We start from the raw sequence: 67,718 nt of genomic DNA, 5'->3' as shown, positions 1-67,718 counted from the left end.
AGCGGTGACGTCACCATTTCGCGATGATGCCCATCTCCCACCGCCATTGCTCCACTTCTGCCTTTTTTCCAGGTAGTCCTTTACTTCTTTTCCAACTTCTTCATGTTACTAGCAGGCTGTTGAATTGAGAAGAACAGCAAATAAGACGACAATTAATTTGTTCGTGCAGTCTTTTTATTTCTGCGATGATTAATTTTTTTTGAACAGTAAGCAAACACATACTAGCCAAATACTTTGTTCACATAACTTCCCTTGCTGTACTGTCTTTCAATGGGTTCTACCATTTTCGCTAGCTGCCTTGCCTTCTCCCCCTACAATCTCTACTGGTGCCTGGCTACGTAGTTGTGGTGGTGGTGAGATTAGAGAAACAGGATGCAGGGTGCTGATACGAGCGGGCACACGTGTGTCCATATATCAGATATGATATGCACACGAACGAAGGGGCCAAGGGGGGCGGGCACGGCACGTGTGGCCTCGGAGGGGGTAGAATGGCCATCGAGGCGATCGCCGGATGGGATGGATGGCCGGACGCCGCCGGGCCGGGTGGGGCTTCCGCTGGCGACGTCCGACGAGACGCCGACGGCGTCGTCCGCTCCCCGCTCTTGCTTTCAACCATAAAAAGGGACGTCCGTTCCTCCTCCACAATTATTATATTTGATAAAAAGGGAGAAACAGCCATAAAAAAGGGGAGAAACACATAACGGACACGATGTCTCTTGTGTGACGACGTGCCACTTCATTTTCTCCCCCCGGAGAATCCGATCCACATGTGCCAAGCGTGTAAGCAGAGTACCAAATCTCTCTCTGTCCACGCTCGCTTTTGCTTCGGGACGCGTTGCCCTTCTCGAGCTAGTAGGATGGTAGCATCTGAACATTTTTTTTCCTTTTCTTGTTTTCTTTCTTTGTATGATGGCTTTATACGCCGTCACACTAAGGCCCCCGTTCGGTTCGGCCATTCCGGGCCTGGAATAGCCTGGAACCGTTCTAGACATTATTCTACGTGTGAAGGCTTTCCTTACCTGGAACGGTTCCGGCCCAGAACTGAATAGCCCTAAACGTGATCGGTGACGGGAGATGGTGTAGATTACTGTTACTCTAGCATGGCAGCACTGCAAGAAATTTGGCATGATTTTGCTGACCATAACTGTTTGCAAGTTTTATTTTTATTCTAATAATGGGAATTTGCTGAATAGTCATTTTATTTGGCGGACGTAAATGAATAGTTTTTTTGTGCTAATCTTGAGGCTGATAATTACGAGGAGCAGTGCATTAAATTAAGTGACGTAGAGAGAGGGGGGCTTTTAAGTTTGGCCTGGGGCTAAGTCAAGGTAAGTGGGCTTAAGTACATAGGTCGCATTATTTCTTGGGCTGGGCTCTAGTCATCTGGGTTGTGGGTGAGGCCTTTTTTTCATTTTTATATTTAAAAAATAAAATTTCAAAAATATATGCCGAATAAGAAAATTTTCAAAAATGGATGTCTGCCGCCCCCCTAATAGGCGACAGGGTGCCTGTCGCCCATCCAGTTGGCGACAGGAACTAAATGTAATTAAACAGTGAACTTTTAAAATTGATATAAAATAGTAGAAAAATACAAACTCAACTGTTATGGATTCTATGAAATAATATCTACAACTTTTGTTATATAAAGTTTTTCATTTGATCAATGTATCTAAATCAAGAAAAATAGTTCTTGTATCTAGAAAAATCTGAAATAATTCATTTGGTCTAGTTGTGCTTATCTAAAATTTACCAAACTTTTTTATAGCTCTTAAGAAATAAATAATGTACTTTAAAAGTTATGGCTTCTAATACTCAGTATAGCAACATGGATAAATAACTCATTTAAACTAGACATATTGCAAGATCTAATTTAAAAACTTATTCTAGAAATGTTTTCTGGCCTACCAATTTTGTACAACCCTATGCTCACCATATGAAATACTATGGCCAAAGATGACATGCATCCAAAGGATAGATCTTAAGATTTAAATAAAAGTGCATTAAACTGTTATTTAAAATAGAGCAAGATACATTGATCAAATGAACAACTTTATGTAACAAAAGCTGTAGATCTTGTTTCATAGAATCCAGAACAGTTGAGTTTGTATTTTTTACGATTTTATATCGATTTTACAAGTTCACTGTTTAATACGCCCTGAGCGCCAGGATCTAAATGTAATTTTTTTTATATTTAGGTCCTGTCGCCAACTGGATGGGCTCGCCAACTGGATGGGCGACAGGCACCCTGTCGCCCATTAGGGGGGCGACAGGCACCCATTTTTGAAAATTTCCCTATTCGGCATATATTTTTGAAATTTTGTTTTTTTAATATAAAAATGAAAAAAGCGCGTGGGTGAGCATGCCTTGGAAGTGAAGTCTAGATGGCCCACCAGAGGGATGATCGAGCGGATTTCCTATATATCTTTTGGTAGATCTTTAGCTTTCAGACCTTTCAAATGTTTAAGATTCATGTAAATAACTATATTTGTCCGATTCCACATTCAAACCCTTGCTGCCCATCTCCTACCCACACTGCCCTCGCCCTCTGTGCCGCCACCGCTCCGCCCGCGCCCCCGCACTGCGCCACGCGGGTCCACCAGCGCCTGCCGCCCCCTAGTGGCGGAACTGGAACGAAAATTTAAAGGAGCCGGGTAAATATATGGAATACTTAATTTCGACCAAAAATTTTCATCTGAAATTCAACTTCGTCCATAAATTTTCAAAACGATCATTTCAGTTCTCAAACTTCTCTATCTGGTTCAATTTAATCCATTATCCTATGTGGCTTGCTATGTTGGCATGTGCTGTCACATCTGGTCAATCATAGCTAATAAAAATCAACATTTCTATAAATTTGATTGTTATAAAAGTTTCACCTTGATGAAACTAAATGATGTACAGTTTTTAAGGAAGGGAGTTGATCCGAACATATTTATTATACACGTACAAAATTTCCTTTTTTGGAAAAAAATTATGTAGACACAAGTTAAAATTTTATTGTGTCATGTGTGAACCAATATATGTTGTTGCCAAAAAATAGGAATCCATTATATACTGATATGACATGCCTGGAAGAATGAAGGACTAAATTGAGTTGTATGAGAAAGGTTGAGGGTTGAAACAATAATTCTAGAATTTTAGGGATGAAATTAAATTCAACTAAAAATTAAGAACAAAATAATCTATTCTGTTAAAGAAAACTAGTCTTCCTATTAGTTTTGCATTGATTTTTTTACCAAATTTTGATCTAATTTTATCAACTAAAAATTAACTATGCATTGGTTTTATTTTTTTAGGGGGGCCACATAGCTGCCATTGGCCGCCCCTACGCCCTCCCACATAGCTGTCCGCGCCGGCACCCAACTCATTGGAGAAGAAGCTGTCCAGGTTGTGTCTTTACAACTAGGACAATAGCGCGCTCCGCCGCGCCAAGTTTGGACGCGACGTCCCGTGGATGCTCCGCCGCGCTCTGTCTTCTCCGTCTCCAGTGAGCCGCGTCGCTGCAAGCCAAGCGCGTGTGTGGGCGTTCGCGTCGAGTGAGCCGCGCCGCCCCCTCGCGCGGAGCTCGACCGCCGGGGGCAGGGGCGGGACGGCCGGAGGGAGCCCGACGCCGGGGGCGGGGCCCCCGCTCCAGCGCCGCCCCCCATGGTGATGCTACTGGAGAGAAGAGGGTGGTGAAGCTCGAGCAAGGGGTGGCAGAGCTCGAGGGGGAGGGAGGACCCGCGCGCCGGCTGCCCCTTGGCGGCGGCGCTCCGCCCGCACGGCCACGTAGCGCTCCGCCCGCGCGCCCGCCGCAAGGGACAGCTTCGCCGGCCGATTCTGACGGCGACGGTCGCCGGCGGCGAGGGGGTTCAGGCGAGGGGGCAAGAGGCAACGGAGAGCTACCTCGGGAGGGTCAGATTTGGGCTCGGGGCGGGCGGGAGAAGGCTCGCCGGCGAGCAGGGGGAGGCGGCGGCGGTGGCGGCACTCCGGTGACAGGCTCGGGCTGGGAATGTGCCGTGGAGGTTTGCCTCGACCTAGTGAAGCTCTCTGGGAGCTCGGCTTGCACGAATTCGGTCTGGAGGAAGGAGTTCACCGAGCGGGACTCGACGGCGGCGTTCGGGGCGGCGGCGAGCAGCGTTCCCGGCGAGCACAGAGCGGGAAAGGCGAAGAACAGGGGCGCATGAGCTTGTGGGGATGAAGACGAAGCTTGCTAGGGGGTTGGCGTGGGCTGGGGGTGACAGGAGATGGGTGCTCCGCGGCGAGCTCGTTGCGGCGGCGATGGCGACCGTGGCGAGCTGCGGTGGGAGAGGGAACCAGGGGTTTGGGCTCTGGAAGGGAAGGAGAGCAGAGAGGGGAGGTGAGGACGTCTCTTGGCGAGGCAATGGGGGAGGAGAGGGGCTGCAGAGGAGGGGCGCGGTAGTGGAGTGGCAACGGGCAGCTGTGGTGGCCGGCACGCTCGCGTGCGGCGCGCCGGGAGGAAGCCCTGCCCCGCTGCTCTGTGGGCCCACCGCGTGCCGGCCGCCGCGGCCCCATCATGCTGCTCCGCGTCCGTCCCATGCGCGGCGGAGATAGAAGGGGAGGGGCAGCGCCTCCGCCATAGCCCCGCGCTGGCCTGGCGCTGGCGAGGGGGCGGGAGGGGCAGCGCTGTAGCGGGAGAGCTAGCGAGCGACGCTGGCCCCTGCCCCTGCCCCTGCTCCCGCCGGCCGATCCTGTGCCCCCGCTACTGCTAGCCGAGCGCCTGGGCGGGGAACCGCGTCGAGCGAGCCCCACCGCCGCCGGCCGAGTGCGCGGGCCGCCACGCCAACCTCCATCCGCCGAGTCCGCTTACCCCTTCCCTCAACCTGTCAGCCCACTGCAGCTGAGAGTAAGGAGAAAAGGATGAAGAGGCTGAGGAGCAAGCCGAGGTGGGAGGCGGTGCGTGGATGGGAGGCGGTGCTGCGCGGTCGCGCCTGGCACGATGCGGGGCCAGATGCCAGTGTGGGGGTGGGGCGGACCCGACGTGCAAGGAGGAGACGACGTTTTGAGGGCCCGCGTCGGGCTTCTCCACACACACGTGTCGTCCCAGAGCCGCTCGGGGAGCGGAGGGTTGCTCCCAGCCCTCGCTGCCCACGGCGGATAGGAGTTAGAGTATTTCAATGTTTAAACATAAAATGTTGAACATGTTTATCTCACATGTTCAGCTAATTGGGTCTTGATGGGCTTTAAAGTTAGGTGCCTTATCTACATTCTGGAAGCTACATATAAGGTCCCGTGATAGAACGCATGATGATTAAGCATCTTAGGTGCATAAAAATTATTTTCTATATGTTTTCACTCGTCAGCACTTTCTATATTTCACTACTACATAACGATTTGTAGTGGCGGGTAAAAAGACATTTTTAGAAGCGGATGTCTCACCCGCTCCTGCTTTTCACAGCTAAAAATAATTGTTTGTAGAGACGGGACACTATCCACCTCTACAAATCTATTTTTAGGGACGGGTAAGACGACTACCCGTCTCTAGAAATAGATTCGTAGAGACGGGTGAGAGGGTCACCGCACCTACAAACCGAATAAAAAATAAAAAAGCCGGCCCGCAGGCCGCCGCGCGCTGCCGCCTGTGGCGGCGCGCGCCCGCCGAGGATGACACGCTCGACCTCTTTGGCTCTTCCTCGACGAATGCTCGAGTGCTTCCCAGAGGTTGAGGATGACGAGCTTGACCTCCTGCTCGACGAGCGCGACAAGGAGGCCACCTGCGCTGTCGCCCCAAGCCGCAGGACGGCTATCTCGGTGAGTAGCTAGCACTCGAGCGGCTGCATGCGTAGGATGTACTTGAGTAGATGCAAGATGTATTCGATGGCGTCCCTGAGGATGCAAACTTTGGTCAGATGATGATGAACACCCGAACAACAAAGCAAGGTCTCGATTGACACACCAACCAATCAGTTTAATACGCACCATGTTTGGGACGATGATGCGGAAGGCGTAGAGCCTGTCGTTGAGCCTCCGGCGGCGGCGCCTCTGCGCGGGGACGATGCTGCTGTCAAGCTTGCTGCCGACGCTCCCCACGCCGGCGGTCGCCGCGGAGGAGTTGGAGCCGGCGTCCGGGCTGCTCGAGTTGCCGTCGCGGTGCTGCTGGCCGCCGCCGCTGTCCCTGTCGGCGCCGATGCACAAGCTGCGAGGGAGAGACGAGGAAGAGGGAAACACAAGCACGGGAGAGGATAAGACTGAGTCCAACAGGAATATACATTTTGGAGAGTCCCTCGTGTGTACAGTGAATGGCACAGATGATAAAAGTTGACTACTCCAACAGGTTGTGCATTTTGCATCAGAGAAGAGAGGGAGTGTATTTTTACATCTTCTCTCTCCTCCAAAGACAGTTTACCTTCTCCTTTGCATCACATATTGGAGAAGCTGCACGGCATGCACAGTAGAGCGCGGAGATGCATTTTACATTTGCATGGTGGGATGCCTCATCTGTTGAAGTAAGTAAGACTGTTCGGAGGGAGGGATGAGGGAGAGAGAAGCACAAGAGACGGTGGGCCAGACGATCTTGCTTTCAGCCAATTACCGCACAACATTGCAAAGCACACGGATCGCCACCACCTCACTCTAATCGCTTACATTTTTAAGGGCGGGTTGGGGCGTCACCCACCCCCTACAAATGAATTTATAAGGGTGGGTGGGGGCATCACCCGACTCTAAAAATGGATTTGTAGGGGCGGGTGAGGCTCCCACCCGCTCCTATAAATAATTTTCCAATTTATTCTGAAAAATAATTTAATTCATTAAGAATAGCAAAACACTTCAAAAAAATGTGAAATTTTTATCAGAAGCTTATTGCGACTTGTATAATTTAGAAAAAAACCAAAATCTAATTTGAGTGTCCATATTAGTTCAAGGTGTTGCACAATGAATTGCTTCCACACTAACTTACCTCATACAAGTTAAGGCTAACTTTATGTTTTTTCAAACATCTAATTATTAGGTACAATGAAACAAATCTATCATATTTTTGCCCCGTATTGTAGGTCAGAATAGTCTTATTGTACAAATATCAAAAATTTTCAAAATTGCTTGCTTTTTGTTTTGCATTAAATGATTTATCGGAATAAATTAGAAAAATATTTGTAGGGACGGGTGATGGCGTCACCCGCCGCTACAAATGTATTTCTAGGAGCGGGTGATGCCATTACCCGCCCCTAAAAATATTTTTCTATTTTATGTGAAAATTCTTTTAATTGTCTACATGTAGCAAAACAAATTAAAAAATGTGAAACTTCTACACTACGTTATTGTGAACTATAGAAACATAAAAAAAATATGCCAAGTATATTTCAGTATATACAAAGGTTATGATTGTGGAAATTTCAAAGTATAACTTGAGTTATATGAGATACTATATAGTTATACCTATTAGAGAATTTATAATATTTTTTTGGACTATTATATGATCTTAAATGAAAAATTTGTCAACTACAAAGTTTTAGATCACGTCATTCTCTACAATTTTGATATAAAGTTTGAATTCATCCGAGATTATATGAAAAAGTTATGATTTTTTTTTGTGTGGAAACATTTGTAGGGGCGGGCCCTGCCATCATCCGCCCCTAAAAATGGATTTGTAGGAACGGGTGAGGCTATGACCCGCCCCTATAAATACCACCATCTTTAGGGGGGTAAGGGGGTAATCTGCCCCTAAAAATGCTTTTCTGGGGCGGGTCGGATGCTACAGTAATACCGCTCCATTTGTAGCAACGGGTGAAATTTTGGTCCGCCTCTAAAAAATCGAGATATTCCTATAAATCATTTTTGTAGTAGTGTTTTGTGTACACTTTGTAAAGCTATTTTCGTTATCTATTTTTGAGCAGTAACCACTTATAGAAGCTTATGGATGGTATTTTTCTCATCCAATTTTCTATTCCTAACAATGAAAAAAGATATAGAGAGTCTCTTACCATTGCCCTAAGAGACTCCATCACGACTCATGATTTGAGTGATCAAGTGTTCGCGAATATGCACACGGATTAGTGATGATTTTTATGTATTTTTCTAAACATGTTGTATGATTAACAAATCTCGTGGATGGCTGAAATTAGAAGTTCCTTTTTTCTAAAAAAAATCTCTTTCATTCCAAAAAAAGTCTCGTAAGGCTTATTATTTGGAGAAAATTTAAATTCTGGAATGACTTTTTTTTTACTAAAGAAGTAGATAGATAAACATATAGACAGACACACGGATAATCATTTTTCGAACGAACATGCATGATAGTAGCTGTTTCATTGATAAAGAGGAGAGAGTTACCGCAAGTGAAACGGGATGTCCACCCTTCGGACAAAAGTGATGTTTAACCTCTGGCTCAGAAAAAAGGGGGCGTCTATTTCTCGCATGTGCGAGGAATCGACTCCACATCGCAGAAATTAGCACATCTGCCTCCTCCGCCTCCTCCAGCTCCGGCGGCCCCACCGCCGCCTCCGCCGCCGACTCCAACCAAGCACGCCGCCGTACCGCTCGTGTACTGCCTCGCCCCCGCCGCCGGCCTCCGCCCACCGGAGATCCTTCCCTGCCCGGCCGGTGGCGCTCCCGCACCGCCTCGCCCTCCGCCGGCCCAGCCGCCGCCGTCGGGCCACCGCCGCCCCCGGTCTCTTCTATAGCCGGAGGTCATTGAGGCATCCCACCCCGGCAACCCAAACCCTAAAGACCGCCGCCTCCCTCCACCACCCCGACCGCTGGCGACCTCGTCAGCGGCCGCCCCGCCCACCAACCACCCCCAGACCCTGGCAACCCCCTTCTCTAACCCCGACGCCACCACCATCACGAGGTCTGGAGGAGGAAGAAGCACAGAGCCGCGAGGGCCCACCTGTCAGCGAGCCGCGCCTCTCTTCTGCGATGGCTTGCGATGGCTTGATCTCCAGTAGCCCGCGCGATAAATAGCCTCCACCCAGAAAAAAAGCCGTCAAGATCATGTGGCAGGGTCAGCGTCGAGTTGCCAAGGCCCAAGGGTGGTTCAGGGCCGGACCTACCGGTCAACGGGATGGTGCGCGCCACGGAAGATCCGCCCGTGCTCCACAATCCGTCATCCACCGGCGGGCCAATACCCGAATTCCGGCCACCGCGCACCGCAGGATTCGGCCAGTCGACATTCCCATCGGTTCCGGTGTGTCGCCACCGAAACCACCCCACTGACGAGTGGGCCCACTGGCAGGACGCGAGTCCACTCCAATCCGGTACGCGGCCACGAGGCCCGACGCCCGCCCCACAACCGGATGCATTTCCCGGCTCCACGTCCCAGCCAGAGACCCCGACATGTGGGACCCAGATTTCGGTTCCCCACGTGGCAGTGAGATGAAGCCGGAGGTGTCGGCGACGCGGCGGGACCCTGCCGTCAACATTAATTCGCAGAAACTAATCCCATTCCCCGGTTAATTAAACCCCCACCTCCTTGGCTCCTCCTCCCCACTCCTCTTCTTCCCCAAGCCCAGCACCACTGCACGGTAAACGGTACCCACACCACTGCTCCCTGGCTCAGCTCCCTCCTCCCTCCTCCCCTCTCTCTGTCCTCCATTGCGAGAGGCTCCCGGGGCGCGCGAGCTCTGAAGCCATGGCAGCCGCGGCCGGGAGCCCTTGGCGCAGCGCTGGGCCCGTCGCGTCTCTCGCTCTCCTCCTCCTCCTCCTCCTCGCCACCGCCGCCGCGCCCGCGGCAGCTGGCGGCGGGTCCGCGGCCATGAACGGGGACCGCCTCCGGGCGGAGCAGATCCGGAAGCAGGCCTCGGACGCCGCCGCCTCGGCCGCCGCGCTCGCCGCGGCGTCGCGCCGCCTCCACCTCGACCGCGCGCGCCACCTCCGCCTCCTCTCCTCGCTCCACCGCAACCTCACCAACACGCTCCGCGCCCTCTCCCTCGCTGCCGACGCGGACCCCTCCGCCTCCGACCCCGCCGCCAACGCCTCGTCCCCACGCCAGCTCGACCTCCAGGCCAAGGACCTGATCCGCGCCGCGCGCGCCGCCATCGCCGAATCCAAGCCGCTCTTCGACCCGCAGCTCAAGATCCAGCGCCTCAAGGACGCCATCTTCGCGCAGAACGAGCTGCTCGCGCGCGCCAAGAAGCGCGGCGCCTTCGCCTCCCTCATCGCCGCCAAGTCCATCCCCAAGCCGCTCCACTGCCTCGCCGTCCGCCTCACCGCCGAGCGGATCGCGAGGCCCGAGCAGTACGCGGACCCGGTGCCGCCGCCGCGGGCGCTCGAGGACCCCGCGCTCTTCCACTACGCCATCTTCTCCGACAACGTGCTCGCGGCCTCATGCGTCGTGCGCTCCGCCGTCGCCAACTCCAACGACCCCTCCAAGCACGTCTTCCATGTTGTCACCGACCGGATGAACCTCGGCGCCATGCAGGTTTGCTCCATTCTGTTTATCCGTCTTGCGTAATATGTATACGATGTGTTACTGTTTATTTTGCACGGCATTTTGTTCCCAAAACGCTGTCTCAGTGGTTACTTTAGTGATATCGTTGAATGATCATCCATGCACATTTGGGATTGATTCTCTAGATTTGATGGTGTCTTTTATGTTGCTCATTTGGAAGAAATCTGGCATGCCCAATCTGTTTCTGTCAGTTGCAAGCAAATCTACACGGTCGACATATAGCCTTAAGGAAGTCCTAGCTCACCAAATATTACAATGGCAGTTTTATCTTGTCTGGGCAGATCAGGAACAGTTGAAGATCGCAACGACTGGTACTCTGGTTGATTTATTTTTAGCCCTATACTTAGTGACTAAAGATAGTAAGTCAGGATCACCCAAGTGGGATACCATTTTGCTAATCCATTCAATAAAAGACTCGGAATCACTATGCTGACTCATGTTTGTCTAAGTATATTTGGCATTGACATTGTGCTTCTTTTAACTATTGACCTTCTGTTAAATTTGGTTCAGATGGTCATTAGTCTTGGTCCGTTGATAGTTTCTGCTAGAAGTGGATTAAAAGTTATATGTCATGCCTTTGCAGGTGATAATACACCGAATGGACTTAAAAGGTGCACACTATGAGGTCAAAGCATTTGAGGATTACAAGTTTCTGAACTCCTCGTATGTCCCTGTTCTCCGGCAACTGGAGTCCGCAAACCTTCAAAAATTCTATTTTGAGAACAAGCTTGAGAATGCCACCAAAGATGCTAGCAATATGAAGTTCAGGAATCCAAAGTATCTATCTATGCTCAATCACTTGCGATTCTATTTGCCGGAGATGTACCCAAAGCTGCACCGGATTCTTTTCTTGGACGATGATGTTGTGGTACAGAGGGATCTTACAGGACTGTGGAAGATTGACATGGATGGGAAAGTGAATGGAGCCGTAGAAACATGCTTTGGGTCTTTTCATCGGTATTGGCAGTACATGAACTTCTCACACCCCCTTATCAAAGCAAAGTTTAGTCCTAATGCCTGTGGATGGGCATATGGCATGAACTTCTTTGATCTTGATTCTTGGAGGAGGGAAAAGTGTACTGAGCAGTACCATTACTGGCAGAATCAGGTAACCATTTAGATATAGATTCTCTTGCTCGCAATTAGAGTTTACTATGTTCTTAGCACCAAGCTGTTCTGTGAGATAAGGCAACCTGTGTATCTCTGCTATATCATACAAGAGTAACTTTGTTAATGCTAGATGACAACAGCTAAAATTACTAGGTGTAGGAAATAATTATTTAAATATTGTCAAATTGTTTAGTCAATCTTATTTTAATTAATGTATGGCTTGTCAAAGAGTAAAGTCAATGGTTATTGACTAGTAGGACAGCAAGTTAAACTATCCAAGTTAGCATTCCCATGCCCCCTGAAATGTGCAGTACTTTTGTCAATCCATGCGACATACTAGTTTGGTTTGACTGGAGGAACTTTTAGCCAATACTCTGCCTTTTATTCTTCTATTGATTATTTTATTGATGACTTCCTTGTAATCATTTTCAGAATGAGAACCGGACATTATGGAAGCTAGGAACGCTGCCCCCAGGCTTAATCACATTCTACTCCACCACGAAGCCTCTGGACAAATCCTGGCATGTTCTTGGGCTTGGATACAATCCAAGCATCAGCATGGAGGAGATCAGGAATGCTGCTGTTGTGCATTTCAATGGTAATATGAAGCCATGGCTGGACATCGGTATGAACCAGTTCAGGCACCTTTGGACAAAGTACGTGGACTACGATGACGAATATATACGTCAATGCAATTTTGCACCACCATAGAAGGCTTAATTATCTATGTATCCATTCTTCGTTGGAAAACAAAGAAGTTTGGCGATTAGAGCTAGAGACTGCCACTGAAGGGTTACATGTTCTGTAAGCACATTTTGTGTAGAGATTCAAGGAGTTTGTCAGTACAACTGAAGGGACCACAATTCTTTCTTGCTTATAATGTACGTCACCGATTAAGTTATGATGAAAATAATGTTTTCCACATGAACATTATTTTCGTTATGTCTGTAATAATGTTATGTTTGTGATAGCGTGTGCATGCCGAACTCAGATATATAATGTTCATATGGGTTCAAGAACTAAACTTTCAGTTATGTATCCACGCATTATTCAATGCATTTAGAAGAGGCTTTACTAGACTATGTTTTGGATTACCAAGGACTAAGTGGGAGAGCAACTCTATTTTTGTTATTGTTGATGGATTTAAAAATAGGATATTTTATACACTGTTATAAAAATGATATAGCCTCTTTATTTTTTAGGAAATTATATAATTGTATGGGATATACAGGATCATTGTTTCACATTGAGATGAAAATTTTGAATTATTTTTTGAAGACATTATATGCAAATTGGTGCAAAATTGTTATTTCCTATCACTTGTCACCAGCAAACGGATGCACAAACTAAGATAGTGAATATAATACTGTCTATTTTTTTTACATACTGTACCATGATCAAGAAGAACTTGAAGGAATGGAAAGATTGTTTGGCACATGTGGTTCGCATATAACAGGAGCAGTACATTCTACAATATATATGTGTACATTTGAAGTTGTATATGGATTCAAAACACTTGCTCTGATAAATTTATTCATTACCATTGCTGGAAATGAGTAGGGGTGGGCACAATTTCCCGAACCCGAACTACCCAAACCTGAATTACCCGATCCCTATTTCGGGTAAGACTTTGAAAAGCTCAAATTGATTTCGGGTAATTCGGATATACACCTCTGGTACTTGAAATATATTAGAGCACATCAATAAAGCCCAAGGCCCAATAGCCTACAACTTAATTTAGCTAACCCTAGCCAATATCCATCCGATCCCCTCCCAAACCCAGCCTCCACCCACGTGCGCCAGCCCCTGCCCCTGCGTGGGCGCGTGGCCGGCGGCCAGCGTCGCCGCTGAGCCGCCGACTGCCTCTGCCCCTACGTCTGTGTGTGCCGGTGGCCAGCACCGTCGCCGACTGCCCTGCCTGGCTGCCCCTGCGTGCGCCAGCGGCCAGCGCCGCCGCCGATGGCCCGTCCCTACGTGCGCCAGGGCCGCCGCCGACCGGGAGAGCGTCAGCGCCGCCACCGACCGCCCCTGCTCCTGCGTGCGTTGGAAATTCGGGTAGCATTTTTAAATACCCGAATTTTCTATTACCCGATTCGAATTACCCGAATGCCCAGGGTTAGAAATGAGTAATACGGATGCCTTTGAATTTGCTGCATTATAAAGAGGATATATGAGAAGACGAAAAAGGTGAGTAATATGAATGCCTTCAAGTTTGCTGCATTATAAAGAAGATACATGAGAAGACCAAAAAAATAGTCAAGAAGAAGTTCAAGTAATACGTTGAGTGGGTGAACAAGTATAGTAAGAAAGTAACATTCGAACTGGGAGATCTTAATTAGGTACACTTTTGTATCGAGCGCTTTCTAAAGAAGTGTAAATCAAAACTAATGCTAAGAGAAGATAGGCCACTCAAAGTATTAGCCAAACTAAATGATAATGCATACAAGTTTGAGTTCCCAGATGACAACTATGGTAGCACAACATTCAATATTGCTAACTTGGCACCATATTTTGTCCGAAAGAATCAGAGTTGAGAATGACTGGATAGGGGGATGATGATGAGACCATCCCAACCAACCTTGCACCATCCCATGTAAACCAAGAAAAAAATGAAGAAAATGTCACCCAAGCACGCGAACAAGTTGAACAATTACACATAGTCGAGCTAAAAAGCTAAGCTACAGGTAACTGCACTCTCGTAGCTAAAACTAACTTCAATATATATGAGAATTTTGTACTACCAAAATATTCTATGCTGGTTGTGCTTAGGTTTACATATGAAGAGGTGGATACCGCTTTATATGAGGATGATTCTCAACATTTGGACTTGTTCTGAACAACAAACCAGCTAAGGCCTTATTTAGATCCCAAAATTTTACACCAAAAAACGACACATCGAATGTTTGGACATATGCATGGAGTACTAAATAAAATCTATTTGTAAAACTTTTTGCACGGATGTGTTGTAAATTAAGGGTTTAGGGTTTATGGATTAATTAGGCTCATTAGATTCGTCTCACGACTTACAACGTGCAAAAAAAATTTATAAATAGACTTTATTTAGTGCTCCAAAATAGTAAAATTTTCTTTCAAAAATTTACGCCAAAAACACATCTAAACACACCCTAAGGCAAGCTTCCAAAATCAGAAACGGACTCTCTGATCCCGTTTCTGACCATTCAAACTGCTATAAATAATCAATCATCACTCTTACTTTCCGATAGATATGAAGACCCATAAGTACTCATTAAAAATATAATCAAAACTACTTTCCAATACAGCACACTCCTTATCATTTGGTGTCCCTAATGAGTTATGACCAATTAAGTGGAGTCTACACAGAAACCAAACAGCCATGCAAGACTTCTCGGGATTTCATTTTATTGTGAGCTTTGAGGTAGCATAACTTCAGAAATTGAGGGTCTATTCACGTCCAACTAGAAGGGTTGTTTCTAGTACTACCTTCATTCTAAATTGTAGGCCATTTATGTAAATCTAGACACATAACTTTTGCTATGCATTAGATATACACACTATGTCTAAATACATAACAAAAAGTATGTATCGAGATTGCCAAAATAACGTACAATTTGAAACGGAGGAAGTATAAATACATCTGTATCCAAACAACTGAAAGACTTTCGATGGTATATAAGTCAACCTATTTTTTAGATGTGTGCTAATAAATTCAGAGTGTGTTTCTCTTCCTTTTTTATTTGATCTTGTGATTGCCCCAAGAATTATGGAAGCGGCTGCTTCAATAGAATCCAACCTGTGCTGCTGCTACTTCACGTGCAGGCTATGTACGTTGATTGTTTGATAGTATGATTGGCCGAATCCTTAATTCATGCTAACGTTAGAGATAGTCGTTGGCTTCTTGTGCACTAGTTATCGAGCTGATCGTAGCTAGTTATCTTAGCCAATGTTTTAAATAGCAGGCTATAGGATTTAGCTGCAGGGTCCAAAAAAGAACGCTATTAGCGTCGCTATAGTGTGTTTTTTCTACTGCAGTGGGTATAGAGACAGCTCCACGAAACTGATATAGCCTACTATGTTAAACATGATCTTAGCTGAAATTCACCTAGTCATTTTGTTGAACATCGAAGATCGAGATCAAGTCTCGTCATTATGCCACTCTGATGTGCATTTCTCCAGTGAAGTAATGCTTCACATGTTAATATGGCATAGACTATGCTTACTACCAAAGGGAGTGGTAAGTCAGGTAACTGCATTTAGGATTTTGTTCTCTCAATAATTAATTTTATGTGCACAAGACCGCCATTGATCTATCAAAGGTTTCGGAAATCATGCCTGCTCAAAAAAAGGGAGGTGGTCCGTTGTAGGTACTATCTATCTATCTAACTATCTATCTATTTTTTTTCTATTATAAAGATCCAAAAGAATTGTAATTAGCATGTACCTAAATAAATTACCCTATACCTCTCATGGGAACCCCACTTGACAGATGTTGGACCCAGCTACAGATCCGCGCCAGGTTCTACCCGCCCGCATCGTCCGCGTTTCAAATTTTGGCATCCTTGCGTCCATCACGGAATCAAGGATTTCTTTCCATCCGCCCCAGGCCTTGCATCCCGCCGTCCTCTGGCTCCTGATTTTGTTGGCCGCGCATACGCTGCTGCTGCCGGACGCCGTGATCCTCTCTCGAGGTTGCGGGTGCAAGGCCGCCGCCGCTCTAGCTCCACCACTAGCGGCGGCGTCGTGCCACGCCGCCGCCAGACTGCGCGACGACGCGGAGGCCGCAGACGCTAGGACATCCTCTGACTCTTGAGTTCGCGTACGCGCGTCCTCTGGCTCCACCGCTCGTCGCCGCGCCGTGCAACGCGGTCGCCGGACTGCGCGACGACGCGGAGGCCGTCGGACTGCGCGACGACGCGGAGGCCGCGGACCTTTGGCTCCGGCGCGCGCGAACGCGCCGTGGATCCCCCACCGTTCCGCTAGGGCTGCACGCTGGTACCGAACTGCGGCGCTGGTGCTGCCGCCTCCAGAGCCACCCTTTCGAGCCGCGGCGCCGAACCCTAAGCCTAAACCTCGGTGGCTGATTCCGGTGATAGCCTGTAACAGGTAGCTAGGCAGTCAAATGAAACTCATGCGACCTCCTCTCTGGATTCCCCTATGGGTTGGATACGTTGCTGTCGATTTCGGCTCACAGCCGGCCACCATTCTTGGACAAGCACGAGCTTAAGCATATATTAGTCCCGATATGTATTTGTAATTTTGATGAATTATATTGTGCCTTGTCAAACTTACCGAAAACACCCTGTGGAGGGTGCATCGTTCAAGAGGATGGCTATCCATACCAGAAAAGAATGATGCATCTTTGTTTGATCTTAACATTCGTGTGTGTTTCTTCTTATCTTTCTGGACTTGCTATGGAATTTTAGGTTAACATGAACCAACGAGAACCCTTGCCTGATATCACCAATCAACCCGACGGCCGTAGCGAACGCGGTTTGAAAAGACACAGAGCGCAAACGGTGGCAGCACTGCCTGACGATCATGACCGTGGTAAATAACACGTGTCTCTTTTGGTGCTAAATATTTTATATGTGCACTGATTGTTTATGGCACAAGTTAAGTTCCTGATTCTATTATATGCAACAGTTCTTGCTGCGTTGGAAACGAAACGTCAAAAGGCCAGAGAAAGATATGCAAAGTTAACTGATGAGCAGAAAGCACAAAGGAATGCAAGAGAAGGGAGGCTTACGCAATGAAAAAAAATAGCAATCTTGCGCCAGAGATGCGTACACTCGTTGCTAATGCTGGTAATAACTAGGGTACTGATTAATTTGAACACCCATAATTTCTTTACTCAATTTATTTACTTAATTTTGTCACCATTGATAGGTTTACACGGAGGTGACACGTTTTGTACACCAGTTTTGGACGTGCTTCCATCCAACGAAACAACCTCAGGTGACTTTCAAACACATTTTTGGGGTTATAAAACTATTTGATTATTAATAGAGATCATTGGTGGTGCGACTCCTGCATTTATAAACGGATTTGTGGATGTCTCCGAGTCAGGTTGGCTTTATCGTACAGATGACGGGGCGTTCATTCCTAGGAATTCAGATTTTATAATGACCAGCTTAAAGTCTGGCGCTGTTAGCCAAGGTTTGTATTAAAAATCTGGTTATTTTAGATAATTTCATCCTGGTATCCAAAAACCATCCTGTACTCATGCATTCTGCTTACAATGGTTCAGATGATGGTAACGATGTTTACGAGAAGACATTGGAAGAATTGAAAAGGGAGAGGGACAGAAACAGATATGCTAACATGTCTGCTGAATAAAAGAAGGAAAAGATAACTAAAAAGAATTTGGCTCGTACTCGTACTCCTAATCATAATATCCAGTCTGGAAACTTGAATGATGAAGGTAATTAAGGTTATATTTATTAAGTTTTCACAGCCGAGTTGTTCAATTTTTTCAAATAATCCTCTACTGTTTCTATAGATTCGTTCTCCGCATCAAAACTACTTGGATCAGTGCAATATGTATTGACCAACGTTCCTGTCACTCGAAGTGCGTCCAGAGGTTAGTGAATTTGTATTTTCAACTATGTAGAATTAATATTAAACTAACACTTTGGTACGATGGATCCGTGATTTAGGTATTGAGGTTGCTAATCCCAATATAGGTGCAACTTATGATTCTGGTATTTGGAATCCTGATAATGCTCCCGATGCTCTAGAAGGTGAAACCAATAGATGAATAATAATCTGGTTGTCTTCCTATTTACCATGCACGAATCTGGAGCGGTTAAGAATGTACATGTAGGATAACAATATTGCCTTTTATACGCAGAAGAAGATTTGGATTGTAGACAACCTGAAGAGTATGATCAGGCAACTTATGTAGACGACGATGCTAGGGTGTTCCACGAACGAGGTACAAAACATTTACATCGGGGAAAGAGGGGGTAGAGAATCTTTAATATATGCTCACTTTTTTACCCTTTCATCTATTTGTAGCAGATGTACAGTACAAGACCTGTAGGGATCCTGATGTGGTCCCATTAAACAATAGTTCGTATGATGCAGTTTATAAGGACCTGCCTACTAGGCATTTTGTGCTATGCAAGGTTCCTATCTGCGAGTACTGTGGAGCAAAAAGGTTTCCAGGTGAAGGTCCTGGCTTTTGTTGCAGGCAGGAAAAAGTTAATATATTTACAGTGTCGATTTCTGATGAACTACGTCGTCTATTCACCAGCCAGAACGATATGGACGCGCAATATTTTAGAAACAACATCCGGTACTTCAACTCACATTTCTCATTCACCAGCTTTGATGCTTCTGTTGACCGACGGGTTACCACTGCTGCTGGTAATCTAGATACATATTCATTTCATTAGTATATATGTTACCCAATGTTATAAAATCTGATATGGAATTGTAATTAGATTTCTTGTGTTCAAACTAACATGTAGGTACTGGGGTTTACTGTTTCAAGGTGCATGGCCAAATTTACCATAAACTTGATCAATTGAAGCCTGGAGGACAAGGACCGCGACATATGCAGCTTTATTTTTATGATACAGATCAAACTATGGCACACAAAATCAAGCGGTCTCCTCATCTTGACTCAAATCTAATAAAATCCATACTAAGAATTCTTGATGGCAACCCATATGTGCGAGTTTTCATAAGATTGGGGCAAATGCAGAGATTGGACGAGTTCAAGATTGAGCTGAACACAAGTATATCGGTTGACCAATGCAGATACATTGCACCTGCAATTGAGCAGGTCGCTGCTATATGGGAAGATGGTACTGATGAGAAACAAAAGTTTACTCGAAGTATTATGGTATATCCAAATAGTGGGCATCCACATTTCATAAGGGCGTATTATGGATGTTATGATCCATTGGCTTATCCTGTATTCTATCTTGGTGGTGAGACTGGCTGGGAAGTGTTGGTGTTTCTTACGCTCAATAGAATATGGATTCCGCAAGCGCACAGAATCACCGCTGTAGCACTTCACCTTGGAGTATTCCAGGGTATCATATTTCCTCAGGGAAGCACTATGGATAAAGAGTATCGAAGAATCGAATGATAATCTTTACTAAGGATATCAACCGACTATCTTAGTGGGGGTAAGCCTGATATGATAGATAAGATAATGGCCAACGATGACCATCTGACACAGGAGACTCTAATCCTTAGAGAGGTAAGCAGTTGGGAGGACAATGAGCGAGAAAGACTCCTAAAACACTTCTAAACTATCGAGCTAGCCTCTCTAGACTAAACCTTGCTTCTAACTAGTTATCGGGAACCTAGAGCTTACTTTGGCGGCTGGAAAAGGAAGGACTTCAGAAAGGGGTGAGAGGGGAGTCCAACGGCAACCTGCAACTACTGCTATGAAAATACCCGAACGTGGTGGACTACAAGAGACGGACAGGGCTGTCACCACCTGCCGCCTACCACAACGGTTCCGTGGGGTGGAACACACTTTCTAGCTAACACTAAGCTCAAACACTACGTCTGCTCTCGGTGTTAGGATTTTTCTTATAGCTAACAAGAGAAATCCCCCTCAACCTAGGGAACTAACTTGAACCTCCCTAGTCCGGGTGAGAAAACCTGTAAGGTAAGATCCCGATAAACAAGATAGGTACAAAGCCTAAGCTAGAGGAATTACTTCTGCACACAAGTAAGTTAACTTGGAAAGGTAAATAAATGCGGAAGGTAAAGCTGACTCGAAAAGATAAAGAAGATAACTTATATTGATAAATGTCAAACGAAAAGATACAAGAGCTTATACCCGACTTCCGATGACGACTCCGGAATCCCGAGACAAGCTCGACCCAACTCTAACTCCCAGACTACCTAACCTACTCTAGAAACTAAAAGTGAGAGAAGAGAGCTCCTTTTGGTGTGTGTGTGTGTTGAGAGTGAGGGTGTTGCTCTCTATTTATAGTGCTCCAAGGTCGGTACGAGGTGAGCGCGTGTGTTGTAAGCAACTAGGATGGTTGATGTAACTTCCATACGAAGTTGAGCACGAGCCGCTGCAAGGTGGGGCCGGCTGGCCTCCGCCTGGGGATCCCACCATCTGGCCACCGACTTTTTGTGGACGGCTTGGATTGTCTCCTGAAATTCGGTGGAAGAGGATTGGGTCCAAAGCACATGATTGTTAGGCCGGCCGGCCTCCCTTAGGCCGGCCGGCCTGGGTTTGGATCCTCTTAGCCCTCCGTTTCACCGACACATCAATCAACGGTTGCACATTCTTGCTCAAGGCGGTTTAGGTCTTGAAACTGTGTTTGGACACTGAAAGTGGACCCAACCTTCCATTGCTCAAGACTTTCAGTCTTTGTTTGTGAATTTTGGACGGAAACAAATTGGATTGGCTTGGATTGGTGCTCATGATCACTTTGGCAAAGTTTCGTGGCATGGTATGCTGAGGTGCCAGGCCGGCCGGCCTAGGGTAGGCCGGTCGGCCTGGGATTTTGCCCATTTTTCATGATTTTGGGTACACTAGTTCCTGCGACCACAACTCATCCAAAACTTGTTGCACTTGTTAGAAATAAGCAAAATATGTATGGAACATGGTGTAAAACTCATGTTATTCACGAGAAGTTGACGGTCAAAATGGGAAATAATGGCCGTCAACACCCCCCAAGCTTAAACTTTTGCTCGTCCTCGAGCAAAGCTAAACCTGAGGCTCGGTGGATCAGGAGTTGCATCAATACTCATACCCTGCAGAAACCTTATGCACAACATAATACTCTAACTCATATGTACTTTGAATAAGTTGGCTCATACCTTGGTTTCTGGAGATGGGGCTTACTCGCATTTCATCCTTTGTCTTAGGCGGTTGAAAGATTGAACAACCTGCACCGGAATATCTCCTGCCTCCTGTTCAGGTTCCTATCTCGGAGTTTTGCAGTTTTTTCAAAAGTGGTTTAAGATTCCCCGATGGTACTCTCAAGTCGCTCGAGGTGTATGATCCTCACCATGGTCGGACAATTTGACTATCTTCTTCCTACTCTAAGGCTGATTTGTGGAGTTTTAGGTAGGGAGAGTGTTGCATACCTTGGTTACCTGTTTTGCCGAGCCGAAGAGTGGTTCGCAGAAGGTTGGTACTCGATCAAATCCCGATCTTATGGAAGGTAAAATGTTCAGGGGAGAGGGAGGAAATGGACTCACACTTAGAAAATTTTTGGTCTTTTTATTTGAGCCCCTTATTTCAACTCTTGTGAGTGGAGGTATGGGTCTTGTCTCTCTATTTTTTTTTCATTGCTTCAGCTCCAGTTTTTTTTAAGGAAGATGACCCACACTCCATAATGGTAGAGTTTTTGGAAGGGAGCATTGCATGGATAGACCATTCGAGATGGATAGGTTCACTGTGGATATTTTGGGTTTTGTTGTGAGGGGAATTGTCTGGTGAAGGTGGATATCGATACCCGGGGTAGGTAATTGATATGCCAAACATTTTGAGGCTAGCAAAACAATGGGTACGCAAAGGAGAAAGGTTGGTTTTGCATATATGCCCTCGTACTAACAACCTATTTTGCATGGTAAATATGTAGCAACGGTTTTGGCTACAACCATGGCATAATCCAAGTTTACTCAACTCTTGCTGCCTGGACAAACTCCTCAGGACAGACCAGACATTGTAGCAAGGGTGTATCATGCAAAGCTTTTGGATCTTCATGACTTTTTGATTAAAAAAAGGTCACTTTGGCAAAGTTTCTACTTGGGCTCATGTTACAGAGTTTCAGAAGAGAGGATTACCACATGAACACTTTCTCTTGATTATGGATAAGAGTGCTAAGCTTAGCGGGCCTGATGATTTTGATAAGTATATTTCAGCAAAGCTTCTCGATGAAAAGAAGTATCTTGAACTCCACCGGCTTGTGTGTAAACACATGATGCATGGACCATGTGGTGCTCTTAACAAAAAGTGTCGATGTATGGTAGATGGAGCATGTCGTTTCAAATATCCTCGTCAGTTTTGTGAAGCGACTCAACAAGGGAAAGACACATATCCCATATATAGAAGGAGGCAAGATGGACAAAAGGTTTATATCAGGAAAAATTGGTTGGATAATCGATGGGTTGTTCCATATAACCCTACCATACTAATGCGTTATAATTGTCATATTAATGTTGAGGTTTGCTGCAGTATAAAATCTATAAAGTACATCTACAAATACATATACAAGGGAACTGACTGTGCATCATTTACAGTCCAGAACAGTGGAGAGAATGGTCCTATAGAGGTTAATGAGATCAAGCAGTACAGGAAGGCTAGATGCATCATAGCTATAGAAGCAGTATATCGGTTGTTTAGATTTCCTATGTACTCCATGTCACCACCTATTTTACAAATGCAGGTGCACCTCCCTGGTATGCATATGGTTCCATTCAATGATGATGACAACCTTGAAGACGTACTTGAGCGAGCTAAATCACAGAGATCAATACTTACCGAGTTTTTCAGAATGAACATTGAAGATCCAAATGCACGAAAATATCTATACCGAGAATTCCCGGAACATTATACTTGGAATAAGTCTAAGAAACTGTGGAAGCCTAGGAAAAGGTGTTTTCAGATCGGGAGGCTGGTATATGCATATCCTTCTGAAGGTGAAATATATTACCTTCGGATGCTTCTAAACCATGTCAGGGGTCCAACTTCATTTGATTCAGTTAGATCTGTTTGTGGTGTAGTCAAGGCAAGTTTTAAAGATGCATGTGAAGAACTTGGTCTTGCTGAGACTGATAGGTCTCTAGATGAAGCACTAACTGAAGCTAGAGCCTTTCAAATGCCTTCTGCTCTTAGAAGAATGTTTGCCACCATTATTGTGTTCTGTGAATACACCAATATCCGTGCTCTATGGGACAAACATGTGGAAGCTTTGGGTGAGGACTATCGTCGTGTGCATGGAAACTCAATCTATGCACAACAATTAGTGTTGCGTGACATAGCAGATATTGTACGCTCTATGGGAAAGGATATTAAAAGTTACGGTCTTCCTAACATTGATGAATCAGGTGGGTTTACTGCTATGGAGATACTGAATTTTTTGTATAATAAATAAACAGCTTTAGTATTTTACATCATGTATATTATCCGCACTTACTATATGTTTTATACTCCATATATTTTTTCAAACGCCATAGTTTCTGTTTAGTCATAGTTTGTACTTATTAATATAATAACGCTAAGGGGAAGTGTACCTAATATACTATATGCTTATGTTTCATTTTATATATATAGACTACTAATCATTATATATCTAATAAATACAGATGACACAACCAGAGACTACTACAGAGAGCTAACAGAGGAGAGAAAGATTGAAGTGCGGGATGAGGATCTAAAATTAATAGAGACACTGAATTCGGACCAGCGGTCGGGGTTTAATGAAATACTTGATCATGTAGTTAATAAGAGGGGCAAAGTCTTTTTTGTGGATGGTCCTGGTGGGACCGGAAAGACTTATCTATATAGAGCATTATTAGCTAAGGTTCGGTCAATGGACTTAATTGCAGTTGCCACCGCGACGTCTGGTATTGCTGCATCAATTATGCCAGGTGCTCGTATAGCTCACTCCAGGTTCAAAATTCCCATCAAGCTTGAGTGAAATTCTGTTTGCAATTTTACAAAGCAAAGTGGAACTGCTTCTCTATTGCGCGAGGCATCGCTCATTATATGGGACGAAGTTGCTATGACACGGAGACAAGCAGTTGAAACTCTAGATAGATCATTACAAGATATTACTAGAAGCGTTGAGCCATTTGGAGGCAAAGTCATTGTTTTTGGAGGCGATTTTAGACAAGTCTTACCTATTGTTCCTAGGGGTACTAGAGCACAGATCACGGATGCCACAATGTTATGGTCTTACATATGGAACAATATAAAAATTATAAAATTGCAACAGAACATGAGAGCTCAAAGTGATATCTGGTTCTCGAAATTCTTGTTACGCATCGGTAATGGTACAGAAGAAAGTTTCGCAAATGACTATGTGCAACTTCCAGATGACATATTGATTGAGTATGAATCTGACCAATCAATTCACATGCTCATTGATCGTGTGTTTCCTGCCCTTGAATCAAAGTGGACTTCACTAGCATATATGCATGAGTGTGCAATTCTTTCAACAAGGAATGAGCAAAAAAGTTTACTATAGCCATGATTTTGTTGATGATGACTCCCATAACAATTATCCGCTTGATTTTCTCAACTCAATAACCCCAAATGGACTTCCTCCTCATGAGCTTAAAATAAAAAAGAATTGCCCTGTTATACTTCTTCGCAACATTGACCCTCATAACGGACTGTGTAATGGTACTCGGTTGGTTGTCAAAGGGTTTGACAACAACGCAATTGATTGTGAGATAGTAAATGGGCAACATGATGGTAACATGATTTTTATACCTCGGATACCAATGTCTCCATCGGAAGATATTACGCTTCCCTTCAAATTCAAACGAAAGCAGTTTCCAATCAGATTAAGCTTTGCCATGACAATTAACAAGGCACAGGGTCAGACCATCCCGAATGTTGGTATATACCTCCCTGATCCAGTATTCTCACATAGTCAGTTATATGTGGCGCTCTCTAGAGGAGTCTCTAGAAAGACAACATGGTTGCTTGCTAAACCTAATAAGGATGCTGATCCTATTGGTAGAAGAATAAAAAAAATATTCAGAGATGTTTTGCAAAGTTGAAGAAGGTTAGCTCAATACTACTTTTAATAATCTGGTTTATTTGATTATGGTCTTATATTACGTTTTATTTTTTACTAAACGAGCAAACCTACTCTATTATTTTCAGGATGACATTTAAACGGCTATCGATGAGCTGAGTTCTCCACAGCTTCGATTTTATGGTCTATTTGTGTGTCCGTGCTGATATTAATATAACTGCTCTGCACATGATGCAATACTATTGTAATAATATAGACCAGATGCCGTACAGTCCAACACTCTAACAGTCTGCAGGCACCTAATCCGCTGGCCTAACGCAATGATTTTGTTGTTCCAGGTCATGTTGTAAAATCAAAATAATTTTGCCTGTGGATTGTTCATCTCCAATCAACCTGAGGGACACGTGCGTTTTTTTTTCAACATTGTTTTTCAAACACGTGCGTGTCGCACGTGTACCTTACTAGTTCATCTGAAAAATAAATATACCAATTCCAAAATTGTGTATATCCACTGATAGGTTCAGCGAAAATTTTACCCAATGTAATTATTTTTCAACACCATATTCATCCGAAAGAAATTTTCTCTTTTCAGATATCTTAGCCAACCAACATCTCTGTATCAATGAAGACTAGCCTATATGTGTCATGTTGCATTTACTGCTGATCATGTTTGAAATTTTGAGCTGCATCGTTTTGGTTTATAATAAGTTTTAAAATTTATGATGCATCTGTTGGGTTTGTGACATCCTGATCCAACGCAAAATTCAGGGCGGTGAATATTGTGGAGCATGACATGCTAAGGTCTGGAAGCTCTGCTTATTTCCAGTGCAGGTCCTATGTTCGGTTCGCAGTGTGCTAGTCAATTTGACTTGTAATTGATAAGGAAAAAAAAGAGTAAAATGCACCAAAGGTCCATCAACTTGTAGGAGGGTGTCACTTAGGTCCATCAATTTCAAAAATTGTATTTCTAGGTCTATAAACTTGTAATTTATGTCACTTAGGTCCACGAACTCTGAAAGTTCATTCCTAGGTCCATAAACGTGTAATTTGTGTCACCTAGCCTTCATGCACTGATATTGCCCCAATATGAATCTACACGGTTCCCACACATTGCTGGAGTTTCGTTAGAATGGTGAAATTTGAGCCCCAATTTCAAATCAAGAGGGGAGAGGGGGGATGAAAGACTTATTTTGTAGGTTATTGACATATACTGGGATTCAAAGGGGGCTTCCGGACCACCATTGGTGAGTTCTGGAGCTTATATCCATATATAACCCCATAATATGGGTGGAGAGTATGGAGTGATTGCTCTGGAAAGATGGAGGAGGTTATAGCGGGACTCAACAACATGTGTACCGTGATAGGGGATATTATATCCTCCGTGGCGTGAGTGGCCGGATATGGTGGTGCAAGTTGTTGTGGCGAAAAATCTTGTGACGATTTTAGACTTGGGTCAACCCAGAGTGGTTCTCGGTGAGAGGTTGAAAGATATTCATGGAAAGCTATATCAGGGCGACCTTTAAGGGTCTGCAACCACACGATTGCTCATGGATGAAGTTCGTGAACCTAAAAATGCACTTTCGGAGTTTATCGACCTAAATGACACAAATTACAAGTTTATGGACCTAAAAATGCACTTTCATAGTTTATGGACCTAAGTGTCATGAATTATAAGTTGATGGATCTAAAAATGCTTTTGGAGTTCGTGGACCTAAATAGCACACTCTTACAAGTTGGTGGACCTCTAGTGCATTTTACTCCGAAAAATTAATCAGTAAATAACAAGAAACATATCGGCTGAGATTCTGAATAGTAGTTCCATAAACGTGAGCATTGGCCAAACCGTCCTCCTATACTTAGACGGAGTCATAGGCTATAGAGCCGTCATGGATGACAGCTAGAATCAAATGCAAACCTAATAATTGTAAAGAAACACATCTAGCTTGTTAAACCCAACTTACCATCACCATTAATCGGATCGAACTTAACTGAGATAGTACTAACAGCCAGGGCAACAAATTGAGTAAAACCTGCCAATGAATTTAGTTACAAAAATGTTTACTTATGACTTGCATCTACGATCGGTTAAGACAGTCGATTGATAACTCAAGTTACGGTAGATCAAACCAAAACAATAAAATCCAACTTAATAACACTATTCAAAGATCGGTGCGATTGGTTAAGACAGCCGATTGATAACTCCAGTTACGGTAGATCAAACCAAACCCATAAATCCAACTTAATAACACTATTCAAAGATCGGACCTAACCAAGATAGTCTGAGATAACTCAAGTTATGGTAGATCAAACCAAACCAATAAAATCCAACTTAATAACACTATTTAAAGATCGGACCTAACCAAGACAGTCTGAGATAGTGAAACTAAATTAAATGAACTAGCCAATAAGATCAACTATAACAAGGTATATGATTTGGTTGATTTCGAACAAGGTGAAGATCACATGTTCTATCAGCTATCAGAATTCTGCGTGAAAAAGAGTTAATCAAGAGGCTATAGATCCATGATCAACGCGAGATAAATTGTGAAATATAATAAAAACTCGTATGAGATCGGACCCAACCGAGATTGAACTCAAGTAAAATAAAAAAGAGACTGAAGCAATGCCAGCCTTGTTCAAAATAAAACAGATTGGATAAATTGGTAGATTATCTAAAGAAAACTACAACGAAGCACTAGTAATTAAAGCTTAGATAATCTGGTAAGATGATGCTTACGAGCAAACCGGAGATCGCAGCGATACAACCCTTTATACTGAAAAAGTCTCCAAAACTACTCTACTCCTACTCCTACTCCTAAGGTTTTTGACATGAATCCGAAAAAAGTGTATTGGTTGATTGGATATCCTTTACAAATCCTGAAGTCTACTATTTATACCTTGAAACCAGAACTCCTAATAATCCACCACGCCACAACAAACTTGTTTCGAAAAAATAACTAAATCTGCCATATTTACAAAGACTTTTTGAAACTGAATCGGGCTCCTAGATCTCCTAATGACGTCACTTCCTAGTCCGATTCACACTCATCCACCACAGCTCCTTTCACGGGGCCCTTGACCTTGCTTGCATCACCCTCGACCCAGTCTTGACCGAACAGACCATTTGATTTTTCCGGGACTCTTCATCAGCCCCAACCTTCTTACCAAAATTATCCTTAAAAAATTTTGGCGTCAACACATCCCACCTAGGTGGTGAGATGAATTGTGTTGTTTCAACTGTGATTTTGCTATGTGACAATTGTGATTTCATGATGCTGCAACCATGATATAGGGATTTTCTAAAAATTAATATGAGATGTTGCAATTGTGGTTTTTTCATGTTGCAGTTGTAATTTTCTTAAGTTGCAACTGTGTTTTTGGAATTTTTTTAACAATAGGAGATGAGTTTTATATGTTAGTTTGAGATTTGAGATTTTTGAATTCATATGAGATGTTGCTGGTGTGGTTTTGTAATGTTGCAACTAGAATTTTCTGATGTTCCAGCTATTATTTGAGAATGTTTATGCCAATATACGATGTTGCAAGAGGGTAATAAGTTTATTCCATCCATGGAATCTCCTCGTGCAATACAAATTACCGTGTTTAGTCTGTGAATCGCAAGTAAATAAGGAACGAGTTTCTCTCAAGCAAACAAATAAACAGTGAAAATAAATCCTCATGATGCTGCATGCAACAAAGTCAATGTTACAGTGGGAATTCATACCGTCCAGGCGCTACCAGCTCCATAAAAAACCTATTATCCCCCATAAAGACGAGCTGATGTATGAACGTCCGAAGTTGCATAGAATTGGGACTCTGTGTTTTGGGGGGGGAGGGGAGCACTATGTAACCCTAGTTGGGAGGGAGACGATGAGCAGATGTAATCAGTTTCCACTTCTTAGGCCATGAAAACATGGGCCAACATTTCACGCTGTAGAAAGGCTTGGGATCTCACTTTCCAATTCATGGTCGAGACAAACAAGCTGCCTAGGAAATTGATTCCAATTCAACCCATTTTCGGGCCTTAGGTTAATTTCGTTGTTTGCAAAGTACTCCTTCCAAATTGTAGGTCCGTTTCGACAAATCTAGATATATAGATTTTACTATGTATTTAGATATAGCATATATCTAGATGCTGCATATGACCCAAGTGAGTTTGAGAATGTTTTCAGCGGGCGTGCCTCATACTCACCATGTACACTCACTTGAACGATGCAATTTATATATTTTGTGTGCAGTCAAGGTACATGTTCGTAAACCGTTCCAGTGAGGATTTCAGATCATCAACTTTCACCATCCAATTCACAGGAAAATTTAAGTTTTGCACTCTCTAAACAAAGGATCCACTTTGCTGCCAAAACCAGAGAGGAGAAACACAGAATCTGAGTGTCTCGGTAAAAAAAACGAAAACATGTGATAAACTATTAAGCAAAGGTTAACTATCCATCTACACAGATTTTCTTTAATCCTATGTCGACAAGATTTTGTGTTTTTTCATACACTTCATTGGTGCAAAAAAGGTAAAACTTCAGCAGTATGTCCCACTACTAGACAAAGTCTTAATCGTTCAATCAATGGCACCCCGATCTTCAATCTTTCCTAATATATCTACAGCCAAAACTCCACCAGAGTCTAGAGAGGAGACAGATATCATGTTTAGTACATGTTATACTTTCAGCTAGAGCTGTTCGTTGACCGTGGAGCACATTCTCTAGCTTCTTCCAGGCAAACTTGGTCAGGCGGTGGTGGATTACCCATATCCCTAGTCTTGTGAAGTAGAAAGGTCCCTGCGACAATGGTCACAAATCCGCAAAGCTGCGTCGCAATCTGTGTTGCGGCCTGCGAGGCCCAGTCCTGGAATGGAAACCATGATGAACGTATATCAGTTTTTTTTCTAGGATTAGCATTTCCAAGGGAATACTGGATAATCTGCCATTTTGGATAAAACCTAGCAATGTAAGCCAAAAAAATACTACTTAATTGTCTAATTATTCAAAAAAGAGATTGTTGGATTCTTCTCCTTCCAATACCAATAAAATTGCAAATTCAGAATTCACCCTTTGTTTGCATGTTTTGTGATTGCAGAAAATGGAAGTTTTGAGTTGAGATATATTATTGGTTCATGTTCATAATTTGCAAGATAAAAGAGAAAAGCCAGCATCTTATTTCATGTATATTCCAAGCTACCCTTAAGACGCAAATTATTATATTCAGAGAAATAAACCATCTCATCAAACTAGTTATCCTGTATCAGTCAATAGTTTTACTATGACATCCAATTCCCTCTCGGCAAGTAGAAATAAAATATCATGCATTGACCAAAATACCATGCAAAAGTTATGCGCAAGTGGACAATGAGATCACCTTGTACATGATCATGTTAGCAACAATTGTAAGAATGGTGAACATCACGTAGTATACAGGTGAAACCACAGCCGTGTTGAATGAGTCCAAAGCCTACAAAGTAACAAGAGGGTGAAAAGACACAATAAAGACTATGCAAAAGAGTTTAAACATAGGTTTGTTTATTTATTTTATTTCGTCTTGGTTATTAACTTGAAATTGTGATTTCTTACATCTTAAAAAATGAATTGTGTGCTATTTACGTCCTTGAGAAAAAAGTGCTATTTATGGTTGGATGACAAACTAGCTAGGGTACAGGAAATTTTACAAAATTTCCTTGTGTGCAAAGAAAACCTCTTGTAGTGCTTTCATCTAAACCATTGTGATGCTTAAAAATATATGTTTGTTTGAACATGCGCCTGTTCAGAATAAAAACTGAGGCCTAGATCAGAAAAATGCAAACATAAGATGTTACAGGGTGATTGTTTGCTCAGCACAATGAAATCGAATTAGACAAGTAAAGCAAGTTGAAATGATGCATATACCTATCAATGTCTCAAGGCATGACAACATACTCCCTTTGTCCCAGTATATAGCTAACTTTAGGCTTTTCCCAAGTAAAACCTTTTAAACTTTGACTATATATGGTAAAAAAAAATTAAAAGATTGACAGTATAAAAATGATATTAGTTTATTCGCAACGAAACCAACTATCTAACATGTAACATTTTGTATCTGAAAGAATTTTTTTTAAAGACATTATTGGTCAAAGATGAAAACATTTGACTTTGACCAAGTCTAAAAGTTGTTATATTTTGGGACAGAGGTAGTATAGAAACAAAGTATGCAAACTCATGCCTAGCTCACATGACATTATTAAAGAAAACTATGCAAGGCATGACAGATAATATTTGAGAGTGCAACAATTCCAGAAAACCAATTTTCAAGAATGTATCCGTACACCAGAACACTTATATACCTTGTTTAAGTAATTCAACTGCACCAAACAGCAAATAGTGACAACTACTATGAAGAACCATGTCTGAATGTAGATGAATTGATTTGAACCACTAAATGATAGCTTTAAAGCAATGGCAACTGCTTTTACACTGATAACCTGTCCCAATCATAGAGTTCTGTTAATAAAAGATCAAGGATCGATTTTATTTATTAATCTGAAGGTTATGCACTTCTCATGTACCGTAAGAGATCCCATCAATGAACAGATTGCTATATAAACAAGCATCAATCTGTGTCCTGAGCGTTCAACTACCCGGAATATCAAAAAAAGAACGCAGGCCACCGCCACGCATGAATAAACAATGAAACCTGTAAGTCAGAAATGATGTACACGCGTCAATATGTAGTGTCCAGTAAAACAGAACAAGTGCAGACAAGAAGAAAGGAAAGGGACTCCATAGTGACAGGAGTAGGTGATCAGTAAGCTACCTGGCTGCGTTGCAAGATGCCATATTTCCTTCATTGAATCGATCTTTCTCTCCTTTGGGGCATGCAAAACTATACCAATCGAACCGACTACACATAGTATGCAACCAACAACACCAAACATGTGCAAATTCTCTTTCAGAACGAAGTGTGCGAGCACTGCACTGCATGAGCAGAACATTAAACAGGAACACAACGGTAGGAGTAAAAAATTCATGAAGATGGCCAGGCTTCTACCTAAATATGATGCTTAGAGCTCCAAGAGGAGTAACAAGTACCGCAGGGGCAAATGCATATGCTGCAAAGTTGGCTACCTCACCCAGAATCACTGCAAGGTAAAGAACAAAATTATTAGGGAGAGTGCAGCTCCGTTCCATCATTATAGAACGTTGCTAGACATGTATATATATATATATATATATATATATATATATATATATATATATATATATATATCAGAAATATTGTTTTATATTTCACTGGTTGTATGGCACTAGTGCCCTATTCTTCAAATTGAACAGAAATATAAAGGCAAATTGACGGCATGCAGTAGATTTTAAGTGATTCTTGATCAGATGATATAAGCACTGCCTTTATTGCTCCAGTTACTGCCAATGCAAGTAGGTAGACTCTTAACAAACATTTTGAGTTTTTCCATCAGTCATGAAAGTACAAGTGCAGTGACAGGATTCCAACAAACAAGGTAAGTTGAAACCAATGTTCAGCCTTTTTAGAACTAAGGCATGAGAGATTCCCAAGAAGATATCAAGTTACACATTATATGCATGCTCCGCTGATCATCCAAGCAGCAGACTTCCTAATCCCTAACTATACAGCACGGTATACTATTACTAATGCGTGTCTTGTACTTGCATAGTTACAGTACCAAACATTGTAGAGTGCATAGACATTCTCCTACAATTAGAAGAAAAAAAAAGATGCAGTACACTTGGATCCTCTGGCACTTAGGTTGAAGCCACATAACACTAGCAGCATGGAGTATTTCCGGTGCTATTCTATTAGATATAGGTGTTAAAACACACACCTAGAATCACTGTTACAATATTATAAAGTAAATGTAAGTGAGCAGGTGGCACAACTCAAGAAGCTATGAAGCCAGCCAGCTCAAAAAGCAGATCAATCATATACAGAGTGACACCAAAACATAAAAAAACAAGTAGAACTGCAATGAGCTACAAATAGCAGTACAAGTTTACTACAAGCAGCAACATATAGAAATATGACCATAACTGTTAAATCCCTGCAAAGGAAAAGCATGATCATAATTGACACTTACTAGTTATCATTCCCAGCCACCATAACGGTTCATATAGATATGAGAAACCTCCAGACGCTGCAGTTCATTAGTGTAAGAAGGGAAATCAGAAGCATCAAAGGGATATACATAAAAAGGCAAAAACATAAATACGGAGCACATCACTAAGTATTTTTTTTTAATGGTCACCGGGGGGGGGGGGGGGGAGCATCCCCACCTGAATTGTATTCAAAAGTGTGGCAAACCACAGATCAAAGGCCTCATTTTTAAGGAAAATGAGACAAAACCCATGCCCGGTTAATTTAGGGAAACCGGGCTAAAACCTCAACAACCACCTAGCTAAACTAGGTCTAAACCAACACCCAGCCCAAGCACAAGGGCACATCACTAAGTATTAAGAGTTAAGAGTCATATTGATATGATGCTAAGCCTGAACAACAGTATGCACTACCAAGGGTTCCTGATTAAATAGCTGTAAGAAGAGGCCAACCTGCTCGCACCCCTTTATCCCCCGCTTTCTTCAACCCAACTTTCTTGATCACAAAGCTTGAACCAATGAATGCACTAGATGACATGGCCAAAGTCAAGCCTCTCACATTGTCTAAAGACGCCACCATGTCTGGTGGAAATTTTCTGTCAAGAGCCAAAAAAACCAATTCCTACAATCCAAAGGATAAAAATAAATCAGAACATAAAAGAGAATAGAAACCATAAAGATAATAAATAATAACAACCACTACTCATTGTGCCTTATAAATTGCATAAGACGGGAAAAATGATATGTGATTATGACAAGCATTCATCTGAAGATGCCACAAATGAAATGACCAACCTTTGATCCCCTGCAGTTTCGATTTTTTTGGTCCAAATCCACTACAGAGAGCAACTGACCAGAATCACAATGAACTCTTTGAATGACACTTTTACTTCACGTCCTTGCTAAAGACAATCCCAAACAGATTGAAAACTTCGGACCTACCCAACTCATAGTCTGCATGCAGGAAGAAAGAAATCTCTTAGAGCAATAGCGTACACTTGCATAAAGAAAACTGATCGTGGATATGACAACAAAAGGCGACAAATACAGCCAAGGATTATTTAGCTGCTGATACTACATAACCAAAAGTGAAGGAAAGAGAAAACTTCACAAAAAATGACTTTTCTGTTAAGATCAAGTAGGATAGTAACCAGGATAAAACTGAACGGTAAGAGACCAAGGAAACAGTATTTGTTCACGTTTTGTAGTTGTTGTTTTTGTCGAAAAGCACATGAATTGAGCTTGTATCCTACTTAAGAAAATAAAATGAAGATCGAGAGGCGCTACTTGAGTAGGAGAAGACAAAACCTAAATTCTAATGCTTCAGCACCTAACTTACCGCACAGCTCAAACTTAACTTTCTACGAGTTTCAGGTAAGAGAATTGATTTATTTGCAACTAGATGTGTGGTGCAAGTAAGATAGGTCTGGGTCATCAAAGAATTCAGGATACCCATGAACACGCATAAAGGCATCATTCATCGTCGAGAAAGGAGGCTAAATCTGATACCAAAAGGAGCATAAAGAAGATAAAAGTGTCCAAGAAACATGATAATTCCAATCTAACAAAGCAAATCCTCTGGGCTGTTTTAGAGAACATAAATAGGGAATAAAATTCAAAATTGTTTCATAGAGCATAACTGAAGAGGTGAGTAGAAAAATCGTAGCAAAAAAAGTCTACTACCCAATCCAAAATCGAGACAACCAAGTTGAAGAAGAATGATTCGATTCCCCCCGTTCCCCACAAGATGAACAGAGAGACATGTAGATAAGTAAGGTACCCGATTCACAACCCTGCAGGAAGCATTAATCTTTCCAGCACATTTTGGGTTTTGACACGTGAGAGCAAAGGAAACTTTTGAACAGGCACATAAAGGTGATAAAAGCCTGGTATATACGCCAGGAAGCAGGAACCTATAGACTAGGAATGGGGAGAGGAGAAAAAGGCAAGTACGTATGGAACAGTGACCAGGAACGATAAATAGCAATAACTATCTACTAGAACAGTTTTTTACCTGGACAGGCACAAAATCATCCAAGGAGAACAAGAAAAAGGTATGAAGTAACAATTCAGTTGTTGGGAGTTGGGACCGGGGGGCAAGGAACGGAACCAGAACGCGATCTCGGAGCGAGAACCGCCCCCCGGACGTGGCTCGCCGAACAAACCCCGTGAGGCACGGGCGCAAACCGCGTGGAGCCAAACCGACGCGGCGAGAGAGGCACAATCCCGCGGCCCCAGAAAATCGAGGGGATTTTTCAGGAATCCACCCCCCCCCCCCCCCAAAAAAAAACAGGAGGAAAAAAAAAAGGGAGCTCCGCATGTTCGTGGGGACGCCGCCTAACCCGACGGGAGAGGAAGGGGAAAAGCGCCAGCGCCGGGACGCAATGGCGTGCCCGGCCGATCGGCGCGAGGCAGGCAGGCAGGCGATCGCATCCGAGCGAGAGAGAAGGGAGAAGGAAAAGGCGCCGGTTACCTTGCCTCCGTTGGGCGACCGGGCGGGGCGGGAGGCCCGCGGCCTCCGCTGGCGGCGGCGGCGGCGGTGCTGGGCGACGCCGGCGGCGAAGAGGCGGGCGGGCGGGGGCGAGCGCGGGTGTGGGGGCGCCGCGGAGAACGTGACGGGCACCAGGAGGAGAGGGGAGGGAGGAGGGCGGGGAGATTCGTGGGGAGGCAGGCAACGGCGTTTCGTTTTCTCTCGCTCTGTGATCTTTTGAGGGGGGAGGGGGGTAACGGCTTTTGCGTAGTGGGTACACGTGGCGCGCCGGCACGGGTCGGGGGCGGGGGGAGTGGGGTCCGACTTGGCACGGGCCAGACGTGGGCTGGCCGACGCTGTCGATGACGTGGCTTCCAGCCAATGGACCCGAGTGAGTTCGTGGGCTTGCTCCCGTGCGATTGCGACCTGGTTGGATGGGCCAAGTAAAATCCTTCTTGAGACGATGAGCCTCGATAGCCTATTTGAGCCCAACAAAAAAGGATTTTACCATTCATGGGTCTGGCCCGAGCTTAGCGACGACGCTTGTAAGTTTTTTTTTTTGCCAAAGAGTTTGTAGCCTAGTTGTTTCTAATTATGTTTACCAAGTCTGAGTTAATGATTACCGATTTTTCTATGTTTCCAATTGTGGTTTGACCAATAAGATTTTAACACGCGAACATGTGCCTCTACCATAATTTGATTGGAAGGAGATACAGCGAACAACCAGATTCATCAACAACAACAACAACATAGCCTTTTTTCCCAAGCAAGTTGGGGTAGCCTAGAGATGAAACCCGAAAGAAATAAGTTCAAGGTTCAGGCACATTGATAGCTAGTCTCCAAGCGCTCCTATCCAAAGCTATTTCTTTAGAGATGTTCCAATCCTTAAGGTCTCTCTTAACCGACTCATCCCACGTCAGTTTAGGTCTACCTCTACCCCTCTTTACATTATCGACTAGCTCAAGGATCCCATTACGCACCGGCGCCTCAGGAGGCCTTCGTTGGACATGTCCAAACCATCTCAGCCGATGCCGAGTAAGTTTCTCCTCAATTGGTGCCACCCCGACCCTATCCCGAATAACTTCGTTCCGGACTCTATCCCTCCTTGTGTGCCCGCAAAACCACCGCAACATCCGCATCTCTGCTACACTCAGTTGCTGCACATGTCGTCCTTTTGTAGGCCAACATTCAGCACCGTATAATATCGCCGGACGAATTGCTGTCCTATAGAATTTGCCTTTTAGCTTTTGTGGCACCCTCTTGTCACAAAGGATGCCAGAAGCTTGCCGCCATTTCAACCAGCCAGCTGAAATTCTATGCCTAACATCTTCATCAATGTCTCCATCCTTTTGTAACACCGATCCTAAATACCGAAACGTATCCTTTTGGACCACCACTTGCCCATCTAGACTAACGTCTCCCCCCTCATGCCTAGTCGCGCTGAAATCGCACATCATGTACTCGGTCTTGGTCCTACTAAGTCTGAACCCTTTCGACTCTAACGTGCGTCTCCACAGCTCTAGCTTCCTATTAACCCCTGCCCTACTCTCGTCAACTAGCACCACATCATCAGCAAAGAGCATACACCAAGGGATCTCACCTTGTATATCCCTTGTGATCTCATCCATCACTAAAGCAAATAAATAAGGGCTCAATGCTGACCCCTGGTGTAGGCCTATGTTAATAGGAAAGTCAGTGGTGTTGCCATCACATGTCCGGACAAACGTCGTCGCATCTTTGTACATATCCTTAATGAGGGTAATGTACTTGGTTGGGACTTTGTGCTTCTCCAAAGCCCACCACATGACATTTCTCGGTACTTTGTCATATGCCTTCTCAAGGTCAATGAAGACCATGTGCAAGTCCTTCTTCTGCTCCCTATATTTCTCCATCAATTGTCGTATTAAGAAAATCGCCTCCATGGTTGACCTTCCAGGCATGAACCCAAATTGGTTTTGGGTCACACTTGTCCCTCTTCTTAGGCGATGCTCGATGACCCTCTCTCAAAGCTTCATCGTATGGCTCATCAGCTTAATCCCACGGTAGTTAGTACAACTTTGAACATCGCCCTTGTTTTTGAAGATAGGTACTAATATACTTCTCCTCCATTCTTCCGGCATCTTGTTTGACCGAAAAATGAGATTAAAAAGCTTAGTTAACCAAACTATTGCTCTATCTCCTAGGCATCTCCACACCTCAATGGGAATACCATCAGGACCCAACGTTTTACCTCTCTTCATCCTCTTCAAAGCCTCCCCGATCTCTACCTCCTGAATTCTCCTCACAAAACGTCTGTTGGTATCGTCAAAAGAGTCATCTAACTCAAGGGTAGGGCTCTCACTCTCCCCATTAAACAACTTGTCGAAGTACTCTCTCCATCTATCCATGATCTCATCATCCTTCACTAGCAGTCGATCTGTCTCATCCTTAATGCATTTGATTTGGTTGATGTCCCTTGTCATCCGCTCGCGGATCCTAGCCATCCTATAAATGTCCTTTTCCCCTTCTTTCGTGCCTAGCCGCTGATACAGGTCATCATACGCCTTACCTTTTGCTACACTCACAGCTCGCTTTGCAACTCTCTTCGCTAATTTATAGCCCTCGATGTTGGCTGCACTCTTGTCAAGATGAAGACGCTTGAAACACTCCTTCTTCTCCTTAATAGCCCTTTGCACCTCGTCGTTCCACCACCAGGTGTCTTTCCCCTCCTGTTTGCCTCCCTTACTCACGCCAAACACCTCTGAGGCCACCTTTCGAACACATGTTGCCATCTTTAGCCACATGACATCTGCGTCTTCTCCTTCTTCCCAAGGCCCCTCACCTAGCATCCTTTCCTTAAACGCTTGTGCCGCTTCCCCTCTAAGCTTCCACCACTTTGTTCTCGCAATCTTGGTACATTTGTCCCGGTGGACTCGTACCCGAAGACGAAAGTCCGCCACCACAAGCTTGTGTTGAGGGACAACACACTCCCCAGGTATCACCTTACAATCTAAGCAATCACGTCTATCCTCCCTCCTAGTAAGGATAAAGTCGATCTGGCTCGAGTGTTGTCCACTACGAAACGTCACAAGATGGGATTCCCTCTTCTTAAACACGGTATTCGCTATCAACAAGTCGTAGGCTAACGCGAAGTTCAACACATCCTCCCCCTCTTGACTCCTGCTACCATACCCAAAACCCCCGTGCACTCGCTCGAACCCTACATTAGTCGCACCCACATGACCGTTGAGATCTCCTCCTATGAAGAGTTTCTCGCTGGTAGGCACAGTACTAACCATGCTATCTAGATCTTCCCAGAACTGCATCTTGGTGCTCTCACTAAGGCCTACCTGAGGGGCATATGCACTGATCACATTCAAAACTGAATCTCCAACTACCAACCGGATTAGGATAATCCGGTCGCCTTGCCTTCTAACCTCTACGACTCCATCCTTAAGGCTCCTATCAATCAAGATGGCTACACCATTCCTACCCGGAGTTGCTCCCGTGTACAAAAGCTTGAAGCCAGTATCCTCAACCTCCTTCGTCTTCTGGCCCTTCCATTTAGTCTCTTGAACGCATAGAATATTTACACGCCTCCTAATTGCTACATCAACTAGCTCTCGCAACTTACCCGTTAGGGACCCTACGTTCCAGCTACCTATACGAAACCTAGTTGGCTCGGCTAGCTTCCTTACCCTTCGCACCCGTCGAGGGAAGTGCGAAGACCCTTGCTCATTTTTCACTACACCCGGGCGTAGATGTAGCGCGCCATTCAGGTGACGACCCGACCCTTGCTCACTTATCATCGTACCCAGGTCATGATACGACGCGCCCTTGGGGGGATGGCGACCCGGCCCTTGCCCATTTATCACCACACCCGGGTTCCGATGTAGCGCGTCGCTAAGAGGGTCGCCCCAACGAGTTTCTTGTAGGTTTCATATCCATTAGAGTTGCATTTTTTATGCTGGTTTGCCAAAACCTAACGCAACCCTCCTCCTTTACCCGGGTTTGGGACCGGCTATGTTGAGACGACTCAGGAGAGAGAGTCTTCCAGTCAGCATAGGCGGAGTTAACAACCAGATTCATATCGGACAAAAATAAAAAGAAAAGATTAAAAAGCGATGGCAAAATCAGTCAAAACGAGAGGACTTACCCCTTATTTAGATGCATAAAGTTTTCGTTGTAAAGCTCTGTAGCATTTTCATTTGTATTTGGTAATTATTGTCCCACTATGGGTTAACTAGGCTCAAAAGATTCGTCTCGTAAATTATAGACAAACTGTGTAATTAGTTATTTTGTTTACCTATATTTAATACTTTATGCATGTGTTCAAAGATTCGATGTAATGGGGAATCTTGTAAAGTTTTGGAATTTTAAGTGCATCTAAACAAGGGGTTAGACGTGAAGTGCCTCAAAACCTGTTCCTTTTTCGTTTAATTTTGCTGTTTCACATCAAACCGATTTGCTACAAACACTAGTGGACTAGCGGAGTACTCTAGCTACTCAGTACCTACATACAGTTTAGTTTTGGGTTTTTGCAACATGCTCTCTGCAACATATTGTAATTACAAAACAACAATTCGCGGAAGCATTACATTAGCATAAAATTAATTCAACCAAATAGAGAACCAACGATCTTTCATGTGTACGTCACACAGTTTATTCGTTCATGTGCAATATGCACAAACCTACCTTACGGCATGCTTGCTCCTTGCATTACCGAAGATTTCTCTTCTCTCTTCCTTCGAACCTTTCTCTTTCTCTTGATGATGTGAGAACTAGTCTACTCTCATATGTGTCTAACCCTTCTGTATCCAAAAAAAATATAATGGTACGATCATGCATATATAGACTCCTTCCATTTATACATCTAAGTAAGGTGCTCCAACTGTCATTACTCCAACACTCCATGCATGGCCTATTACTTTAACCATTACATTAGTGCATGGCTCTTAGTGCATAGTGCTCATAGTAATGCTTTAAGCATCACCATGTCCGCGCAACATGCACATGCAAGTAATGTAACTGATTTATTCATGCATGTAACATGCTAACACATAATGGCTGTAGAAATAAGCACTTAAATGCACTAACAAATAGCTTTTGGATCTGTTCATAATGCACACATAAATTTGACATTAAGGAACATGCGAGGGTATTTCAACCCATAATTCTTATTCCTTTAGTCTATCAACCATCACACTTAGATAAGAAAATAATAGGAATTATTTTCAGTAATTACATATGCCACATTTTGGTTAATATAACTTAACATTCTCCCACTTGGGCCACAAGATAAGATTGAAAATTTGACAAACTATAAGGTGCGCATTTTTGTATCCAATATATCAAGTCATCCTTAATTTGAAAATGATCGACAAAATCATGATGGTCACAAGTCAATGACAAGATTCCTTCCCTGTATTACAATTTGAACCAATCCTCAATAAAAATTATGTGGAAAAATTGTTATCGCACCAAACATCAATAATAGTATACATCCTTACATGGTAAACATGCAGAACAAACTTTTAATGGATTCACAAAATCATTACGAGCAACATATGTTCATGTGTAAACACATTACGCTAATAAGGCTTTACAAATAATGCCCATACTTTCTACATGGCCAATGAAAGTCTTAGGCAGCACTCACTTTATTAGCAGATCCGCAATCATCATATTAGTACCAATGTACTTTTCTTTTATACTTCTTCCTTAGCCGACAGGTACTTCAAATTGATATGTTTTGCTCCCTTTGAATACCTGTCATTTTCAGAGAAGAAGATATCGACGGTATTGTCACAATATATCTTCAATGATAATTTGTAGATCTGTCATGAAATTCCACAACCACAATGATTGAATAGTAGCCTCAATACATGCTACAAATTCAGCCTCCATAGCGGAAGCAGAAATGACATATTGTTTTCCACTCTTCGATGAAATTGCCCCTCCAGCCAATAGGAACACATAGCCGAATGTGGATTTTCTTGAGTCTGCACATCCAACATAGTCTAAATCCTTGTAGCCAATCGCCTCCTAATGGCTTGACTTCTTTCATGTTTATCTTTCATTTCACGTCATATATCTTTTATATATTTTCTCTCATGCTGATATAGGTTTTGAACTTGTGCTTGTTTGGTATCTTGCTATGTTGGGTGTCACCTCTGCTAGCGGGCGTTCGCAAACATTCTTCACCTATGCATTTTTCATGTTGTCTCATTCACCATCACATCCTAAATCCCTAGCCTACCCTAGACAAAAAAATGGTGCTCACTTGAATCTTCTTAATTTTTAAAGGTAAAAAACCTGAAGATATAAAATACAAATTTTGGCTGCAAAAACACTCACCGCTATAGTTTTGGTGCCAATTTTTTGAAGTGAAAATATTTGATAGTAAATCACAATCAGACACCTAGCTATTCCGCATCACATATTCACATACCATCATATCACGGCTCCAGATCCACTGTACACATAAGCCCAATGCTAATGTCGGCTACCAGAGGGTTGAATAAGCTAGTGGTGCACCTGTGAAATGAGGGATAACATTGATGTGCAACTCTTGGAGTGTCATTCCATTGACCTCATATGGTCCCCAGGTTGACATACAACTTCATTATATGGCTGAGTGTGGGATTACCAGAAAGCCCGGATTTAATTTATATGAGGGTTTCTGTTCTTGACCACTATTTTTGTAGGCAACAAAAGCGGAAAAGAAGTTATTTCTAATTGTAAAATATACACCTATTCAGATGTAGTTCAAGTTTTGGTTGTCGTCTGATGTGCCTTTTTGTCATTTTTGCATCCCCCCACCTTCAGTGTTAATCTGGGTCTTGGAGCATCATCTAGGTTTTTGTTACTGGGTAGTACTCATTTGTTGTGTCCATTTGAGGTAATAGCCTTTTTGCTGACTAGTGGAATAAGTGACAATTTAGAGTAGTTAATAGTAGCTAGGGCGAGAATTTACAATTTTTTTGCATTGGCGTTCAGGCCAAATGACACTCCTATTTTTTAATGATATTAGTTATTTTTAGATTTCATCACGTCGTGTTTAATCTTGATCTGGCGATGAATTTGTACTGGTCAATGTCATCATATTTGAATGGTGGGGATGGACCTGACGGCCAGATTGCTTTTGGCGGTGGAACACAAACTGCCATGTATTGTTAGTGGTTTTCGTCGATGATCCAATAAATTTGTATTCCCACCAATTGAAAACAACTACAAGCAACTACTAACTACTACAATATGCTCCCGGTAGAATAATTCTTGAACAAAATCAATAAAACCACCTTCAAACTACAAAGCGTTGTACATCAGGATGTAGATTTTGCTGGGCCGACCCTGTGACCCAGTATCCAAAATGATAATTTTAGTGTAAATACCCGGTGGGCTGATCCAAAAATATTTGGTGCCAATTAGTGCCAAACCCAACCGTCCCAACGGGTCATTTGGATTCCCGACTTCATTGCTTGGGCAGCGGCGTGTACTGGCCTTGTGCCGCCCGACGGCACTGCTCTCGCTTCGGCAGTGCTCATTCCCAATCCCAGGCCGGCCATGGACCTCGCTCGTCCGCAGGATGGACTAGGAGCTGGAGCACATCACCAGCAACACCTCTTCTCCTAGCACAACCACGCCCTTCCTTCAGGCAGCTGTTGGACCTGTTCGTCACCATATATCAAGATCATGCCTCCTCTCTCTCTCTCTCTCATGCAGATAGTAGCGGTGAATTGGTTGGGAGAGCTGAAGAGATGTTTATTTTCTTTCTCAGATCTGTTTGATTTGCTTTTATCGATTCTTTGGTAGATTTGTATTATTCTCATGTAATTTCTCCAATTCCACTTGAACAAATGATCAGATTCTTGAGTTGCTCCAATAAACTGAACAGTGATGTGAGTGTTGAATATGCATATCTTTCCCTATTCATTTGTGCAAACGATTATATCAAATCTTTTATTTCCATAACTTGCTTATTACATGAATATCTCCTATATTTGTTAATTAAGTTGTCGTTGCTAGGAGCATCGCGGCAGGCTAGCATCAACCATGTGTAAACGTTGTAACTTGTTGATCCAATTTCGACCAACTTTCATCCTGAGCTGTACATGTTACTTGTGAATATGGTTGCAATGTTTTTCAGGTGAATATACACTAATTTCTGACAAAAAAGGCATTGCCAAAACATTTTGCAACAAAGTATAATGAACTATGGATGTGCCCAGTTATTTTTTCCCAAACGCTTTTCCATGAATAATTGGTGTTTGTATATAGCATTGAAGGTTTTTTAGAAGAAAAGAAAACTAGGAAATGCTTTGTTTTCTATAGTCATCTTCTTTTTTTTTCCTTTGCCATCCTGAAAATGAACTTGATCGGTCAATTCGGTCAATTTGGATGGCAGTCTTCTGATTCGGTGAGCCCGTGAACCAAGTCTTCCACCGTGCGCCTCCGTCGCGGCGTCGCCCAAAAGTCCAAACCCTAAACCCCCACCCCAAACCCAAAGCCGAGAAAGCGATTTCCTGCCGCCATTTTCCTATTTCTCATTCCTCTCTTCAATCACCTTCCATCAATCATCCATGGCGGAGCCAAATCAATAGATGGATACCGGAATAGCATCCGCAACCTAGATTCCGTGCAATCGCGCCTGCACCAACCGGAGGAGGAGAACCCGAAGCCGGGGAGGAGGAACCGGAGGGTCGCGGGGCAAGATGAGCACGGTAGACAAGATGCTCATCAAGGGCATCCGGAGCTTCGACCCGGACAACAAGAACGTCATCACCTTCTTCAAGCCGCTCACCCTTATCGTCGGCCCCAACGGCGCCGGCAAGACGGTATGTGTTTGATTCCCCACTCCCAATCAACCCCCGCCCGTACACCCAGGAGATTGGGTGTTTCCCAGATTGATTTTTGGATGCTTTGTTTTCTTGCTTTTGCAGACTATCATCGAGTGCCTGAAGCTGTCCTGCACCGGCGAGCTGCCCCCCAACTCGCGCTCTGGCCACACCTTCGTGCATGACCCTAAGGTGATATTTGCTTTCCCAAACCATTAGTCCGTTACCTGTCCAGAGTTTTAGTGCTCTGGGCCGTGCACTGGATTTGGGAATAGTTGGGCGCGTGCAGGCATACTTAATTTGAATACTATAATTTTCGAATCTGCTTAGGAGAATTTGAGAATGGTGGCTAATGTTGGATGAATTGCAATTCTGTAACCTGTTGGAAGTTTACTGATGTTATATATTGTATAAAATGTAGGTAGCTGGTGAGACGGAAACAAAAGGGCAGATTAAGCTGCGGTTTAAGACTGCAGCAGGAAAGGATGTGGTGTGCATCCGATCCTTCCAGCTTACCCAAAAGGCATCAAAGATGGAGTTTAAGGCAATTGAAAGCGTTCTCCAGACTATAAATCCACACACGGGCGAGGTCCACACTTTATTCTTCTAATTTTTTTTCTTGTATGGATTCTAAGTTGTTCCCCCCAATTGATCTTTGCATTCCGAGTTTTTAATATTATAACTTATTAAAGCATTACGAGGGAGCAGCATTTACAATGGCTTAGCTTTGAAATACTCAAGGATAACAAATTGCTGAACAAATCTGAATGAAACGGCAGCATATTGTGATGTGTAATATCTAACTTACATTTCTTTATGGATAAGCGCGCTAATGGGCTTGTAGTAACACTCTTCTTCTTTTAATACAATGATACACAGCTCTCCTGCGTATTTGGGGAAAAAAACCTATCTAACTTGCTTTGTTTCTGGTGTCTTGGAAGTAGCTGAATTTTCTTATGACACTAAATTTAACCCCAAAAGGAATTTGATGTGTTGATTCATGCATCATGCTAGTGCCCCTTATTTACAGTTGCTGCAATGCTGCTAGGGCGCACATACATAATGTATGCAAAGTGATCAATTTCAGTTTGTTCTGTGTCAAAAGACAATGAAATACTGCACTCTTCTACTCCTGCTGTACATATAAAGGTATTCAACTGATGAAAATATCTTGTTAATCATGCAATCTGAAAGGACATATAAATATATAAGGGGCTTTTACTTATGTACCATTGTAAATGTTGTATATTACTTGTGTACCATCAAAAAATTTTAAAGTTCTTCAGTGCCATTGAATGAATTTTTTTTTCCCTACATACCACTGCTGTCCACTTCCATTGATTCTTGCCGTTTGCACATCCTGACATGTGGGCATCTTGCCTGAGCACGGAGATGCGGATGCTGTTCTTCCTGCCGGAGCCCAAGCCTTCTCTGGTCACCGGCGTGATCCGCGGCGCGGCGCTCCGGGTGGGCTCCACCGCCGCTCGCAGCAGCTCCGCCGGCCGCACGGGGGAGGTTCGCTGCTCGCAGCAGCTCCTTTTTTGCGCCACGCCATGAAGGGAGTAGGGGCGCGCGTGCCATGGGGAGCAGCAGGGGAGGGAGGGAGGGGGCGGAGGGCCGGCGGCGGCTGGCCATCTCCGCCCCGCGCGCCGCCGCCCACCTTCGAGCCACGTGCCGCCGTCCTCCGCACCTCCTTCGCGCCGCGTCCGAGGCGGCAGAGTAGCCAGCGCCGGCGTCGGCATGGAGGAGTAAGGGCGCGTCCGGCGGAGCTCCGAGCGCCCCTCCGCGTGGCAAGGAGGCGCCGCCGGAGACCGTGCACGCTGCCCCGTGCAGGCCCCCGCAGCTTCACATCCTCGCCACCGCGCGGGTGCTGGGTGCCGCCGCTGCGCGCGGCCCCGCATCCTTACGGGCGCTGCTCCGCGCGCCTGCCGTGGCCTGCGTGCTCGCCGTGGCCTGAGCACCCACCATGCCCCGCGAGGAGGGAGGCGGGGGTCCCGAGCTCGAGGTCGCGTAGGCCCGCCCGCCCGCCGCCACCGCAGCCGCGCGCCGCCTGCACGCGTGCCCGCCGTCGCCGCCTCAAGGGAGGGATGAGGGGCGCCGGCGAGGAAGGGGAAGGGAGGCGTGGCGAGAGCGGGGAGGGAGGAGGATGGCCGTCCAAGATCCCGCCACGGGGAGATGGCTGCCGCGTGCCGTGCCTCCAGCCGCGTCGAGGGGGCCTCGCCGGAGGAAGGAGCTGCAGCCGCGGGCCGTTTCGGGCCCTGGGTTCGGCCGCTGCGCGCCGCTCCTGGCCCCAGCCACCACGCCGCTCCTCGCCGGCCCCGGCGAGGGACGGGCGGAGGGCCAGCGTCACCAGCTCCGCCGGTAGCGTGGAGAGAGAAGGGGGAGTAGAGAGGAATTCACGGACCAGGCCCACATGTCAGGATGGGTAAACGGCAAGAATCAACGGAAGCGGACGGCAGTGGTACGTAGGGAAAGAAATTTTCATTCGATGGCACTGAAGAACTTTAGAAATTTTCGATGGTACACAGGTAACATGCAATATTTACAATGGTACACAGGTAATTAGCTCAATATATAATGTCCTGCATTCCTTTGTTATTGTATATCTTGTCGTAAAAAGAAAAAAAAATCTATCTAGCACTCTTCTTAGCCTTTGATATCTTTGTATTCAGACAGTAGTAATGTGCTTGCACATGAAATCTATGTCTTCAGGCAATGGAATTTTGACACCGATTCTTGGGTAATTTTGCTGATCGTAAGTTTTATGCAAGGAACTGCATATGTTTATTGTTTCCTACTTTGTGCTCCTGGTCAAATAAGTTTATTCATTGTCATATTGTAATATTTTAGTGCAGATGGTCTGCCTCAGCTACAGATGTGCTGACATGGATAGAGAGATTCCAGCCTTAATGGGTGTTTCAAAGGCTGTACTAGAGAATGTTATATTTGTCCACCAAGATGAGTCCAATTGGCCGTTGCAGGACCCGTCAACGCTTAAGAAGAAGTTTGATGACATTTTCTCTGCTACCCGGTACTTTTAAGAAGCATTGAGCAACACCAGATTGTCTCATTGTTGAAACTATCGTTACCTGTTTGAAATAGCATGCACTTAAAAATATTCTTGCTTCAAAGTCAATGAGTTGATGCCATTTTTCATAACTACTGTCTGAATTCCTAATATTTTCTCAATTTAAGTACAGGTATACCAAAGCTCTTGAAGTCATAAAGAAACTTCACAAGGATCAAGCACAAGAGATCAAGACTTTTAGGTTGAAGCTGGAGAACCTTCAGACTGTAAAAGACCAAGCATATAAGGTAATGTGTTTTCAGCAATCTAGATTGCCACTTTTTTTTTTGGCTTTTCATGTTACTATATCAGTATTGACAAAAGATAGTTATTGTTTTTTTCGCCATGTTAGCTTGAGCATATTCCACCACACAAATATCTGATTTTAACCATCTGAGGATTGGTTTGTGATTTTTTGATAACTAAGATAATATCTTTTTTTTTTGTGAAAAGATGGATTGTTAGGTACAAAAAGTTGGTCACATGGCTTGCACAGTTGTCCTGCCCATAGCTATCTATCTCTAGGACCAAGCCAGTAGGTTTACCGCTAAAATCTTAATCAAGTTTGAAATTTAGTTGATTATGAATATTCATTCAGGAGAAGGTCCAAATAAATCACCTTAGGTATGCCTAAAGTCCGGATAGCCTTTAAACTATTTCTTGGTCCAATTTACTGCTGAAACTATGCCAATAGGTTGAATTTACCCGTTAATACATTTTTTTTTGTTTATCTACACACAACTGGAGTTTTAATTTTTTTTTCTGGGTGGGTGGACATCATAACATATGTAAAAATATATAATGAAATTTCATCATCATTTCTCATAGGAGTTTATGTGAAAAGATAGTTTATTATTAAGTTTCCTAGCGTATAAAATAATGTTGAAACATTGATGATGTATTTCTATAATATATGTTATGGTGTCTGCTATCATTCCACAAATTTGAACTTTATAGACTCCACTTGTGCGTGGAGAACAAAAAATAAAAATCTTTTCAAGGGGTAAATAAAAATTGGACCAATTGGCATAGTTGTGTAAGTAAATTAAATAGAAAAATAGTTGAGGGGGTTATCCAGACTTTAGTCATACTTTAGGGAAGCAATTTTAACGTTTTCCATTATATTGTGCTGATTCTAAATTATTGTAGTGGTGAAGAATGATAATGTTTGCGAATTTTAGAACATTATGTGTATTTATAATAATATACAAATGAAAAATAGTGATACTTGACAGCGAGAATAGCATGTTCTTCTTATTTCTTAATACATATGGAAATTAGTTTTACAGCAAACTGATTCCAGTCTCTGCCTTGTTTGGACATAGTTAGATCTGCATCCTTCAATCTTTTCTTTTTTCCATTTCCTATTCTAAATTGTTCTACTGATAATTACTGTTGTTATTGAATTGTTTCTTCTGTTGTTCTACTTGTTCGTACTCCTATTGCTTCCAGTCCAGTTCTTTTTCAATGTAGTTGTTTGGGGGAAAATGGTGTTAGTATAACAGCAGATTTTTACAGCAAAACTGTAAACAATATACACTTACTAGTGTGAAGTTTAGTTTAGAGGTGAAACTGTTCCATTCACTCCTATTACTTCTGCAGCTCTGTGAAAATATTGCTCAAGATCAAGAGAAGTCAGATGCCTCAAAATCTCAAATGGAGCAACTGAAGGCACAGATCCAAGGTATCGAGAATGAAATCCGGTATATGAAAACAGTTAAAAGAGAATAGGAGAGAATAATGGCTTGTCTTCCTCCAAACCCTAGAGGGGTGGGATATATAGTTTCTATACATGGGCCTCTAGATGGGCCTCTATACATGGTCTCAATATACTCCAACACCCCCCGCAGTCTGAACTACCGGCGCAGCAGTGTTCAAGACTGGACAACAAGAAAGCTAACACCCCCGCAGTCTAAACTACCGACGCAGCGGTGTTCAAGACTGGACAAGAAGAAAGTATAAAGGGCAAAGACCCCCCCCGCAGCCACAACTAGCCACCTGCTACGTTGAGGCTGGAGCGAAACTCCGAGAAGGTCGAGGAGGGCAGTCCCTTGGTGAAGATGTCAGCAAACTGGGAGGTGGTCGGGACATGGAGTACCCGAACATCGCCGACGGCGACTCTGTCGCGCACGAAGTGTAGGTCGATCTCCACGTGCTTCGTCCGCTGGTGCTGGACGGGGTTAGTGGAGAGATACACGGCGCTGACGTTGTCGCAGTAGACGAGCGTGCTCTTGGCGAGCGGGCTGTGGAGCTTCGCCAAGAGCTGTCGAAGCCAGGCGCCTCCGCCACGCCATTAGCGACAGCCCGTTACTCCGCCTCAGCACTGGAGCGGGAGACAACCGGCTGCCGCTTGGACGACCAGGAGACCAGGTTGCCGCCCGGGAAGACGGCATTGCCGGAAGTGGAGCGACGAGTGTCCGGGCAGCCAGCCCAGTCAGCGTCGGTGTAGACCACCAGCTCAGCAGAGGACGAGCGGTGAAGCACCAGGCCGAGGTCCACAGTGCCACGGACGTAGCGGAGGAGACGCTTCAGCGCAGCAAGGTGTGACTCCCGGGGATCATGCATATGGAGACAGACCTGCTGGACATCGTAGGTGAGGTCCGGCCTGGTGAAGGTGAGGTATTGCAATGCGCCGGCCAGACTCCGGTAGGCCGTAGGATCAGCCACCGGATCACCCAGATCAGCAGACAGCTTCGCCTGAGTGTCGACAGGAGTGGAGCAGGGCTTGCAATCAGTCATCCCAGCCCGCTCCAGGATATCCAGTGCGTACTGCCGCTGGTGAAGGAGAAGACCAGACTGGCGAGGCTCAACAGTGACGCCCAAGAAGTGGTGGAGCTGACCAAGATCCTTCATAGCGAACTCCTACTGCAAAGAGGAGATGACACTCTGAAGCAACTGCTGACTGGAGGCTGTGAGCACAATGTCATTGACATAGAGCAGCAGAATGTAGCCTCATCCCCACTGCGGTAGACGAAGAGAGACGTGTCAGACTTGGCCTCGGTGAACCCCAATGTCAGCAAGAGCGTGGCGAACCGAGAGTACCAAGCCCGAGGAGTCTGTTTCAGTCCATAGAGAGACTTGTTGAGCCGGCAGACCATATCCGGACGACTCGAGTCCACAAATCCCGCTGGCTGAGAGCAGTAGACAGTCTCCGACAGAGTGCCGTGAAGAAACGCATTCTTCACGTCCAGCTGGTGCACAGGCCAAGAGCGTGAGAGCGCAAGCGAGAGGACCGTGCGCACCGTAGCGGGCTTCACGACTGGGCTGAATGTCTCATCATAGTCCACACCAGGCCGCTGAGTGAACCCCCGAAGAACCCAGCGAGCCTTGTAGCGCTCCAGTGTGCCATCCGCCCGACGCTTATGCGTCCAGATCCACTTTCCAGTTACCACATTGCAACCAGACGGACGCGGCACGAGGTCCCACGTCTGGTTGGCAAGAAGAGCCGCGTACTCCTCTTCCATCGCACGACGCCAGTGAGGATCCGCCAAGGCGTCGCGGACAGAGGAGGGTACAAGAGAGACCCGCTGCTCTCCCTCGGTGGCGGAGAGAGTCGCGGCCTGAGACGCCATCCGCCGAGTCACCATGGGATGGATATGCCGAGGATCCCGATGGATGACTGGCGGGTGGTATACCTCTGGCTCGGCTCGAGAGGGAGCCGGAGGAGGCGGCGGTGGCGACGGCTCCGGCGTCAGCGTCGCAGGAGCCTCCGGGGCAGGAGGCGGAGTCGGTGTCGGCACCGAACTATGCCGGTACACCTGCACCGGCTCAGCGTACCGCTGCGGTGCCGGAGTTGGCGCCGAGCGACGCTGGTACACCTGCATCGGCTGAGCGTACCGCGCAGGTGCAGGGGAAGGCACCGGGGCCGCGCGTGGCGCAGCGGGAGACACCGGGTCCCCGCGCGGCACGTCAGGAGGTCCGGGGGCCGCGCGTGGCGCGACCGCAGGCATCGGGGCCGCGCTCGGCGCAGCAGTGATCACCGGAAGCAGTGCCGGTGCGCCGGGAAAACCTGCAGGGAAAGGACAAACAGGTAACGGTGGCTGAACCATCGGGTCAGTCGGAAACAGAGACTCCAGCTTGGGGTCAGGAGAAGGAGTGGAGGAGGTGGAGTAGGGGAAATCCGACTCGTCAAAGACGACGTGTCGGGAGATCAGGACACGGCGAGAGGTGAGGTCAAAGCATCGGTACCCCTTGTGGTCAGTGCAGTAACCGAGGAACACACAATGATGAATCTAATGGCTCTCAAGTAGAGCAAGTTGATGATGTTGTAGGATTGGAGGAACCATCAAGCAAGGCGATCAAGAAGCTAGCCATTGGAAAGATAAAGCCTCAAGAACAAGAGGATCAAGATGATGATAAGATGGTGTTTCCAAGTCCATCAAGAACACATTCCGCAGCGCATCCCGGAAACTCCCGAAATCAAGCCGGAGACTCTGGGTCTCAAATCCGGTCTAACCGGAAAGAGGACCGGAGTATTCGGGACATGGATCAAGAACCATCATCCGATCATCAAGATCAACCTCAAGATGAAGAAGAGGCTCAACAAGTTCAACAACAAACGCAAGTTTCTCATCCAAGAGTTCATCAAAGTATCCAAAAGGATCATCCGGTGGACAACATCCTTGGAAGCATAACTAAAGGGGTAACCACTCGTTCTCGTTTGGCTACCTTTTGTGAACATTACTCGTTTGTTTCTTTCTTGGAGCCACTAAAGGTAGAAGAAGCCTTGGATGATCTGGATTGGGTGATGGCCATGCAAGAGGAGTTGAACAACTTCACACGGAATGAAGTCTGGTCCTTAGTAGAAAGACCCAAGCAAAATGTCATAGAAACCAAGTGGGTCTTTCGAAACAAGTAAGATGAAAATGGCGTGGTAACAAAAAACAAGGCAAGGTTGATTGCTCAAGGATTCACGCAAATCGAAGGTTTGGATTTTGGTGAGACTTATGCTCCTGTAGCTAGGCTTGAGTCAATTCGTATTTTAATTGCCTATGCTACTCACCATGATTTCAAATGGATGTGAAAAGCGCATTTCTAAATGGACCAATCTCCGAATTGGTATATGTTGAGCAACCACCGGGCTTTGAAGATCCCAAGTTTCCAAACCACGTCTTCAAGCTCCATAAGACGCTCTATGGGCTTAAGCAAGCTCCTAGAGCATGGTATAAATGCCTTAAGAAATTTTTTCTCAAGAACGGTTTCGTAATGGGCAAAGCCGATTCCACTCTCTTTACTTAAAAAGTAGATAAAGATCTCTTTGTCAAATTTATGTTGATGACATTATCTTTAGTTCTACTAATGAAAAGTTTTGTGAAGAGTTTAGTAGGATCGTGACCAAGAGATTCGAGATGTCCATGATGGGTAAATTGAAGTTCTTCCTTACTTTTCAAATCAAGCAAATGAAGGAAGAAGCTTTCATATGTCAAACTAAATATGCATATGATATGCTCAAGAAATTTGACATGGCCGATGCTAAACCCATCAAGACTCCTATGGCCATGAATGGACATCTTGATCTAAATAAAGGTGAAAAATCGGTGGATCAAAAGGTATATCACTCCATGATCGGTTTTTTGCTTTACCTTTGTGCATCTAGGCCGGATATTATGCTTAGTGTGTGCATATGTGCAAGACTTCAAGCTAATCCTAAGGAATGCCATTTGGTAGCCGTTAAAAAAATCTTGAGATATTTAGTGTTAACTCCAAGCCTTGGCTTGTGGTATCCCAAGGGCTCCACTTTCGATTTACTTGGCTGTTCCGATTCGGATTACGCCGGTTGCAAAGTTGATCGAAAGAGTACAACGGGGACTTGCTAATTGCTTGGTCGATCCTTGGTGTCTTGGAGCTCTCAGAAACAAAATTCCGTTGCACTATCCACCGCCGAGGCCGAGTATGTTGCAGTCGGTGCTTGTTGTGCTCAACTACTTTGGATGAGGCAAATCTTGAGTGACTTTGGTTGTGAGTATAAAAAAGGTACCTCTTTTGTGTGACAATGAGAGTGCCATCAAACTAGCCAACAACCCCGTCCAAAACTTAAGAACCAAGCACATTGACATAAGACATCACTTCCTAAGAGACTACGAAACCAAAAGAGATATCGCTTTAAGTCATGTGAGTACCGATAAGCAACTAGCCGATATCTTCACAAAGCCCCTCGATGAGCAAAGGTTCTGTTTTATTAGGAGTGAGCTAAATATCTTGGATTCTCGTAACTTGGTTTGACATGTTGCACATATCTTGTCTTGATGCCTAGACTAGAGAAAAATGTTATTTGTGTGAGTTTTTCCAAAATTTTTGAAGTTGTGATCGTTGGATCACCCCTTGTCTCAAATAATCATTGTTATGTATTGTTGATTGTGCCTGATCATTTTGAGTTAAGGATCTTATATGTCCATACATTATTCTCTATCTCATCGGATAAAAAAAATCTCACATCAAATCTATCTAAATTGGCAAAACTTTCTGGTAGAATCCGGATGATCCGGACCTACGTCGGATGATCCGGCCTACTGCGCCCAAAACTCACTGGTCATCTTCGGATGATCCGGCCCTTGTCCGGATCATCCGGCTCCCTGCGCCCAGACCTCTCTGATCATGTCCGGATGATCCGGCCTTACCCCGGATCATCCGGCCCTGGTAGTCTGGGTATATAAGGGCCGGTGGCGGGGGTGCCCTAACACCCTTTTATTTTTTTTTCCTTCGCCGCCACCACCTTCTTCCAAAAAAAACTCCGTGCGGCGATTTGGCGATTCAACTGGGATTTCTTCGAGCTTTCTTGCTCCTTTGATTCTCTATGTCTCGGAAGATCCGGACCCCTCCGGAACTCTTTCGATTCACGCGGGAAACTCAAAGGTATTTGATTCAAAATCCTCTCGCCCCGATCTCTTAATGTAGGAAGTTCTAGGGGATTTCCTCCGGTGAATCATCTTCTTTATCTATCTAGAGGTCATGCCTAGAGTTTCATTAGATTTCGTTGGCTAAATCCTCGGATTCATGACTTGGTAGTTCGTCCCGAGCAGAGCCGGATGATCCGGCCTATGTCCGGACCTGGACAGGTCCGGATGATCCGGTGCATACCCGGATGATCCGACTATGCCCAGGAAAGAACTACTTATTCATTGATTTTTTCCTTTCTTTCTCCGTCATATCCTAAATCTTGGTTACTTATCTGGTGTTCTAGATGGTGAAAACCAAAGTGAGCAAGAAGAAGGGTCCCCCCACCGACTCTGAAAGTGATAATGATTATAGGGGGAGCTCTGAGGAGGAAGTTCATACTAGACGCAAGCAAAGCACAAAGAAGGGTGCGACCAAAAGGAATGTGCGAGGTCGTGGCACAGCATATCCTACTGGACAAGGCAGAGGTACTGGAAGAACGTCTAGAGGGCAATCTAGCTCTGCTTTAGCTGATCCTAGTCATCCTAGAGTTGAGCCTGATGCTGATATTGACCTGTCATATCTTGAGAATGTCATGGCCACTATTGCTCAACCAACTCGTCACCGTCATGATTCTCCTATGGTCAACTACAAGATGGGTGGCAACTTTGTTGAGCATCTGAGATATAGTGAAGATCCATCTGAGGTTGAGCGTAGCTTTCATGGTGATTCTCGCTTTTGGTTTCCTCATCAAGCCGACTGGTATGAGTCAGTCATTATGACCAAGAAGCATGTCACCACAGAAATGAAGTGGATTAATTGGAACTACTTGAAGGGGTTAGCTTCACCACTTAAGTAGTTGATGCAGTTTATGACCGGTGCCAAGAGATGGATTTGATTGACATCATGAGTTTCTCTTGCCCATGGAATGAGGAAGTTGTGGCCCAATTTTATGCCACACTTCATATTAGTGAATGTGGAAGAATCTTTCAGTTTTTAATTGAAGGGAAACGGTTCACTTACACCATGGCCCAGTTCAGTATCTTGTTTGGTCACGCTGGGGACCAAGTTGGCTATGGTGATGGATATATTGTGAATCGTGATGAATCAAAAGTGGATTTGCATGAAGGTAATGAACTTGATTCCTCCAAGATGCACTTCATGTATGATCGGGCTTATAGTGAGATAGTGCTTGGGCAAGTCAAGGGCCTCACTCCATTTTATAGATTGCTCAACACTTTATTTCGGTTCACTCTCACTCCAAGAGGGGGTGACTCGGACAACATCTCCCATAGGGTCAAGAATTTGTTAGTACAGATGGATCCTGGAAAGCGCAAGTTTGCAGTTATGGAGTTTATTTGGAATGAGATCATCTCTTGCTCATTAGATTCTTCTAGTGTATATTGCTATGCTCCATATATCTTCCATATGATCAAGACCACACATCTCAACATATTGCACAACACCCTCCATGTGTCATATCATACAACCAAAGGCAAGACTGAGCAAACTCTCCACATTGGCAATCACAGCACTGGCATTACTCCATCTGGACCTTTTCCTGGTGCATATCCACCTTCATCTACTTCTGCTCCTGGTGCATCATCTTCTAGAGGAGCTCCTTCATCTTCTCGGCCAGCACCTTCTTCACCTACAGGACCATCCACCTCACGTGGGCGACGAGCTTCAAAGGGCAAGAAAGGCAAGTTAGATTTTATTGCTCAAGGCATTTTCACTTGCTTCAATATGTGCCACCAGAACTCCCAGGAGATCCGTGAGCATAGAAGGTACATGGATGAAGAACTCCTTAAGTTTGAGAGGAGGCAAAAGGAAATCATGGCCAAGGTTGATCTTCCTCACTCTCTAGTTCATGAGCCTAGGGATTTTCCCACTCCTCCAAGGGTTTATAATCCATGGGATGATTTTGTGTCGCAAGAGAACCCATTTGATGATGTTGAGCTTGACTATGGCGGTCAAGAAATGCATGATGAGAAAGAGGAAGAGGCAGATGATGATGAGGAGACCGAGTCCGATGGTGATGGAGATGGCGATGGCGACGAGGACGAGGACGAGTAGCTTCTTTTTTGGCGCTTGATGCCAAAGGGGGAATGAATTTGGCGCTTGGAGGCCCCTCTTTCGCTTTCGCTTTTCATCATTTCATCTATCTTATTCATGTATGGACATGTAAGAACTATTGTGATGGTGTTATGTGTGGTGTGTGCCATGTGAACAATTTCGGTTTGTAAGACTTAATTTGCTAGTGTAATGTCGAAACTTCTATTTATCTATGGTGTGATGCTTATGGATGATGTAATGTTATTTTTCACTTTATTGTTGTGTTGATCTTGTCATAAGCATCACGATTATTGCATCATACAAAAGCACATGTATGCAATGTTGTAGGGGGAGCTCACTTAAATATGTGCATTGGCAGTTGAGGCCACTTTGAAATATTCATGCACATATTTAGGGGGAGCTCTTCTATCTCTTGATTAGAATACTTGTGTTTTATTCATCCTTTTTGAGCCCAAATTGGTATTGTCATCAATCACCAAAAGGGGGAGATTGAAAAGTGCATCTAGGCCCCTAACTGATTTTGGTGATTTTTGACAATCACAATTTGGGGATATGATGCTTTGAAGAAAGTGTGTGCAGGAATAAAACGACAAAAACAAGAAGAAGATGAAAGGAAGGTCCCCAATTTCAAATTAAGTATGGTGGATTCTATCGGAAATTTAATTTTAATTTTCGGTTTGAATTTGAGTATAGGTTCACCGTACTATCAAGGGGGACGCATTTCGAATGAATTTTTGGTTGTTAAAATGCTTCATTTGAGATGACATTCTTGAGAGAAAACACTCACAAAACATTATTCAGCACAACCTTTCTGCACAAGGTCGGATGATCCGGCCTTAGGCCGGATAATCCGGCCAAACAGTGATGGGCGGTACTGCGCAAGTCCGGATGATCCGGCCTTAGCTCGAATGATCCAGACCTGGTGACTTACATGTGTCTGGAAGAGGCCAGGCCGGTTGATCCGGCTCTACACCGGATGATCCGGACCTAGGAAATTCAGTGTGTGTTTAGCCTATTCTGTCAACACCCCGGATGATCCGAGGTTACCCCGGATGATCCGGGAACCACCAGAAAACACACAATTGTCACTTTTGGGGGTTGAAGTATATATACCTCTTCACCCCGTTCATTTACTCCTCTCTCACTCTCCGACCAACCACTCCTCCAAAGCATTAAATCCTTCACTTCTCTCCATCCTAGAACTTGATTCTTGCAAGGAAACACCTAGGGATTGAGAGGAAGTGAGATTTGAGGTGTGATTTGAGAGCACTCCGTGGGCTAACACTTGTTCATCTCAAGAAGCACTTGAAGCAACCTTTGATTCGTCGATTTGTGTTTGTTACTTTTGGAGCTTCGCTCCTAGACGGTTAGAGGTGCCGGTGAGCTTCCATTCTTTTGTGGTTGAGCCCCGGAAGTTTGTATTACCCCGTCCTTCGTGGACATCTACTTGTGAGCAACTCAGTCTTCTTGTGTGGTTGATTGAGTGAGGGAAAGGGTTATAGGGAAACCCTGCTCTTTGTGAGCAGCTCAACGGAGACGTAGCTCTTTTGTGGAGTGAACTTCGGGATAAATCGTGTATCTCTTTCATTTATTGTTGTATTTATTGTTCTTGAGCTAATCTTGACTTGATCTACTTGTTAGTGGCTTTCCTCTTATGCTAATTTAGTTCACAGGCTTAGCTACTTCATTTATCAACTTTGTATTCAAAGGGAATCGTCAAAAGCTAAATAGATTTCAAATCTCGTGCAAGATTCTTTTCCCCTGTCGGATCATCCGACCCTAGGCCGGATCATCCGGGCCTGACAAGGACCGGATCATCCGACCCTAGGCCGGATCATCCGAACTTGACGATATTCTGCCAAGCTTTTTCAGGAAATTTTTAAACATGCCTATTCACCGCCCCTCTAGGCCTAGTATCGATTCTTGTTCAGCTGCGCATGTTTTGTATGTATACCTCTCCTCAGAACGGCAAGGCTGAGCGGATGATTCGCCCGACGAACGACGTCATGCGCACCCTTCTGATCCAGGCCTATCTGCCTCCCCGCTTCTGGGCTGAGAGTCTCCACACTGCCACCTACTTGCTCAATCGCCTTCCGTCCACAGCTTCTCCTGCTCCCACTCCTCACCACGCTCTTTTCGGTACCCCTCCCAGCTACGACCACCTTCGTGTCTTCGGGTGTGCATGTTACCCTAACATCTCCGCCACTGCTCCTCACAAGTTGGCACCCTGCTCGACTCGTTGTGTGTTTCTTGGTTACTCCCCTGACCAAAAGGGGTACCGATGCTTTGACCTCACCTCTCGCCGGTTCCTTATTTCCCGACACGTTGTGTTTGACGAGTCGGATTTCCCCTACTCCACCTCCTCTACACCTTCACCTGACTCCGAGTTGGAGTCCCTATTTTTGCCTGATCCGGTGGTTCAGCCACCTTTGTCTGTCTGTCCTTTTCCTGCAGGTCTTCCTGGTACACCAGCACCGCCACCGGTGATCTCTGCCGTGCCTCGCGCGGCCCCGGTGCCTTCTGTCGCGCCAAGCACGGCTCCGGTGCCTTCTGTTGCGCCTCGCGCGGCCCCGGTGTCTTCTGCTGCGCCACGCGTGGCCCCGGTGCCTCCTGCTGCACCACGCGCGGCCCCGGTACCTCCTCCTGCCCCTGCGCTACTCTCAGCCGGTGCAGGTGTACCGACGTCGTTCGGTGCCGTCACCGGCGCCGACCCTGACTCCGGAGGCTCCAGCGTCGCCGCCGCCACCTCCACCGGAGCAGTCGCCAATTCCGTCTCCACGTCTCGCTCTCGTGACAAGCCGGTGGTGTACCACCCGCCCGTCATCCATCGGGACCCTGGGCATATTCGTCCCATAGTGACTCGATGGATGGCTTCTCAGCCCGCGACTCTTTCTGCCACTGAGGGAGAGCCGTGGATCTCTCCGGTGCCCACCTCTGTCCGCGACGCCCTAGCGGATCCTCATTGGTGTCGCGCGATGGAAGTGGAGTACGCGGCTCTTCTTGCCAACCAGACGTGGGACCTCATGCCGCGTCCGTCTGGTTGCAATGTGGTCACTGGCAAGTGGATCTGGACTCATAAGTGTCGGGCTGATGGCACACTGGATCGCTACAAGGCTCGCTGGGTTCTCCGGGGTTTCACCCAGTGGCCGGGTGTGGACTATGATGAGACCTTCAGTCCAGTGGTGAAGCCTGCTACAGTGCGCATGGTCCTCTCGCTCGCTCTCTCTCGCTCTTGGCCTGTGCACCAACTGGATGTGAAGAATGCGTTTCTCCATGGCACTTTATCAGAGGCAGTCTACTGTTCTCAGCCAGCGGGATTTGTGGACTCTAGTCATCCGGACATAGTTTGCCGGCTCAACAAGTCTCTCTATGGTCTGAAGCAGGCTCATCGGGCTTGGTATTCTCAGTTTGCCACGTTCTTGCTGACATTGGGATTCACCGAGGCCAAGTCTGACACTTCTCTGTTCATCTACCGCCGTGGGGATGAGACTGCCTACCTGCTGCTCTATGTTGATGACGTGCTCACAGCCTCCAGTCAGCCGTTGCTTCAGCGCATCATCTCCTCTCTGCAGCAGGAGTTTGCTACGAAAGATCTTGGTCAGCTCCATCACTTCTTGGGTGTTACTGTTGAGCCTCACCCGTCTGGCCTTCTCCTTCACTAGTGGCAGTATGCACTTGATATCTTGGAGCGGGCTGGGATGACTGATTGCAAGCCATGCTCCACTCCTGTTGACACTCAGACGAAGCTATCTGCCGCTCTAGGTGCTCCCGTGGCTGATCCTACTACCTACCGGAGTCTTGCTGGAGCCTTGCAGTACCTCACTTTCACCAGGCCGGACCTCACATATGCCGTTCAGCAAGTCTGTCTTCATCTGCATGATCCTCGGGAGTCACATCTTGCTGCGCTGAAGCGTCTCCTCTGCTACGTCCGTGGCACTGTTGACTTCGGCCTGGTTCTTCCCCGGTCTCCCTCTGCTGAGCTGGTTGTATACACCGACGCTGACTGGGTTAGCTGTCCGGACACTCGCCGCTCCACTTCTGGCTATGCCGTCTTCCTGGGCGGCAACCTTGTCTCCTGGTCGTCCAAGCGGCAGCCGGTTGTCTCCCGCTCCAGTGCCGAGGCGGAGTACCGTGCTGTCGCTAACGGTGTGGCGGAGGCGTCCTGACTTCGACAGCTTTTGGCGGAGCTCCATAGCCCGCTCGCCAAGAGCACACCCGTCTACTGCGACAATGTCAGCGCCATGTATCTCTCCACCAACCCCGTTCAGCATCAGCGGACGAAGCATGTGGAGATCGAATTGCACTTCGTTCGCGATCGGGTTGCTATCGGCGATGTTCGGGTCCTCCATGTCCCGACCACCTCCCAGTTTGCCGACATCTTCACCAAAAGTCTCCCCTCCTCGACTTTCTCGGAGTTTCGCTCCAGCCTCAACGTAGCAGGTGGCTAGTTGTAGTTGCGGGGGGTGTTGTCCCTGTGTGTGCTTTCTTTGTTCTCCAGTCTTGAACTCCGCTGTGCCGGTAGTTCAGACTGCTCGGGGGGGGGTTGTGTATATGTGTTTGGCCCATCTATAGGCCCATATACAAACTACTATATAGCCCACCCTTCTAGGGTTTGGGGTAATTCAATGAAAATTATCATCTAGCGGTTTCATCATTGTTAAAAAATAAAAATAGCGCATTTTGTGGACTTATTTTTTTTTAATAATTCGAGGAATACATTATGGCGCTTTATGTTTGTATCATTTACGAAAGCAACTTACCAAGTTTGTCCATTCGTCTCAAGATGTGAGATACTGGTAGGTTGGCAATGGGCCATGATCTTAACGCTCTCTTCACAATCCAATTTAGCTTTTAATATTTTTAATTTAAAATTGTATAAGATTAAAGCCTAGTTTTTTAAGGCTCGATCCTTAGATTATTTAAGTTAAAAATTAAGGTTCTTTACCACCCTCTAAATACAGGCATACATAGTTAAGGCCCTTTATCACCTCTAGATACAGGCATACTACTACGTAGCTCGTTATGACATTATTTTTTTGATGAAGGGTAATTTTTTTGGTGGATTTCAAAATTTTGGATCGCCCATATATTGAGGTAATCAGAATAAAAAATTAATAGGGAGAGAGGAGGGAATTTGAATAGGAACATCTTTTTTAAAAAAAGAATCTAATCAATATGAGATCGATCTAAATCACAATTATGCATGCAAAAGTGAAATTGGGATTGGGGTTGGGGGTGGAGGATGTGAGATCCGGCTACTACTATTGTTTGGGGAGTCTTGATTTATGAAATTTGCAAAAAAATCTGACGGAGGGATTCTTGCGTTTTGAATGGTGGCGTGATTCGGTTGCTGCTGGTTCAGTCATATGCATGCAACGTTATTTTCTTGCGGCCTCCGCGGCGCCGCTAACCTGGCCCGTTGGCATGCGGGTTTAATTGCGGCGCGGGTCAGACCAGTGGGCTTGTGGCAAGATCCATCCGGCTTGTGATGAATTCTATCCATCTTTCGGAATTTTTTTTACATCTATCTTCCATTATTTTGAGGTGCACGATATTCTTTTTCCTCCTCTCGCTCACGATGGCCCTTGCTCCATCTTGCAGCTCGCGCGTGCGCCGGCCGGAGAAGTGCGAGCTAGGAGAGGGAAGGGGTGGGAGGTGTGGGGAGTGGCCACCAGCAGGGCCGCTGACTGCCGGAGCGGTGGTTGAGGCGGTAGCAGTTAGGGTTTTAGGTTTTCGGAGCTTCAATGGACACTTGCCTAAGAAAAGGTCGGCGTTGACGGCCTAAGAGAATGTGGTGGCGGTTCAACCGACAAAGGCAAGGCGGCGCTCCGAGCGGGGTGGGATCCGGTGAGCGGTGGCTGGCGATGGGGGTGAGAAATGGCGACATCGAAGTTGAGCGGTGGGAGGGCGGCGCACTGACGAGAACTACTGACCAGGACAGCTGGACGGGTGGGTGGAGGGTGTGGCGGGGCAGTCGGAGGTGGAGATGGAGATGAATAGTTGGCCGTCGTTGTGCTAGAAGTTTTTTTTGAAAACGCGTTGTTCTAGAAGTTACCAAGCTTATCCATCTTATGTTTGATAGATATGATAGATAGGGACCCATTACTACAATTTGTATTAACATCCTATTTTTCAGAAGCGGGGCAAAAAGTACATGTTCCTATAAATGGAGTGGGTCAATGTAGCTTTTAACCTGCCTATGAAAATGCATCCCCCTAGTGATGGCATCACCTGGCCCTAAAAGAAGTATTTCTCGGGACGTGTGACACAATCACTGCTCCTAAAAATGGTGGCATTTCCAGAGGCGGGTGACTGCCTATACAAATGACTCATATCAGTTTCGAGGATGGAAATTCCCACCGCAACATGAACAATATGTTTCACACAACATCCACTGTAATATAAAAAATAATAATTGCAGCATCGGTACTTAACTTTTGCAACATGGGTCGGAGCGTCCGATTTTTTATGCACGTCGGACGTCCTAATCCTAGTATTACCGTTTCGCAGTCCAAATATTTGTCTTAGTGGTGGATGAAACTGAAGACATTGTTGTGTGCTACTAGGGCTCCCTGCGGTATCATTTCAATTTTTCCCTATTTATTTGAATTAATTAAAGGTAACGTGTATTCAAGCTGTGCAAATTAATGCCGAGAGTGAACTTACGTGATCATATCATCTTAATATAATTGACTAAGATAAATGAAGGTCCAGTGCTTTCGTGCAAGAATGTAAATGGAATATGAAAAATATTAATACAGAATCAAACAAACAACTGTATATTTTCCGAACTTGAATAATCACTTATAGTTTACATAATATATAGAGGTCAGGGGTAGATATCTAGTGTGCCACAGTCAGTCTAATTATAAGTTTGCAACTTTTTAATATACAATGAAACAATCTCATCACTTTTTAAATAGCTCTGACTATCTCCTGTGTAATTAAGGAACAGAAATAAGAAAGCGCGACATCATTTTCCCCCGAACGCTTCCTCTTGGCTGCTGCTGCTGTTGCCTTCCTCCCTAGAATCTCACAAGTGTAGATGTGGCTGTAGTAGGGTGGTATTGGCGAAGTCCACACGAACTGAAACTTCCCCTGCGCCCTAACAACCTCACTTCCGAACATAAGCAAATCCAGCCATTGTACCGTCATCACATCTGGAGCCTCCACCGGCGACGAGCATTCGTAGTGGTGACGGACCATGAGATCCGCAGAAGCCCCACCCATTCTTCCGAGAAGTGCCGGTCCCTCTTGGTTCAGGGAAGCAAATGGGTTGCCGCCAAATCTGGAGCCATGCCTGTCGACGAACTCCCTGTAGTGGGCCAGGACCTTGCCCCAGAAGCGGACGTCCAAGTTGGCCCTCAGGACGCGGGCGGTGATGTGCGCGCTGATGAAGGCTCCGTCCATGCTCCTGGCCACCTCCATGGCCATGCTCGCGAGCCCCGGGTGCGCCCGGGGATCCGCGCTCCCGGACGCCAGCGTCCTGAAGAAGTACCAGTACGCCTCGCGCGGCAGGAACTTCAGAGTACAACCTGCGCTGTTCCGACCTTGGTGATCTTGTCGGACCGGCTCGTGACTATGATCTTGCTGCCACGTTGCGCCCACCGTTTCGACGCGGAGTACAACCTGCTCCATGCGTCCTCGTTGAAATCCCCGGCAACCTCGACCACGACCAGAAATTTCCCATCCCTGCTGTTCGAGTTGGAGCATCTCTGCCCCAAAGCAGCCAGCTCTGCATCCGTGAAGTCGAGGTCGTTCAGGAGCACGATCTCTGAGAAGTGATCGCGGACTCTTTCATCCTTGCAGACGTGAGTGACGAGGGTGGTCTTGCCGACCCTGCCAGGACCGACGATCGGCAGGACCTCCGGTTCTTCAGCACCATGGGATGGTTGTTGCGCGTGCAGCAGGAAGCTGATGACATGTTCAGTCTCCATATGGCGGCCGAACATGCAGTGTTCCAGCATGAGGTGCGCGCCGTAGGGCTGCCGGTACTGGCGAGGGTAGCTCGTCAGGAACAGGACCAGCACGTCTGCATCGGCGACCATGGAGCTCAGACGATCGAGCGCCTCGCGTAGTTGTGCCAAGATCCGCGTGCCCCCACGGGAGCAACGGGGAATTTTCGCACAGGTCGCTATGAACAGGGGCACGGAGCGACGAGCAGGTTGACCTCTGTCGTCGTCGTCCTCCGCAGAGTGGGGCTGGTACCTGAAGCTGTCGAGCGCGTAGCTGCCTTTATGCACGGCGTCTCTCAGCATGTCCAGCTGCAGGAGCATGGCTTGGTTCGTGACGTGCCGTCCCGCGGCCTCGTCGACGATGACCTGCGCCCGGAGGAGAGCCCTCTGCAGGCTGTCCTCCAACGCCGGCGCCGGCGGCGTCGAACCCTTGCTGAGGATGAAGTTTATGGATCGAGCCATCACCTCGCCCAGTACTGAAGAAAGCAGAATCTCCATTTAGATGGATGGATGGATCTCTCTCTCCCTCCTAGGCAACCTTGCGGGATGGGCAAGACAAGGTGCAATTAATAAGCTTTGATCTTTCTGAAACTCTGTGTTCTTGTCAAGGCTCAAAGGACAGCAAAGAGGCATAAAAACAAGAGCCTAAACTGACCAGTCCATTCTTCTGCTGCGTTGACGGCGACTTGGACAACTGGCTGGTTGTGGACTGACTCTTGCCTTGGCAATCGTGTCAGTCTGACTCACCGTTTTCCGTCTTTGTTGGGAAAAAAATTCCGTGCAGCCCGGCTGCAAACATTGCCTCGTGCAGCCCTGCTCTCGATTTGCGCCACGCGTCAGCCGGTAGGATCCAATGCTCCCGCGGTCACAGCTCCCCGGCTTGCATGATCCGCGCAGTGAGGACTGAGGACTCGGCTCCAGATGATGTGGCTCGGCTCAATTCTTTTCTGAGTTTTTCCAATTTTCCCCGTCGGCCGCCTTCTCAGTCGTCTGCAGTGTCGTCGCCTCGGTTTACATGCCCAGAGGAAAATCGTGTTTGAGTATATCATCCGATTCAACACGACAGCCTTTGACCAGCCTGGGCAGTGGGCATGTCACCGACGATGACCTGAAGGCTGGTCGCAGAAGCAGGATGCTCCATGAAGGTCCATTGCTGTTTAATTTTTGGTTTGAGGGAATGGATGCTTAGTCGAATGCTAATTTAGATAGTGGTTGATATCAATTGCTATTTGCAGGAGGGGGGGGGGGGGGTATGCAAAACAACTGGGGATGTTGATTGTCGACAAATAAGTTTGTATTTCCATGGTAGTCTGAAAGCATCGGGTGCTCTAGCAGGGGGAGGGGGTGAATTAGACTCTATTAAAAACCTAAATCTATGGCTCCAACTAGTTTGCACAAAATTTAAACTAAAACAAGCTATCTAGATGTGCAACTACGGTTCACTTTAGTGTGAAATCCTCATCCCAAAAAAGTTTTGCAACCTATAGCCAATCCTAGCAAGATACTACACTAAGAAAGTAAAGACATACAAGTTGCAATATGAAATACGAAAGTTTAACAAGAGGGATGAGAGGAAGCGAACTCTCGACACGAGGATTTACCCCGTGGTTCGGATTGCCACAAAGGCGCCCCTACGTCCACGATGTTGAAGCACTCACGAAGAGTATCGCTTCCCGGCAATCAAGTCTTTTCCTTGAACACAATCACGATCATCTTGATCCGGATCTTCACTAAGGGAGATTGCCCACGAAGGAGGGGTCTCCGTCCCCCGCACAATATCGTCGATGCCTCTCCACACCAAGCCGGATGGTCGTTGACTTGCCGGCGAGCCACCAAAGCTTCAAGGAGACCGGCGCACCGTGATACAACTTTGGTTCACTTTAGAACCACAGCACAAGGATCTAAACCTTACTTGATCACTCACTCAAGTGCTAACCTAGCACTAACACTCACAAAGCTTGTGCTAAGGACTAAGGATTTGATCTTTATGCTCTTGGATGGTTTGGAGGTGTTCTTGGATGTGTATAAGATGTTTTGGGACTCAGCAAACTTCAAATGGCCGGGGAGCTCATATATATAGGCCTCCAAGTCGAACTAGCCGTTTGTAGCCGTTAGCAGCTTTCTGCGTAGGCATCGGAACATCCGGTGCATAGTGCATCGGTTCTTCCGGTCACTCTGCGCTCTGAACTAGCCGTTGGCTTCTCTGACACGGCCACAGCACCTTCAGGGACCATCAGTTGAACCGATGCTTATGCGTCGGTTCTTCCGGTGACACTTGATCCGCAGATAGCTGTTGCCCTTGCTGACGTCATTGCACCGACGCCTTGCTCCGACACTCCACCGGTTCAACCGGTGCTGAAGGCGTGGCTCCCTCGCGCTTGACATCGTCTCTGGAACATAGTATGTTGATTGTACCGACGCTTCTCTTGACACCGTCGGTTCAACCGGTGCTTCATTTTTTTTTCACTTGATCTCCAGAGGCGCTCAGTCTTGCACCAAAGCCAGGCCGTCGGATCTTCCGACAACCATCGGATGCACCGATGCTATAGGCATCGGTTCTTCCGGTGCTACTGGTTTCAGTAGAACTCGTCCAATTCAGCGTTTCTTTGAGTTCTTTCTTCATGTATTGCTTTGTATGACCTTTCTACTTCATCCCTGGGATCTAGAAATGTTCACTTAACAAAACCATTAGTCCCATTGATTGTGTTGTCATACGATCACCAATCTCCCCCTTTTTGGTGATTGATGACAACACAATCAAAGCAAGCATAAAATTTGCAAGAATTAACAAATTGAACCACTTACACTTGCTTGGATGCTTACCATCATCCAATGAAGGTTTGCCCTCCCCCTAAAACCATGATCCCCCTTTGTTCCTCCCTCTATTTTCTACTCTTCTCTCATATGTTGACTTGATCTAGTCGGCATTTTCGCCCTTTGGAATATATTTTTCCTTCTTGGGAACATCTCTCCCTCTTTGTTGGGAACATGTCTTATTTTGATCCACATTTCTCGCTCTTTGGAATCAAATCACCTAAAAGATCTCGCACCTAAAAGGTCCTGTAAAACAATATAGCTCAAGAGAAGATTAGTAGCCTAGGGAGTTAGTTCCATGACTTATAATCCAATTGTATGATATCAATGAAGATACCAATTGAAAATTTACTATGGTAGATCACCAAATCACGATAT

The 67,718-nt window shown here is 45.5% G+C and overlaps 6 protein-coding genes across 8 annotated transcripts; 3 read left to right on the top strand and 3 right to left on the bottom strand.

The window, feature by feature from the left end:
* Window positions 1-5,268: 5,268 nt before the first annotated feature.
* LOC120653510 lies at window positions 5,269-6,360 on the bottom strand. The gene is made up of 3 exons (XM_039931238.1): window positions 6,347-6,360; window positions 5,920-6,262; window positions 5,269-5,826 (listed from the first exon to the last, which is right to left on the bottom strand). The coding sequence occupies exons 1-3, from the start codon at window positions 6,358-6,360 to the stop codon at window positions 5,524-5,526; spliced, it is 660 nt and encodes a 219-aa protein (XP_039787172.1). The 3' UTR covers window positions 5,269-5,523.
* A 3,061-nt stretch (window positions 6,361-9,421) lies between these two features.
* On the top strand, window positions 9,422-12,568 carry LOC120655781 (galacturonosyltransferase 8-like). The gene is made up of 3 exons (XM_039933749.1): window positions 9,422-10,351; window positions 10,965-11,489; window positions 11,924-12,568. The coding sequence occupies exons 1-3, from the start codon at window positions 9,563-9,565 to the stop codon at window positions 12,200-12,202; spliced, it is 1,593 nt and encodes a 530-aa protein (XP_039789683.1). The 5' UTR covers window positions 9,422-9,562; the 3' UTR covers window positions 12,203-12,568.
* A 5,270-nt stretch (window positions 12,569-17,838) lies between these two features.
* Window positions 17,839-23,553, top strand: LOC120653509. Its single transcript, XM_039931237.1, has 7 exons — window positions 17,839-17,891; window positions 17,970-18,050; window positions 18,127-18,210; window positions 18,321-18,404; window positions 18,491-18,838; window positions 18,943-19,426; window positions 22,635-23,553. Exons 5-7 carry the CDS (start codon window positions 18,736-18,738, stop codon window positions 23,551-23,553), a joined length of 1,506 nt encoding a protein of 501 aa, XP_039787171.1. The 5' UTR covers window positions 17,839-17,891; window positions 17,970-18,050; window positions 18,127-18,210; window positions 18,321-18,404; window positions 18,491-18,735.
* Window positions 23,554-29,554: 6,001 nt separating this feature from the next.
* Window positions 29,555-35,952, bottom strand: LOC120655780 (probable magnesium transporter NIPA2). 3 transcript variants are annotated; one of them, XM_039933746.1, is made up of 10 exons: window positions 35,743-35,952; window positions 34,065-34,223; window positions 33,723-33,891; window positions 33,254-33,310; window positions 32,194-32,284; window positions 31,960-32,120; window positions 31,712-31,839; window positions 31,490-31,627; window positions 30,532-30,624; window positions 29,555-30,021 (listed from the first exon to the last, which is right to left on the bottom strand). In XM_039933746.1, exons 3-10 carry the CDS (start codon window positions 33,847-33,849, stop codon window positions 29,842-29,844), a joined length of 975 nt encoding a protein of 324 aa, XP_039789680.1. In that variant the 5' UTR covers window positions 33,850-33,891; window positions 34,065-34,223; window positions 35,743-35,952; the 3' UTR covers window positions 29,555-29,841. The 3 variants fall into 3 exon arrangements, with proteins under 3 accessions (XP_039789680.1, XP_039789681.1, XP_039789682.1); XM_039933747.1 differs by lacking the exon at window positions 35,743-35,952 and adding an exon at window positions 35,284-35,437; XM_039933748.1 differs by lacking the exon at window positions 35,743-35,952 and adding an exon at window positions 35,050-35,071.
* An 8,219-nt stretch (window positions 35,953-44,171) lies between these two features.
* LOC120655779 (DNA repair protein RAD50-like) lies at window positions 44,172-56,783 on the top strand. The gene is made up of 6 exons (XM_039933745.1): window positions 44,172-44,555; window positions 44,661-44,747; window positions 44,977-45,144; window positions 47,411-47,586; window positions 47,756-47,870; window positions 49,225-56,783. The coding sequence occupies exons 1-6, from the start codon at window positions 44,433-44,435 to the stop codon at window positions 49,351-49,353; spliced, it is 798 nt and encodes a 265-aa protein (XP_039789679.1). The 5' UTR covers window positions 44,172-44,432; the 3' UTR covers window positions 49,354-56,783.
* Window positions 56,784-64,094: 7,311 nt separating this feature from the next.
* On the bottom strand, window positions 64,095-64,988 carry LOC120653508 (putative disease resistance protein RGA3). Its single transcript, XM_039931236.1, has one exon. It carries the CDS (start codon window positions 64,986-64,988, stop codon window positions 64,095-64,097), a length of 894 nt encoding a protein of 297 aa, XP_039787170.1.
* Window positions 64,989-67,718: the final 2,730 nt, after the last annotated feature.

This window comes from Panicum virgatum, chromosome 1N (assembly GCF_016808335.1).
Source record: "Panicum virgatum strain AP13 chromosome 1N, P.virgatum_v5, whole genome shotgun sequence".
In the NCBI taxonomy this organism is placed as follows: Eukaryota; Viridiplantae; Streptophyta; class Magnoliopsida; order Poales; family Poaceae; genus Panicum; species Panicum virgatum.
The sequence above is the reverse complement of the archived record's forward strand: the minus strand, read 5'-3'. Positions and strand labels throughout refer to the sequence as shown.

Bases quoted from the DNA above. Each gene is read 5' to 3' on its own strand.
- LOC120655780 (XM_039933746.1), bottom strand. From the start codon at position 33,849: ATGGTGGCGTCTTTAGACAATGTGAGAGGCTTGACTTTGGCCATGTCA. The intron at 33,311-33,722 runs GTTGGCCTCTTC...AATGAACTGCAG, and splicing joins GGATAAAGGGGTGCGAGCAG to CGTCTGGAGGTTTCTCATAT. The intron at 32,121-32,193 runs GTAGAAGCCTGG...CTGCTCATGCAG, and splicing joins GCTCTAAGCATCATATTTAG to TGCAGTGCTCGCACACTTCG.
- LOC120653509 (XM_039931237.1), top strand. From the start codon at position 18,736: ATGGACGCGCAATATTTTAGAAACAACATCCGGTACTTCAACTCACAT. The intron at 18,839-18,942 runs GTAATCTAGATA...ACTAACATGTAG, and splicing joins ACGGGTTACCACTGCTGCTG to GTACTGGGGTTTACTGTTTC. The intron at 19,427-22,634 runs GTTGGTGTTTCT...GGTTTGCTGCAG, and splicing joins GGTGAGACTGGCTGGGAAGT to TATAAAATCTATAAAGTACA.
- LOC120653510 (XM_039931238.1), bottom strand. The intron at 5,827-5,919 runs GTGCGTATTAAA...TTGCATCCTCAG, and splicing joins GCATCATCGTCCCAAACATG to GGACGCCATCGAATACATCT.
- LOC120653508 (XM_039931236.1), bottom strand. From the start codon at position 64,988: ATGGCTCGATCCATAAACTTCATCCTCAGCAAGGGTTCGACGCCGCCG.
- LOC120655781 (XM_039933749.1), top strand. From the start codon at position 9,563: ATGGCAGCCGCGGCCGGGAGCCCTTGGCGCAGCGCTGGGCCCGTCGCG. The intron at 10,352-10,964 runs GTTTGCTCCATT...ATGCCTTTGCAG, and splicing joins TGAACCTCGGCGCCATGCAG to GTGATAATACACCGAATGGA. The intron at 11,490-11,923 runs GTAACCATTTAG...AATCATTTTCAG, and splicing joins ACCATTACTGGCAGAATCAG to AATGAGAACCGGACATTATG.
- LOC120655779 (XM_039933745.1), top strand. From the start codon at position 44,433: ATGAGCACGGTAGACAAGATGCTCATCAAGGGCATCCGGAGCTTCGAC. The intron at 44,748-44,976 runs GTGATATTTGCT...TATAAAATGTAG, and splicing joins CCTTCGTGCATGACCCTAAG to GTAGCTGGTGAGACGGAAAC. The intron at 47,871-49,224 runs GTAATGTGTTTT...TTACTTCTGCAG, and splicing joins TAAAAGACCAAGCATATAAG to CTCTGTGAAAATATTGCTCA.